This window comes from Lemur catta, chromosome 14 (genome assembly GCF_020740605.2).
Source record: "Lemur catta isolate mLemCat1 chromosome 14, mLemCat1.pri, whole genome shotgun sequence".
In the NCBI taxonomy this organism is placed as follows: domain Eukaryota; kingdom Metazoa; phylum Chordata; class Mammalia; order Primates; family Lemuridae; genus Lemur; species Lemur catta.
This window is the reverse complement of record NC_059141.1, coordinates 11907072-11979160: the sequence shown is the minus strand read 5'-3', so window position 1 is coordinate 11979160 and position 72089 is coordinate 11907072. Positions and strand designations below refer to the sequence as shown.

At 35.1% G+C, this 72089-nt stretch overlaps 1 protein-coding gene across 1 annotated transcript; it reads left to right on the top strand.

Moving 5' to 3' along the window:
• Nucleotides 1-22263: 22263 nt before the first annotated feature.
• Nucleotides 22264-67763, top strand: CCDC172 (coiled-coil domain containing 172). Its single transcript, XM_045568279.1, has 8 exons — nucleotides 22264-22342; nucleotides 22556-22641; nucleotides 43593-43709; nucleotides 44866-45031; nucleotides 53528-53629; nucleotides 53981-54083; nucleotides 66820-66907; nucleotides 67728-67763. Exons 1-8 carry the CDS (start codon nucleotides 22264-22266, stop codon nucleotides 67761-67763), a joined length of 777 nt encoding a protein of 258 aa, XP_045424235.1.
• The last annotated feature ends 4326 nt before the right edge of the window (nucleotides 67764-72089 follow it).

Below are 72089 nucleotides of genomic sequence, written 5' to 3'. Positions count from 1 at the left end.
GGCAGCACTTCTTCAGGGACAAGCCAAAATCCTGTATCCAGCCCAAGAACATCTGTTTTAACAGCCTGAGAACATCTCATCTCTTGTAAAGCATCTAAGGTCTTTCTTCCTCTTTTCGAAGAAGTTTCCAGGATTCTTGGGTGGCAACTCTTTGACCTTCTTTTTCCCTTGGGCATGCTAAACTTAGATGTTCTTTGTAAGGGTTCATTACTCAGATTACTCAGCTATTTCAAACCCAGACCTGTAGGGAGAAGAAGGTTTTTAAAAAATACTATCTCTGTGTGTTTGTGTGGAGGACGGTATATTTGGTGAGGGCAGAGAAAGGTTTTGAAAGTAATCATAGGCTGCTCTTACGATTACTAACTGAAAACACGGGTGATACTTAAAAATAACCAATGATAACTTTCCACACTATATTTATATTTGGGCTAAGATCAAACATGAGAAATGAGCTACAAAGACAAGTAAACATGAGTTGATCACGGAAGGTCATTCATTCTTAATCTAACAGCTAAGAGGCAACATTTAAAAAAATGCATTTCCTGCTTGAGTTTGTCCTTGAACTAACAACTGATTATGGAATTTTAATTTAATATTACAACATATGTTGCCTTTCTGAATTTAAAAATCCATGACAACGCCAAAATCTTTTCAAGTTCTACAGAAGGATAGTCTCACCAAAATAAGGTCATCAGTGGTAGTATTTATAATAAATTTACAATTTCTGAAAAAAATGGAATCAATATATACAATTAATATTGCAAATAAACGTCAAAATGATATACTTCCCACCATATAAATGAACTCTGTTTCACACATAAATGTGCTTTGTGGCAATGGTTCAAAATTCTTTTTCTTCAACAGTAAGCAGATTGAATGAAATAAAAAATGATGTGCCAGGACTTAAAGGTACAAATGGTACAAATTTCAAATTATTGATTGCTGACTATGCTTACAGACATCAAACAATACTTTTTCAGGCAGCTATAATAGTCCATTTCAATGGAGACATGATATATTACAGGAAAATTGAAAATGTGGGGACAATTTGACTAGTCAATGGTCATTTTAAATTATTAAGGTTTTGGAATTTTTTTTTTTTAGGTTATAGAAAAAACAATGCAAACTAAATGGAATCTCATTAACTGCAAACCTTTTTTTACCAAGCGCCTTTATTGTAGTTTGAAAAGTACCAAGATGTTCAGTCAGAATACAAACTCACTTTACATTAGATGAAGTGCACATTTGGGCAGAATCAATGGGCAGTGACATCTCTTAATGGAAATCCGAGCAGGCCAGAGTGATCACTCTTGAGGGATCTAGAATGTATTTATGTAGGCAAGAAATTTTCTCAGGGACTAACTTCTGATGTACAGGTGAGACATGTGCTCTGATAGAGTGTGAATCTGAGCCCTCTCAACCTGCCCACTCCTTTAAAATCATTGTTAGGTAACATCTTCCCAAAAGTAATGGCTGAGTATAACATCGAAATTCAGTCAATGGTCCTGCATCATTGGCCTTGAAGTGCTCTTTCCGTAACCTGCAAATGAAAAGCAGATTTGTGCACTAGAAAAGATCTATTGGTCAGAAATTTTCCAGTGGCAAGCAACAGAAACCAAACTAAAACTAGCTCAGGCCAAAAAGATAATTTATTGTTGCAGCTTATCAAAAGGTTCAAGTAAGGCTGGATCCAGGGGTTCAGGTGATGTCATCAGGAATGTGTCTGTTACTCTCCATCCCGCAGATGTTCTTCCTCTGTGATGGATTAATTCCTAAACTGGCTGGAACCATGTGGAAGACCCCTGATGGTCAGGGCTGCTGGGAGCTGGTGCAGGTCTAGAGGAAATCTTTTTCAGGCATTTCCAGCGAGAGTTAACTGGTTTGAAAAAGCTTTACAACTGACTTTGTATTGATCTGTCCACACTGCGGCCCAGAGCACTCTTCTGGACCTCTTGCCCAGTGATAGGTACTCTCTTCCTGCATCCCCCTTCCCCCAACACACGTGCTCCCAACTCTGTCCCCTCCTTGGCCCAGCTCACAGGCTTTCATCGTTCTGCCTTTATGACTTCACAAGGCAACAGTCTCCAACTGTCTCTGTCTCCCTCTTATCTGTCTGTCTGTCTCTCTCCCACTGCCCCTCCCAATTCATATCAAATTTCAAAGCAAGGCACCCATTGTCCCTGCTTAGACCAATCACTATGCCTGGTGAGTTGGAATATTCTGATGAATCTAGGACATGCTCATCCCCATGAGAAGTGGAGCCTACCTTGATAGACAGCCTCGCTAATCACGCACACAACCGGGGTGAGGGAAGCAGTCCCCAAAGGAAATGTTCTACCATATACCAACAAGAAATGGACTCCACCGAAACTACTGAAACCATTGTGAAGAATCAGGATTTGTTGTTTTATGTGATTTTCCCTGAGTCTAGATTTCTGACTTAGCTGAGAGGCATAAAACCAGTTGAAATAAATCAAATCTAGAAACCCTGAGTAGGAGCTAAATGGGGATAGAAGACTTGTTTCTTCCCCTCACTGTGGCATTAGATCCATCCTCTCCCATAATGTGTTGCTCACACTTGTATACGTGCACCTAGGTTTCAACATGTGGACATGGCGCCCAGCCAGGGAGTAGCGAAGTTGGTGGTTATGCAGGAAAAGAGGGGTGGCATCAGCGTGGGGAAATTTCTCTTCCCTTGGAATTTGGCTAATGTGGTGAATATGCCAATTCTGATGCAAACTTGCTCAGATAGGGATGTATTGAGCAGCTCTTAAGTACCAGGTTTATGGGGACATATTGGTGAATTAAAAAAAAAATTCCCTGCCTTCAGAAAATTCAGCTATTAGAGGAGCACAGAAAAGCAAATAGCTGACTATAACAGTATAATTCCTGCTATGAGAATGGTACAACAAAGTGTTAAAGAAGCAAACAGAAAGGGGTGATTACTTTTTCCTGGGTTGAAGGGAATGGGCACCATCAGGAAAGGAGGGATTGAGGGGTGTCAGTGTAAGTTTCCCAGAGGAGGTGACATCTGACCTGAAGAATGAGAGGGAGTGTGACAATTTAGAAGGAGGAGAACAGCATTTCAAGGGGAGGAAACAGTAACAGGAGGGAGGGGGGAAATCAATCCAATGGTCTCCTTTATAGTCGCTCACCAAGTTTCCAAGACCAACACAAGGAGGAGGATTGAAGCAATTATTGAGAAAACTGTCTCAATCTTTCCTTTTCTCCTGGCTGTGGAAATTTGGCCATTGCTGCACTTTTTTATAAGAGAAAGAGTCTTGATTCCAGCGACCACACAATGTTAAGTGATGGAAAAATTATTTTTTAAGCAGAACAGAGAAAAACTACAGCACCTGAATTCAACTGGGAAAACTAAATTTTTATAAGAAAGGAAAATAAAAACCTTTCTTCTCTTTCTCTGTCTTTGTCTCTCTCTCAATCCACTCTTCGGGTTTCTTTTTTTTTTTTTATGGGGATTGGGGAGTTTCACTTTAGATAGCAAATCTATTGAGCAAGAACCATATGTACATATGCATTTGATGCCTTGTAAAAGCTTAATAAATGCTTGTAGTAGGATGATCATAATAATGCAAATAATTTTGCAAGAATATGCTAACACCAAAATCGAACCACAGTGTAGCTCCAGGAATTGATTCCCATGCCCTCTCCTCCATTATCCTATCTAACCAAATGTCTGGGTGGCTTGTTAGCATTCAACACTTCCTTTGAAGATTAAATAGCATTAAATTTTTGCCTTCCAAGGAAAGAGATTATGAATTTATATGAAAACAAGACTTCAGTAGAAAAGCATACAGAAATCTGAAGGAAGGGGAGAAATTTTGGCCCCAGGAGAGAGAAAGTGAAATGGCTAGTTGGTAGAGTAGTCAGAACACACACAACATTTACATATTAAGTTCGCTGCCTTATATGGGCACAGTTAGTGGCACCACAAAACAATTACAATAGTAACATCAAAGATCACTGATCACAGATCACCATTACACATATAATAATGAAAAAGCTTGAAATATTGTGAGAATTACCAAACTGTGACACAGAGACATGAAATAAGCACATAGACTTGTTCAATGCAGGGTTGCCACAAATTTTCAATTTGTAAAAAACACGGTTAGTATGAAGCGCAATAAAGCAAGGTACAATAAAACAAGGTATGCCTGTACAAAACAATTGCCCCAGCATTGGTACTAACCCCAGAGCAGGCATTATACCAAGAATGTAATCTAATACCATCTACCTCATCTGTTTGTCCCTTCATCAAAATGTTGACATTAACATGATTCAAAGACTGTTATTATGACATCGATCCATGTCGTATACCAGCAGAGGTCCAAGGGATTACCTTCAGTACTTTTGACCCTCCTGTTAGTTGCAAAAAGGAAAAAGAAAGGCATTGGACTTCCTTCCCTGAAAACCTTGGCCATTTGGCACTACAAGAGTTTGACTGTAGAGAGAAAAGGAGGAAGTCTTAATGTGATGTTAACACTGAGCCCAAAAGGCCATGACACAAGCCTTTTCCCTACCGTCTGGCAGAACTGCTTCTTGTATCCGAAAATACACTTCAGATACAACACGTCACTTTATGGGCACTAAGTCTTAGAATTTGCTAATATTTAACATTTGCCTTGTGCTGCATATTCTCTTTTTAAGAAAGAAGCAAATATAAGCTTCTTGCTGAACAGAAGAATGCATAACAGTGGAGTCATCTATTGTTCAAAAATGAATACGAACATTCCCTTTATGTTACACATAAGAAGTAGGTATATAATTCAATGCTGCATGTCTCTAAAATATATTTGCCTATTGGTCTCTTAACTTGAAATTGATCTATTCCAAATGAGCTAAAATATGAATTTATGTGAAAAATGGAAGTCATGACAGAATTTTAGGTAAGTTACATAGTAAACAAAACTTTTTGTATCTTATTTTTGTAGTTAACTATATCACGATATTACTAATTTTATATCATTTAATATATAAGAAATAAAGTATGACTGATTATAGACATAAAATTGAAATATATACTTGGAAGGAAGTTCTTAGGGCACATTGTGGGCAGAATTTTCCATGATTTCCTGGAGAACATTTAGGAGATTAAAAAAAAAAGAATTTCCCATGACTTTGTTTACAAACTTGCCTTATAAATTAACTTTTAGCTGGACATGTACACTAAAGGGATGTGTTGACTATCTGATTTATTGAAACGGCTAACAGTTGCAAGATATAGGTCCTTGTGGTCGTCTGTCATTCCGAATGATAAAGATTAAGTATGTAGAGAGAGACAGTTTAGAAAAAGAGCAACATGAAGTTGGAGTAACAGGAATGGGCCACACCATGATTTATATTCATAATGTAATTTGAGAAAAAAATATTTGACCAGAAAATCCTAATAGATATGTGGATATGTTTGATTTTGGAAAATCACATAAATATGATTATGCACAGTGGGTAAAAACCACGATTCCTATTCATAATTAAATATTGGTTTCTTAGGTCAATTTTCACATGACATTGGTCTTTGGCTATGATTACACTAAGTTCTTACCTTCCTTAAAAACTGTGAAGTTTAGGGAATTTTTTAAGACAGTCAAAGAAGCTGTATGCTTTACAGCTCCTCAGTTAAGAGAAAGTCAATTGGAAGTGGGGGCTTTTGTAGAGCTGTCTAGAACCAGCTCTGTCATTTATACATTTGAGCAAATTAGAACCTTAGTTTCCTGATCTACAAAATAATGACATACACACATGTCCTGTCCCCATGGTGACCAACAGTTTGCTAGAATGCTGGTAACTTTTGGAGCTCCTGGTCAGAGAAGAATAGAGTGGCCTGTAACCCACGCCTCAGTAGCTGCCTAAACAGAAATCTATACCAGGGTTTGAACAACAAATTGTGTTTCAAAGAACATCATTGATCCTAACATGGTTTAGTAAGCTTTAGGAAAAAAGGGCTTTATGGCCAAATAAATTTGGGAGCATTGTATTAAACTAAATGAATCAGGTTTCTTTATTGCAGGATGTCTCAGAAACTTTAATAAACTAATGTGCATTGTAAGTCTCCAGGGGGACTAGAAAATGTAGTTTCCCATTTTATTTTCATATGCAGTCATCGTTTTTGTTTTTTAAAGAAAGCATGTAAAATTCTTGAGGAATATTAGGAGTTCCTTAAGGTACAGCTTGGAAAATATTTCTTTATGTAATTTTTCTCAAGTTCAGATATTTTAGGCTGGTACATTTTTAATAACAGGACAGTAAAGAACCAAAAGTACTCAATAAATGCTCTTTTCGGGAGGATTTCTTGGAAGTTTACATCCTCCACTGGAAGATCTTGGGGTTGTCTTTGCTGGTAATGAATTAATTATGGCTTGTCAGTGATTTTTAAAAGAACATTTCCCAATCCCTAAAGATTGCTATAGAACATAGAACAACATGCAACATGAAAATTAGACATAAGTATGATCTTTCGGGAACCCACTTGAACAATTTAGAGACAATGAGAATTTCTTTTTTATGGATTAAAACAAAATTGTTAACTGCAGAGCATAAGTCGGGTCAGACAGATATACTGCTCCTGAGAATGTGCTGATTGCGTTTTGTATTTTATGGTAGCTGAAGAGTTTGAGCTGCTTGCTAATGAGATCAAGCACCATTACATATATTACTGGCACCCTTGGAAGCTGCAGATCTATTCTGAAACATCTTTAGGCTACATTTGTTCAAAGCATTGTCTTCCTGTTAAATGAATTCACCTGCACATTAATTTTTCTCTATAATAAACTACTGATAGTCTAAAGAAATATTTCTATGTCTCTCTTTGTCTGAATTTGGAAGCTATGCATTTTCTTTGAGTTCCATCTCTTCTGAAAACTAGTTGTTGACAAATACGACTGTCATGATGATTGTAGGACTGAATTATCCTATTGATTTCTTAATTTTTTGCTTGAATTGTAATGCCCCCAAATAAGAGCAGTCTCTAAAATATTTTGTCATCTTACACGGTTTGAAAGACAAATTGGTCTTAAACTGAACAGTTGCTGAAATTCTTTGCTAGAATTGAAGTTTTAACATGAAGGTCTATATCTGAGAGAATGTAGGTGGCAGGGATTTCTCTTTTTGAGGAAAGTGTTTCTAACCCAGGTAGCATAATTTTAGAGTCAAGTCTGAAATAAAAAATAGAAGATAAAGGAGATAGATTTCCAAGTCAAAAAAAAAAAAGAGCTGGAATATGTATTAAAAAGGGTACAAGTAGTGCAAATATCTCTTCAAGATATTGATTTCATTTCCTTTGGATATTTACCCAGAAATGGGATTGATGATTATATGGTAGCTCTATTTTTAATTTTTTGAGGAACGTCCATGCTGTTTTCCATAATGGGGGTATCAATTTTCAATTGTGCATTGCAGCATTATTCACAGTAGTCAAGATATGGAGATAATCTAAGTATTCATTTGACAGATGAATGGATAAATAAAATGTGGTATATATACACAATGGAATATTATTCAGTCTTTTAAAAGAGGAAATCCTACCATTTGTGTCAATATGGATGAACTGGAGGACATTATACTAAGTGAAATAAGCCAGACACATAAAAAACAAACACTGCATGATCTCACTTATATGTAGAATCTAAAAAAGTGAAACTCACAAAAGCAGAGAGTAGAATGATGGTTGCTAGGGGCTGAGAAAGTGGGAAATGGGAGATGTTGGTCAAAGGGTACAAAGTTTCAGTTATACAGGATGAATAAGTCCTGGAGATCTAATGTACAGCATGGTGACTATAGTTAACAATATTGTGTTGTACACTTGATATTTTCTTAGAGGGTAGATCTTAAGTATTCTTACCACAACAAAAAGGTAACTATGCAAAGTGACAGATACGTTAATTAGCTTGATTGTGGTAATCATATCACAATGTATATGTATATCAAAACATCACATTGTTCACCTTACATATATATAATTTTTATTTGTCAAACATACCTCAATAAAGCTGGGGAAAAAGAGTGCAGGATTCCATTTCAGATGTGTCATGAAGCCTTGGGTAAATCAGCCAGCCATCCAGGTGTTAATTTCCGTATTTACAAAATGAAGGAAACAGACATCAGTAATCTGTAAGATAAAACATTTTTCATTAGAAATTTGATATGGAAGGAGAGGACAAAAAGGAAAAATATGGACTCTAGGAACTAACTATAGAATTATTTCCACATGTTAAATGTGAAGAAAAAGTAATACTAGTAGGACTCATATTTTCTTTATTCTTTGGTTAGCATTTCACATGTAGATTAGCAAAGGCTATTGCTTTGGGGGGAGAAAGCATCTGCAAATTTGACTCAATTTTCTGCCTAGAATTTAGCACATTGTTGTTGTATATCCCTAGAATATGGTTCCTTTTTGCCACTTCTCATTTGAAAGGCTTTCACTTACTATGCCTATAAGCTATGATATTAAGGCGCAATGCCAGTAAAGTTTCAGGGAAAAGAGTGAGAAAATTATTTAAAAGGACTACTTTTTTGATAATGGCAGTGTTTTGACAGTTTTTGACAGGCAATTTGCAATAATGCAACCTCCTGGATTACAGCCAACCTCTGAAATGGGCTGTAATTTAGAACGATGGCAGCTTCTATGACCTCTGTATTGGAGAGTCACCGGAATTAAAAAAGAAAAAAAATTCTCCAAACAGTTTAAGTCTATATTTGAAAACCGAGTTTAAATGTTCTGAAGTGTAGCCATTTTATTTAATGAAAGGATTTTCTTGTCCTACGTACAACTCCACATGCTTATCCTAAAGCCGGGAAGATTTTCTGCCTTTTTGTGTGTGGCTAAACTCTTCTCAGATTTCACTCCCAATATGGACATTCTAACGAGCTAGTGGTGGGTATGTCTCCGCCTTCTCCTCACTGGATGAAATTAGACACACTCAAGCACTGTCATCCTGCAGAGGATGGAAAGTTCTGGGCTGTCACAACTTTCTCTTATCACACAAATGTGCTAACTCTGGTTCTGGGTTTCGTCCTTAAGGCTCCTTTGAAAAATTGGTTCTATTACTCCTTTGATTCTGAGAGTTAAATGATTTTTAAAGAGTTGTGTAACTTAAATATGAGCCGGGTGTGCAGTGTAGGATTTTTAACGGAACCGCAATTCTCCAAACATACCAATATATTCCAAAATTGCCAGTTGCAGGCCATAAAATATTTACATTACAGAGTAAATAATGTATGTTTAGTAAGAAATGATAAAATATTTACAGTTTTTCTAAAGATACTGTATGGGTTTTTTTTCCTCTGCCACAGCCATTTTTCTTAAAGTAGGCAAAATAGGCAACTTCAAGAGCTCCAAGAACAACGTGGAAGCATCTATGAAGGAAAAGAATGTTCTGAGGTGGTAAGTGGAAAAGTCTCCATAAGGAAAAGAAACACCAGCCATTACCAGATATCAAGATACATATTTCATGTGCTTAAAGGTCTAGGAAGGCATTAGCCTCCATAACAGTTTTGGTATCCTTACCATTAAAGTGAAGAGTTGCTGGCCTTGGTTCACGTGGCACAGTCGTCTGCCAAAGCTCTCCTGTGGGAGTGTTGTGAACCTCAGAGGATGGTATGACCTCCCAAGCTTCCAAACAAATATATTTTAAAAACCTCCCTCACACCCTCATTGACCCTGAACATGACACAGAGAACACAATCAGTGTTACTAAATCCTCACTGCATGTGTTTAAGAAAGAGGCTAGAAAAGGTCTTAACAGATTTCTCACAGAATCACCTGAAAGAGTCTTACAAAGAGAGATTTCCAGGCTCTCACTCTCAGAAATTTTGACAGGCTAAGTCTACTGCAGGCCCTGGTAATCTTTGCTTTTGAAAAGCTTCCCAAATGATGATCATCCGAGTTAGGGAACTGTTGTAGGCTGAATAATGGCCCCGAAATATACCCATATCCTAGTCCCTGGAACCTATAAATGGCAAAATACCTTCTATGGCAAAAGGGAGGTTGCAGATGCGATTACTTTAAGAACCTTGGGATGAGGAGATTATCCTGGATTATCTGGATGGGCCTTAAGCATAATCAAAGTGTCCTTATAAAAAGAGAGGCAGAAGCAGATTTGACGACAGAAGAAGGCAAAGTGAGGATGGAAGCAAGATCCTATGTGGTTGGCGTTGAAGATGGAGGAAGAGGCCATGAGTGAATGAATGTAGGCGGGCAGGCTCTAGAAGTGGGAAAAGGCAAGGAAAGAGATTCTCTCCTCGAGCCCCCAGAAGGAAACAGCCCTGCTGACATCTTGACTTTAGCCCCAAGAAACTGATTTTGAACTTCTGACCTTTAGAACTGTAAGAGAACAAATATGTGTTGTCTTAAGCCACTAAGTGTGTAATAGTTTGTGGCAGTAACAATAGGAAACTAATACATGAACCATTGCCCCAAACCACTCCAACTTTAATACCCCTTTATCGCTAAAGCCAGAGTTTTAAGGCCCTAGAATTTAACTTGTTCCCAACTATGGAGGAACTCAAAAGCAGCCTTGCCTCTAGAAAAATTTTCTGCTCCATCCTCCCATCTGTGCTGAGCACTGCCCCCACAGTCACCCTCCCTTGGGAATGCCATAACTGCCAGCAGAGGCAAGGCAGCAGCAAGGGAGCATGGCCAGTAACTGCATCCCTCAAGTTTGAACGTCAAGCACAAGAATTCAGCATGCCCCTCCTGCGTGCTCAGCATTCTGCCAGCCACTGTGGGGAATTCAGAGACTCTTGAGAGGTCACTCCCCACTCTCCTGCTGAGTACAGATGTTGCACAGTGATTACAAACACTTAGGTTGCATTTCCAGGAATGTCAACGCTGAGGCTTCCCTGGTTACAAAGGCTATTGTCTCATCTTGGGACAGGACAAATGCATCATCACATTTTAAAGGAAGATGATGTCAAAGCATGGGTTTACCAGTTATACTCTGATCAGAACTGGAAATCGAGTCATTTTCCTGTAGTTTTTGGCTTTCAGTAAGCTGACAGATGTATTCACAGTGCTTGTATTCCAACGTGGGTGACTGTGGGGGGCAGGAGGAAGGTGAGGAGGAATCTCTATATTTTATCAGTACTTGTTCCTATCAGAACTCCCCACAGTGAAAAAAAGAAGATGGCAGCTGCATAGAGCTGGGATAGCATCTCGTTTCTATGACAACAGTGTCTGCTCTGCTCCCAAACTCCATCTGGTATTTTCAAGCCTAACAGCCAGGTAGCATGTAAATGCCTAATGGAAAAAAAGGCATCAATAGAGATTCTTCGGATCAGGCTCAAATGAACATTGCAACACCATGCCCTTTCTAAGAAAAACAGTGAATTACTTTGCTGGCAACAGGGCATTATGAAGACAGACTGCAAAGTACATGGAACATGCTCAACTCTATTTTATGGACTAAACGAGCACAACATGCACTTAAAATTAAAGTAGCTGTCGGGACTGCCATGGGGGGCTTTTTCCTAAAAGCAAGCTCACAACACTCTCATGGGATGATCCTTTCCTTCCTCTCTTTCTCCCTTTCCCAGTCCTGCTTTGTGGAGTTGTGTGTGTTTAAGGGAATATGGATGCAGCAGCTCTTACCTGCCTCACTGACCTTCCCTCTAGATTTTATCCTTGCTGATTACTGTTCCCTGGTAGCTCTGTAGAATTTATGAGAAGCTGAATTTCAGTTCTTCTCCTCTTTCCCCTGGCTCGCAGCAAAGCATGCTTTTAAAACAGCATAATACAACACAGCTGGTCTCCACCATCTCCTACCCTTCATTTTAAGCACAAGCTGGTGAAAGCACCTCCTTTTTCTTCCCTAACAATACTATCATTAAAAAAGTAATATCTTTACAAAGTTATAATTTATCTAAAATACAATATAACATGACTTTATAGATAGGTTGCCATGCCATATTTGGGACACACTTATACTAAAAATTTATTCTTTGTTTATGACATTCAAATTTAACTAGAGGTCAGTATTTTTATTCGCTAAACCTGGAAACCCTATTTATAGACAGGAATATAGGCCTTTAAATTCATCTGATCACTTAGGATTTGATACAGTATATCAAAATGCCAATACACTGAATTGAGTATTGGTTTTCGGCATTTTCTAATTATTAAAATGAACATTTAAATGTTTATTGTTTACACCAAAAACTGTTGTTTATTCTTACGCTTTGCATCCATTCATTTTCCTTTGTTCATTGGACACAGAGTTATTGGGCAATTGCCAATTGCCTGACACTCTTCCAGGGGCGTGCCCAGGACCAACAGCCCTCCCTCAGAGAGCTAACATTTGACTGTGACTCCTGGATTTTATTTCAGGACATTTTCTCCCATTGTATACAAGCCACTGTTTAATATACAAAGATGCATCAGATATGGCTCTTGCCCTCCAAGAGCTGATGAGCTATACTACATTGGCTGTCCCTTACACAGCTTAAAATTTTCCCCAAACCTCATCGAGCCAATCCCATGGGCACTAAATCCATGGGCATTAAATTGCTGAGGACATTCAAATCTTTATTATTTTATTTGCCCATTTTTCACATTATTTTCAGCATCCAATATTAGAAGACCGTTGACCTTGAAAGGGTAGGGAGTTACCTGGTGCAACCTCGCCATCAGTTTCTGAAGTCTCTCCTTGTCCTCACTGGGATCTCCCCATTGGAGAGTTCCTCGTCTGTCCTCATCTCCTGAATCCCAACAGGAGATTTGGATTTACGAGTGATATTTGCATTCTTTCTCCCTCCTTTTTTCTATATTACTCCAACTCTTTTCTCTTTTTAACTATATCATCTATTTGATATGGGTAACTATTAAATCAGAGGAGGGAATTAAAGGTTTGCAGTGTTCCAGAAAGTTCTCAGGGCATGGACCTATTTTAAGTTTTTTCTGTATGACTCAAATTCTTTCCTCTCATATCTCACCTTTAGACTGAGACATATCTTTATGAGAATTCTATGTAGCTTCTTGTATATACTCAGGTATGATATTTAAGATATCTAACCACTGTGGTAGGCAGAATAATGGTCTTCAAAGATATCTGCATCTTAATCCCTCAAATCTCCCTGAAAACTGTGGATATGTCACCTTATATGGCAAAAGGGACTTTGCAGATGTGATTAAATTAAGGGTCTTGGAATGGGGAGCTTATCTTGGGTTATCTGGGTGGGCCCAGTGGAATAGCAGGGGTCTTTATAAGAGTCAGGCAGGAGTGTCAGAGCAGGAGAGGTTTGGGGATGCTACATTGCTAGCTTGAAGAAGACTTTGTACCTCCAGAACTATAAGATCACAAATTTCTATTATTTTAAGCCATTACATTTGTGGTGATTTGCACAGCAGCCATAAGACACAAACACACCTACAGGCCCAGGCAGTGAGCAATCAGAACTAACAATGAGCACGGTCCTTGAGATCTTTTGCTAAGCCAGGTGTTAACCAGTTAGATGCTGGATTGTGGGTAGATCTGCAGGGCTGTGGAAGTGGGATAGCCCAGGTGGTGGGGGTTGGCACTGGAGGGCACTGATTATTTAGCAAGCAATGCAGGAGTATTTCAATATATTTACAGTCAGGCTGGGTGAACCAGTGACTTTCTACTGTGTACACACTTATGTACAACTAAATCTAGAAGATGTAGAGTGACTTCTGGCATGCATCCTGAGTCTTTCTTCCCTAAGTCCCTGATATTAACCATTAGCCAAAGTGGCCAAGTCAGTGATCCTAATAAATTTCTAGATTCTTTTCTATGTGTCCTACCTGGGGCTTTTCCACAGAGTGGGCTGGGATGATTCCTTCTTGCTTAAGGGCTTTTCTTACTAAATTATTAGCTGTTGTTGTTGGTCTCCAATTGACTATCTGAAATTTCCATCTGTAAGTATCGAGTCTTTATTTTTTTTTTCCTCTTTCCTCCCTACCTTTCACTCTGCCTCTCCTATCTCCATTTGAGAACAAGTGAAATAAGGGAGAAAGAGAGTCAAGGACTTCTTCAAGGTCACGCAACTAGTTATTAGCCAAATGGAACCCTGAACCTGGATCAACGCACTTCATCCCACCCCCATGTATGTGTGGTCACTCCTCCACCAAAGCAACAGTGCTCAGTTGCCATCTTCCTATTTTTAAAATGCAATCATTCCCCCGCGAAACCCTCTTATGGCCTTCCAGTGCCTTTTAAATAAAATCCTAACTCCTTCCATTGCCTTCAAGGCCCGCATGATTGAGCCCTGACCTCTTTGACAACCGCATCTGTGCACCGATCCCACTGGTTCCCTCTCCATTCAGCAGATGCCAAGTTCTTCCAGCCAGAGAGACTGCTGAAACATAAATGTGTTCTGCATGCTGTCTACAGCAGGTCTCTACCCCACGCTGTTATATTTACACCTACACTTATTCTACTTGTATTGAATTAATGAATGTGTCTGCTTTGTTTCTCGTTGCCCCTGTAGGCTTTTTCAGTGCAGAGAGTTCATTGATCTTGTTCATTGTTGTGGCGCAGAGCCTGGCACACGGTAGGTCTTCAATAAACACTGAATAACGTTTGTGCTCATTCCTCACGGACTCACCCTGAAGCCATCACACCACTCTCAAAGCATAGAACTCCTAGTCCATCTTGTAAACCACGGAGACAGGCTGCCAATCAGATGCTGGAACTGAAAAAAAGGAAAGAAAAGGTGCCTGGCTAGTTAGTTATGTAAAATATCATAGCTGGCACTTAAAGGAAGTGGAAACTAGCTTTCTGACCTCTGCTGTAATCAGCTTACACGGTGAAGCAGGAGATTTGAATCCGCTTATCTACTCCTAGATGAGAATATTATGTCTCATTTACAGTTACAGCCTTACAGCCTTCTAGACTGAAATATCATATTTTATGAGTAATAGCATCTGTAAGTAAGATGAAAGACATCACAAAAGAAAATGAAAGCATTTAAAATACAACAATTACTGAAATAAAATCATCTTTAGAACATTTTTCTGACAAGTTCTCTTAGGTTTTATTAATTTCTCCTAAGAATATCACCATGAATCTTTTTTATGGGTGTTTGGATCCTGTGTGCACAATCCTTGCATTTATTCACTTGAGGCTAAGGCACAATACAGTGTGGGATCTCAGCCTGTTTCCTGCTTTTTTTCTGTGTTAATGCCTTGAAAAAGGAAATGGTAAAGGGGAGATTATCAGATGGTTTAGGAAACCTGTGCATGTACACATTGTGTAAGTAGAATAATGAAATGTAATAAGCACAGAAGTAGAACAGTGTCAAATTTCAAATGATGACATATATACAATTTCTTCAGTAATTCGAGTATTTTGCAATATTTCCTGATATGTCTTCAGATATGTCACTTCCTTTCACTTTTTATTCATTCCATTCAATTCTAGTACAGAACTGCTTACTATTACCTGTGAAATAATCAGCTTATTCTCTGTTTAAAATGTTTCTTAATGAGCTCCTTTATCTAAATGCTAACTAATTATTTCCTTTAACCACCTTAAGGGGTTTTCTATATTCTATTATCAACACACCTGCAATGTCAAATAAAAGATAAGCTTTATGAGCCATGTAAACTATGATAAAACATTTTGAACTGTCTATGACATCGTGGAGGGAAAATAATGGCAGTGTCTGGTTTTTATAATGTAATACTATGATACTAAAGCCACTAAAGTCATTTTAAACATTGACAGCATAAAGTAATTTTATCCTGATAAGTGAGCAATTTAACAAACTATTTTAAGAAGAAAGAATTTACGGTTCATTCTATCTACACATATATGTATATAGGTACACTAATTTTTTTTAACTTTCCAGAGTCACTGTAAATAAATCATAGAAAGTAATAGAAATATTAAAATTTATCCCAAATTTCTTAATAGTCATTATGACTAATTCACTGAAATTAATAGAAATCTTCATTCATAGAAACCGTAATAAGAGACTAGATGGAGTAGAATATGTTAACTGTTGGTTTAAGTTTAGAGGGACTCAACAACTAAAAGTCAATTATTTAGTGGGTAGGTAACCATGTAAATATTAGGTGGGCAAAGAATATATTAATGACTAAAACAAATAACTGGTAAGAGCAAAAAGCTGTCTTAAATTTTTCTTTTACTTCTTTCTATGTAATCCCAAACCACTTAAATTTATTGTCATGGAAACTATTAATACAACTTGATACAACCAGATTTCAAGTCCATTGTCTTAGTCATCTTTGTAATGCTCAATTCTTACTTGCTGTACACACAACATGTACCCAATAAATATTTATTGAATAAGCAAATGAATTATACACAGTGGGAAATAGTGCTTTCCAAGTTTTGTTTTTTGTTTTCTGTAACTGACAATCTACTCTCTTAGGTAAGGTACCTGTGACAGCCTTTCTGGACCCTGTGTAGGCTCTGGACTCATCAATGTAAAAATCCAAGTTCACCGTCTATACTACAGATTTTTCTTCCAAAGATTTTGATATTTCATGATTTCTAAAGTGAATAGAATTTCTTCATGCAATATTGCTTTTTCTTAATCAGTGATTAAGAATTGACAGTTTATGTTCATTTTTATGGTAGAAGTATAAGACTGAAAATAAAATGGACATCTTTAGGCATTTATACTTATATATATTATTTCATCATACATGTATCTATATATGTGTGTTTTCTCAGTATGTCTATCTATCTAATCGCCTTAATGGCAAAGGGTCCCTGCAGTAGATGAGCTGCCCCAGCCCAGTGCTACACCCTGGTTGTTATACACCTTCTTCATACTCTTTACAAGAAAGTTCAATATAGTAAACAGATGAAAGAGGAATTCCTTTAACTGAAGTGGTTCAAAGCCAGAGGTGAACAAAAAAGATCTTTCATGGGAACAGAAAAAGTTAGGAAGGGGTTCTAGACCTAGTTCTGATATTAACTGCATGTGCAACATTGAGGACATTTATCAATCTCCCTGGCCTCAATGTTAACACCTATAAAATAAAATGTTATCCAAAGTCCCTTAAACCACTAAAAATGTTTTGACTGTGATAGAAATAAATCAATCTTACTTAAAAATTTTTATTTTTAAAAATCATAACTATTTCCAACTTAACTTTTAATGTCTGTTTTGGGTTAACTTACGTCTCCAAAAAAGGTATGTTGAAGTCTTAACCCCCAGTACGTCAGAACATGGCAGTATTTCAAAACAGGATCATTTGCAGATATAATTAGTTAAGATGAGATCATACTGCAATAGGGTAGGCCCTTTATCCAATATGACTGGTATCCTTATAAGGAGAGGAGAAGAGAGAAAGAGACAGAGACACACAGGCAGAATTCCAAGGGACAACAGAGGCAGAGATTGGAGTGATGTGTCTACAAGCCAGGCAATTCTAAGGATTACCAGCGAGGACCAGAAGCTCGGAAGAGGCACGCAACAGATTCTCAGGAGTGCCCAGAAGGAACCAGCTGAGCAAACACATTGATTCTAGACTTCTAGCCTCCAGAACTGTGAGAGAATAAATTTGTGTTCTAAAACATTCATTTGTGGCACTTTGTTACAGCAGCCCTAGGAAACTAATATAAATATTAGTAAAGAAACATAATGCTTTGCATATGAATTGCATTTTCAGCCTTACATATTACATATATGATATGGCTGGTTAAATGAGCATTTAAAACAAAGCATGACCCACTCTTAATTATTTTTTTCTTAAATCACATTTTATTCTAATTCGCTACAGATGCATTGCAATACTAATCCAAGTTTCAGAAGTCTGAAAATATCTTCAGAAAAAATATCAATATGTCGATAGTAAGGAATTTGTATAAAATGTATCTGCCTTGAAATGAAACACAGCTGCTGAAATAGTCCCATCGTCTCCTGCCTCCAGTCCTTAGAGGCAGTAAAGTAGTAAGGGTTTGCCTTAATAGATGATCAGGGTTCAAATACTGATTCTACTACTTCCTAGCTGGGACCTTGGACAAGTTACTTAGCTCTCTCACTTCAGTCCCCCAAATAACCAAAACATTGATCTCACAGGGTTGTTGGGTTAATTAAAAGAATTAATATATGTCAAGGTCTCAGATGGTGATTGGCACATAAAGATGCTATGGTCAGAATGTTGGTGTCCTCCCAAAATTCTTATGTTGAAATCCTAACTCCTAAGGTGATATTACCAGAGTTAGAGCTTTGGGGAGGTGATTAGGTTATGAGGCCAGGGCCCTCATGATTGGGATTATAAAAGAGACAGCAGAATGCCACCTAGCTCCTTCCACTATGTGAGAACTCAGCGAGAAGACCCCTTCTATGAACCAGGAAAGCGGCCCTCCACAGATGGTGAATCTACTGGCACCCTGATTTTGGACTTTCCAGACTCCAGAACTGTGAGTAATATATTTCCACCCTATTTAAGCTATTCAATTTATGGTATTTTATTAAAGTAGCCTGAACGGACTGAGCTATTCAACATGCTACATGTTAGTTTCTCCCCTTTTAGTGCTTCTAACCCACTGGCATAAATTGATCACATAAAGCAACTATGACAATAAAATTTATCTGGCTGATAAAGCAACTCACCTGCTCTAAAACATTATGTGGTCCTCCACTGCATACATGAAAATGTTAAACACCATCCAAATGCTGGTCCCATCTGACTTTCTGCTTTTTTCTCCCCTATTTTGTAGCTATTGAAATTCCACCCTCCTTTAAAACCCAGCTCATATCCTCTACTGGTAAGTTTTCCTATATCACCTACATCAGACTTATTCTCTCTCCCTCCCCAGTCTTCCCATAGCACAGGATGAAGCTCTTAAACACAGCAGGCCTAAGAATTATTTGTGCATGCTTTGTCCCATTTGATAGATTATGACCTCCAGGAGGGCAGGGCTTGTATCTTTTCAACTTTGTATCCCCCATAGTACCAAGAGGAGAGTTTTACACTTAGTAGATACTCAATAAATGGTTGTTAAACTTGGTTGAACCCACATAATTTTTTTTTTGTGGCAGATGCCCTAAGAAAAACATAAAATAAATGAATTACTTTTCTTCTTCCCATTGCAATATATATGCCCTGGGCTAGTGGGTATTTGCAAGCCTGGTTTAGAATTTAGGGAAGTCATCAATCTAAAAAAGGAGAGGAAATGCATTTTAAATCACAAGAGCAATATAGCCTTATATAAGGCCTTCTAGCAAAACAATTATCGATGGCTCAATAACCCAGGTGCTAGTGTTATTATGAACAAAAGTCTGAGGTTGAAAGACAATGAGTGATCTTAACTTTTATATTCCATAGGTACGCAATTCAATGAAACATGTACAGATGGAAAGTTTAGATCTGAGAATCATATGTGGGTATCATAATGCAAATAATTGGTTTTCTTTGTAAAGAACATCTGTTGAAACATCTGAAAGCAGTTGTTTATACTGCTGCCAAAATGCTGAAAAATATAATAATTCTCCAATGAGGTTAGAAATATCCGGAGGAAGAAAAATACTTTTTACGTAGCTCTGTTTTTATTAAATCTTGTTGTTTCTCTAATATGGCACATAGGAGATGCTCAATAATATTTATTGAATGAATGTTGAATGAATAGCAGAAACTCATCAAACAGTTGTTGAATGAATCATTTCTTCTTTGTTCAGACTTATAAGATACATTTTCAGAAAGTAGCATGCCAGAGTTTTACCACATCATATACTATTTTTATTTGGCAGAAATTTAAGTAATGCTACTCTTTCTCTGAACATTATAAGATATAATCGGCATGTATATCTTTAGAAAAAATATCCTAGCACTAGAGAAAATATATCAGTAAACCTAGATATATGATTGCAAAGTTTTAATATTTTGATATGTTACTTTTATTTATTATTATGAAACACTTGAAATTTCAATTGTGGGCTTGCATCATGTTTGCTTCAACAAACAACATTTGAAAACACTGTTAATGTCTATAGTTGATAGTTGTGGTGCCTCTAAGAAGATTCTAATTTGGGATTTAAAAGCACCAAAATATTCTGGGATGTGAAGATGACTGCAGAAGATGAAGAAGCCATTTCTCCCCATACCTCCTTTCTCGAATTTCCAGCAGCTTTCTCTTCTTTCTATACTCTTGGGTAAGTGAGGCGACTGGGATCCCCAAAGGCTGCCCAAATTTTACTCTGCCAAGTTTCAGTACAGAAAGAGCATGTTAAATAATAAATGTGAATTTGAGTGTAACTAATAAAATTGGAATGTTAAATAGAAGCATGCTTTTGAAAACCAGCCTCCTTGTGAGGATGCTCCCTGTGCAAGTCCATGGGAAATAATTCTAAAGGGAATGATATTAATTAGTAATATAATTTATCTTCTGGAAGCCCTTTCCTTTGATGACCGCTGTGGTACAGTTTATAAGCCTTCAAACAAGTGCTCAAAGAAAATGGTTCAAACCACAATTTCAGCTTTGTTTTCCATCCTTGAACAGATAAAAGAGTCAAACTTATTGCAATGTATCTAAATTTTACATATGCATCTGGATGATGGAGGATTGTAGAGTTATAAAAATAAACTTATGAAAAGTTTTCAATGAAATGGTAAAATACCTGTGATGTAATAAGAGGAAAAAAAGAGCAGAATCCTCAATTAAATTTATGTCTTCTGATCCCAGAATTCTTGGTTTCAGTTCTCACTGCCATATACGAGGTATACAATCTTGGCAAGATACTTGTTCTGTGCCTCAGTTTCCTCAATGACACTATGAAAATAATAATAAAAAAATCATCTCAAAAGGATATAAAGTGCTTAGTGTCTGGCACTGGCAAATAATAACAAATTATTATTTATTCACAATAATTTCAAGTTTATAAAGGAATAATGAAAGGTGAGAAGGACTACCTGGAAGGCAATAGCTAAAATGTTAATATTTGCTTCTAAATGATATGCTTATGGGGAGTTCTTTTCTGTTTTATATACTTTTCAGTATGCATTCTTTTATAATAAAGTTTAAAAAGTAAGTTTTATGAATACTTGGCTCAATGGAAATTAAAGGTAGAAATCTGGAATAGGTTAAAATTTATAACTGATTATACTAAAGCATTAATGAAATATTAATTAAGCCTATTGTGCTGTGACAGAATTTACATTTACCTTATTTTACTTAATTCTAAATCCAGTCTAACTAGAAATTACTTTTTAAAGTTTAACCAATGTCAATTTTACATTCAGAAATAAAGTCAGATTTTATTATAATGTCAACATTTCGACCTACTAAAACTAAAAATATTTTAATTTTTGATTTAAAAAATCCCACACTAAAGTCCCAAAGGTGCCTTTCATGTTTAAGCTTTAATTAGCAACCACTTTGGTCTCTGACACATATTGCGCAGATATTGAAGTGTTAATATTACTGCAGCTTGATTACAAAAGGCAATGATTAATTTTAAAGCAGACAAAAAAGATATGCCCTGATTACAAAGGAATGATTAAGGCGGAATGTCAGACATTGCACATTTATAGCAGCCTTTGCCATCGTCAAAGGATAAGACTTTGCAAAAGTTTATATTTAGAATTTCGGGTACTTTGTACTTTACAATGCCGGAGTACTTGTGCCTTGCAGACTGAGCACCCCAACTCTGATAGGGCCTATGACCTTCGGGGGGTCACGTGGCCCCAGGGAACCACCCCGACCACTGGAAGGGCCCCGACCAGCAGCCACAGTTTAACTCTCACAAGGCAAGGCCGACCCGAGGCCCCGGCCACAGCCTTAGGAAAGGTTTCTCGGCGAGGTATTGTTAGCAAGTACCGTTTTGCTGAGACACAGAGCACTTTGAGGACCTTCTCCCTAAAATGAGAGGGGACTGGGCTTAAAAGGCTGCTGGGACATGGCTGCTGCCCAGGCCCTCAGCCAAGACCCTGGGCCTCCATTTTTATTTGCCCTCAGAGCAAAAACCAAACCCGCAGAGAGGCGAGGCCTAGGCCAGGGGAGCTGCGGGCCGGGGGAGACAGGCAGAGCTTGAATCCGCCTCAGGGCGCGAGGGAGAAAGGCCGGGTTTTGTAAATGGGAACGCGGAACACGGGGGCCGAGGGCGGGAAGCGCGTCCTTGGACCCGGGGCCTTGACTGCGTCCGCGTCGAGCCCCGGCCTCGCTGTGGAGAGGCGACGGGGACTCGAAGACTGGTCCATCTGGGAGTGGTCCTTGAAGAATCCTTCTTCTTTATTGTGCTTTCCAGTATCCTCAGGCTTGGTTATAAAATATTTAACGGCGAGAGAAGGATCCGCAGGAGCCCGGGCCTGAGATGAGCTTAGAGTCCTTATTTCAGCACATCGTCTTCACCGAGCACCAGGCTGAGGAGAGTCGCCGTTTGATGCGAGAAGGTCGGGGCGTTTCTGGCCTTTGCATGGGGGGCCGTTGTCTTCTGGGGCTGGGCGCTTGCAGCAGAAGGAAACCCCAGAGGCAGTGGTCAGAGCAGTCAGGGGAGGTTGCTTGCCCGATCGAGGGAAAGACAGATGAAAGGTGTCTTATCAAATGCTACCGAAATCAGGACGTTAGAAAGATTGATGTGTTTAAATATTTAATTTGTATTACAGTAAGATCTGAAATAACTAGATGTCGTGAAAAAATTAAGGAAGCAACAGAGAAGCTGAATGAAGAGAAAATCAAGTTGGAATCTCAGGTATTGACATATAGAGCATGCTAATTATCGTTTGAAAAAAAAGTCTGTCTTAACTATCGGGGGATATTTGACTACTTCACCAGTTGTCTTTAAAGTAGGAAGCACACTCCTCCTGTGCTGGCTAGCATAGTTCCATGTTACCTGGTAATATTTAAAGTTCTGAATCCAGTGACACCTTCAGTTCTAATGTGAATTTGCTCTAGAGAAACTAGTTAGAGTAATGAAGAATTCATCATCTGTTTTGTGAGATGGTTAAGGTTTTAAAAGAGTGCAGTTGTCATTGGAGGAAGAATTATTCTACTTATTCAATAAGTAGTTGATACAGTATATAAATTTTGAATAACACATAATGTAAGTATGCTATGTTGATGTAACAATTGAATGTAATTTTCAGATGAATTTGTGCCTTTTGTTTTTCAATTCTTTACCACATTTTGGACATGTCTTTCATCCAAAAGTATATCTTTTCCGCTAGCGTTTCTCTCTTTTCTGCAGCATTTGTAAAGTTCTGTTATTTCAAATAGAAGCAGGATTGTCTGATGGCTTCTTGAAGAAGGATTTTGAAGGGTGGGTAGAATTTTGGAGAGGCAAAGAGAAGTGGTAGGAGAAAAGCATCCGAGAGAGAGGGAAGAGGCAGATATGTCCAAGGAATATTTGGAGAGGAATCTAGTCAAAATAAAGGGCTGATATCTGGGAGCAGTAGGAAACCATTATGGGTTTTCGATCTGGGAGCAGTGTGATAAAATTGGTTTTAGGTAGCCATGTGCTATGACGTGTGCTTTTAGTCCCAGCTACTCTGGAGGCTGAAGTGGAAGCATGACTTGAGCTCAGGAATCTGAGGCCAGCCTGAGCAACATAGGGAGACTCTGTCTCTACCGGGGGGAAAAAAAAAGGAGTGGTTTGGGAAGATCATTCTGAGCTCTAATGGGGAGGATGGGAACAGATAGGAAGCTAAGAACATCATTTAAATGTGTCACAGTGAAAGCCTTGCTATTATGGGTAGCATAAATGGGTAGTTTTAAAAAATATTTATTCAACACCAAACAATGGACTAAACAAGCAATGTGCAATGAGAACTCTGTTTGAGGAAGTCTGTTTGCTTCAGATATGTCTCTTTGAATTTACCACTATGAGAAATTTCAGTTTTTTTGTTTGTGAATAAATTAATCATAGAACCCTTCTCCACCTGGTGAATTTCAGCTCTTCTTTCCAAGTCTTAATCAGACATCATCCATAAAGCCCTCCCATGGACATCTTGGTAAAATTTTTTAATTAAACAACAATACATACTTGTGTTTGTGTTTGTATCCCCTACTATTTTGTGAGCAACATGTCTGGAATTTTTTTCTGACCATCTTTTATTCCCACTGCCTGTATCCAATACCTAGCATATAGTATACATTAGTGTATTGAATGAATTGAATACTAATAGTGTGACAGATAAAAGAGGGAGTCTTTTAAAATAGAATTTGGAACTATTATTCAGCTAGGCCCTAGCTCCTATTTTGCCTGTGAATAGCAGATAAACTAGTTGCTACCAACAATGCTAAAAGCTGGTAGGATGGGCAAAGCATTGAGAATGTCATGATGTAGCTTTCTTTTTCTTGAAAAAAATTTAAGATACTTTCAGGCTTGGTAACTAGAAGCTAATAGAAGTAATATGTAAAATATGAGCCCTTAGTAGGTACTGGACACAGTTCTAAATATTTCACTTACATTAACTCCTTTGGTCCTTAGAGGAATCTTGTGATGAGACACCATCATTATCCCCTCATTATAGGTGAGGAAACTGAGAGGTTAAATGACTTGTCCGTGACATATAATTGAAAAACAATCAAACTACCATAGTGAAAGTAGCAATCGAATAATGACAGCATATTTTATTAAAGAAGAGTTCTTGAGCTTATCTTAAACTTTTTTCTTTATGAAATTCATGTACAATAATATATCTGAAGCTTTGCATCTAATTTAGGGCAATAGTTTTAAAAGGTCACTTATGTAAGTTTTTGCACAAAATACATTTTTCTTGGATTGGTGACAATATTGACCTGACAGATAATAAATTTTTGAAAAAATGTTTACCCTTTGTAATATTTTTTTTGTTAGCAGTCTGTTTTGCCTGAAAATGGAAATGTAATTTGTTGACATATACACATATTTAAAAAAAGAACGTTGATTCAGTTGTTTGTACTCTAGAGAAGACAGAGCAATTCCCTAACATTGTTTAGAAACATTTGCTGAAATTACTAATTAATACAGGCTCATAAATGTGCATTGCTTTTTAATCAGCTCATATACATGGGTAATAATACATTTGTATCTTACTAATAAAATTAACATTTGAGGTTCACAGTTCACACAATACTAATTTGTAGTTGCAGTAATTTGATTTACAATTATAGTCAAGACGTGTGTGTGTGCGTATATAAAGATTTTAAAAATGGAACAACAATTATAATGTAAATGACTAATGGGAAGAACTGAAGAAGTAATCATAAATTGATTTCTTGTTTCTTTTATTCTCAGAGTTAATTATATGTCTGCCAATAACAATGAAAATATATTTACTTGAATATTTGACTTGGCATTTATTGACCCATTTATCAAGTGTAAGCAGCATCAGAAGAAAGAAGAACATAATTTGAATAGAGCAGTGCTTGAGTTATTGTACAGTGATACATTCAGAAAATATTTGGGGCATTTATTTTGGTCAAAAAATGTATTTAGGAAGTACAGTATTCATTTTTCTTTTTTCTGTTCTGTAAAACCCAGGTAGCATGTAATTAGAACTTGAATGATAGCATTTGCCTTTCAGGGCTCGATGAGTCCTTTAAAATATATGGTTGCAAAAGTCTCAGATTATACAGTGTGAGTACTTTCTGACTTGGACAGCTACAGTATGCCTGGTTAGGTTTGGTAATACGAAAACAGAAAGATGAGAACATGCCCTGGATTTGCATTAATGCTTAACAATATACTGAAAGCTTCTGATAGTCTCAGAAAGGTTTTATAGTATTGATGACAGAGCAAGCTAAAAGTAAGGACTCACAGAACAATTGTAGTTTCTTTTAAACATCTAAAAGAGGTTCTTTTATTTTTAAAAATGGCATATAATTAAAATCTGGACATTTAATTTTTATAAACATATTGCATAAAACCCAATATAATGCCATATTCCCTTAGGAGGGAGTAAATGAAGGAAAATTGGAAGCTATTTTGTGAATATTTTTATTTTTTCTTTTTTCAATTTTAACTTATTGCATAAACATTATAACAATAATAAGAGAATATTTCATGAATTTTTAAAGGAAAGCTATATTGAAATAAAAAAGTAACTTAAGGTGGGCTCCATTTATTTCTTTACTTCAAAATCTACATGTTCCTTTTTTTAATTGGTAAAAGTTCAGAACCCTCCCAGAACAGCAGGCAAAGTCATATCCTTTAGCACTGCATTATGTAATTAGAGAAAGGATAAAACCACAAATTATTATCATTTATAATATTGAAATGGAGTTTAGTAATGGAGGTGTATTCTTTTGTTTATGTTTAACCAAAGAAAAATTTAGATCCTGCCTAAATTTAATCTTATTGTTGATTAAAAGTGACTTAAACACAAAGATAAAAGAAGGGCATTATTTCTCCCCTCTAGTTAACACTTGTTTAAATAGCATGTGAATTATTTAATCTTAATTTTAGAAAATAAAGTGGCAATTCTGTATCCCAAAATTTAATACATACCTCTATTTCCATTAATTTTGACTAATCCAATTTTGGAGGTAGTTACACTTTGTTGCTTATAATCTGTACGTCTTTACATGAAATTCCTTCAAGCCATTTGGTTTAAAATGTTGTAAGTCCCTGTGGAAGTAGAAGAGGGGTTGGAATCCCGAGATAAGGTAAGAATTAGCCTTAGACAAGAGGAAAGATACTTCTTCCTTTGTACACTAAAAATAATAGGTAACATTTAGTAAACAATTACTATATATTATACCTGTGCTTGCATTTTACAAACATTATCTCTGTTAATTCTGACAAGAACCCTATGAAGTTGGTATTATTATTATCCCCATTAGCGTTTGAGCAAAACTGAGACTCAAAGAAATTAAATAACTTGCATGAGGCCACATAAATGATGGTAAATAATAGATCTAAGATTTAAATCTATATCGGTAGATTAGAGAGCCCTTACTCTTAACCGCTCTAAACGACTCTACTATAGTGTAAAAGGAAGGAAGAAGGAAAGGGTGAAAGCGGTAGATACAGGTACATTTGAAGATTTAGTAATAAGAAATTAAATGTATGATATGCTAAAAGTAGTTTCTTAGCTATATCATGTCAATGAATTTAATAAGTATGTATCATGTATGTTTAAAAAAGAGTAAGAATTTGTCATTTCTTTGTTCCTCTGCTTCATCAGTTGAATAACCTTATGCAAGTGAGATAATACTGTTAGTTTGGAAAGATTTCCCTATAATTGTGGCTACTCATTATTGAAGATTCATATGAGTCAGGCAGCAGGTTAGGATGAATAATATATGGTCCTTGCCCTTGAGGGACTTAAGTCAGAGATATTACCCATTCCTTAGAAAGGAGGCTCTGTCAGCTTAGGGTGCTTGATCTTGGTTGCAAGAAATAGGAATTCAGTTCACAATGGCTTACTAGCAGTCCCCAACCTTTTTGGCACCAGGGACCATTTTCATGGAAGACAATTTTTCAACATACCAGAGAGAGGGGCAATGATTTCCGGATGATTCAAGCACATTACACATATTATGCACCTTATTTCCATTATTATTACATTGTAATATATAATGAAATAATTATACAACTCACCATAGGTTGGGGGACCCTGGCTTAAACAATATAGGGAAATTATTGACTTAAGTAATTGAAAACCCGGCATTTGATTCTGGCAGTTTTATCAGTTTGAATTGCATCAGGTTGCTTATAACAAAAATCTGCATGGCGGCTGTTCCAAATAAGGGTTAATTTTTTCTCATGTAATAGGAAGTCTGACAGTGGGCAATCCAGGGCCATTTATTAAAGCTGCTCTAGGAAATTCCTAAAAAACCCCAGCACATTCTATCTTTCGTTCCACCATCGTTAGCATGCATCTTTCATCCTCATAGTCACAGGTACTCTTCCATCCCCAGGCATCATACTGAATTCCTACTGGAAAAAGAGGAAAGCATGAAATACCAAAAGGCTTCTCTTCATGTGTCTTTAAGTTGTTTTAGGGGAAGAGAAAGTCCTCTTCAAGGATTTAGGCTTGCATCTCAAGGATTAGAATTTTGTCACGTGATCAATACTGGCAAAGGAGTCTGGGATTATGAGTATTTTTAACTGGGTACGTTATTGCTCTGATCAAAATTGGAACTCTATTAGTAAAGTAGAATGTGTAATGGCTGATTGCCCTTGTATTCCCCAAATAATTACTAACAACTCCTAGGGTCATATGCTTTCTTGTTCAAAATCAGAAAGAGAAAGAAGGATGTTTCCAGACACTTACTCTGAAAAGCAAAGAAATTTCTTTCCCAGAACCTCGTTAGATAATTTCTCCCATCTCATTTCCAAGAATTGTGTCATGTGACTAGCTCTGAACTGATAACTGTTGTCAAGGGGTAACGACTTCTCCCATATTCAGTGGGCTGTCTGGATACGGTTTAAGATTCTAAAAAATATTAACTAGTTACCAACGAAAAAGGAAATGCATGCTAGGCAAGCAACCACAGGGTTTACAAGAAGAGTTTTAGTGGTTAAAACCAGAATGGCCATGTAGGGAGTCCCTATAGTGGGTTGAAATATTTCAGGTTAATTATTGATTATGCTTAACTTTTATTCGAAGTATGATTTATTACATATGACAATATAATGCAAGGTTTTCCCCTCTAAATTACCCTCAGTTAAGTAAGAGTTGTTTTATGTTGGAGTCCTTAAAAAGCCTTTCATATTATGAAATGCATTTTTAATTCTTTTATTTCTAACAAGGACTCAACGATGGTTTGGGATGCTTAGAGAAATCTTCTGATTGAATTGATTAAAAAAAGGAAGCAAAGACATTTAATAGACTTAGTTATTATTCTTGGGAGTGTGACCTCATAATTCCAAGTGCTAGATGTCATTGTCAAAAAGCCACTTAATGATAACTTACAAATAATAAATTTCTAAAACATAATATGGTTTAAAAAGCAACCTGTAGAACTTACATGATACCATTTAACAATATGAAAAATAAAAATATGCCTTGTGAGGGGTATAGAAATATATAGAAAAGTTTAATGACATGCATGAGGATGATAAATAGCACATCAAGATAGTGATTATCTCTGATAGAGGTGGAAGATAACTGTAATCAGGGAAGGGTATACAGGGCACTTAAGCTACATGTAATGCTTTATTTCTTAAGCTGGGGGTGGGGACAGAGCTGTTAGGTCACTTTAAAAAATAAAAATACATTTAAAAAGCTACAAAGCAGTGATTTTTAGTCTTTAAAAGGTTATGCAACCATCATAATCTAATTCCAGAATATTTTCATAACCTCCAAAAGAAACCCTATACCTGTTATCAGTCACCTCCCCATCTCCCCCAAACTCCACCAGCCTGAGGTCACAACTAATCCACATTTTGTCTCTGTATATTTTATATAAATAGAATAAAAAACATATGGCCTTTTCTGACTGGCTTCTTTCACCTGGCATGTTTTCAAGGTTCATCCATATTGTAGCATGTATCAATACTTTATTCCTTTTTATTGCTAAACAACATTCCAGTGTGTGTGTGTGTGTGTGTGTGTGTGTGTGTGTGTGTGTGTGCATGCAAGTGTGTGTATCACATGTTGTGTATCCCTTTATCAATCAACCATGTGGGTGGTTTCCACTTTTTAGCTGTTATGAATAATGCTACTATGAACATTTGTGTATAAGTGTTTGGATTAGCATATGTTTTCAAGTCTCTTGGTCACCACTAGGAGTGGAATTGCTGGATCACATAACTCCAGGTTTAACTTTTTGAGGAAATGCCAGTCTGTTTCCACAGTGGCTATGCCATTTTACATGTATGAGGGTTCCTATGCCTCTATGTCTTTGCTAACACTTGTTATTTTCTATTTTTTGAGGTTTTTTTTTTTTAAGTCATCTTAGCGGGTGTGAAGCCATCTTATTGTGGTTTTTATGCGCAGTCTGTAAAGACATTGATATTGAACATTTTTTCAGATGCATATTGGCCATTTGGCACATATATTCTTTTATTTTTTTTTTAGAGACAGAGTCGTGCTCTGTTGCCCGGGCTAGAGTGCCATGCCATCAGCCTAGCTCACAGCAACCTCCAACTCCTGGACTCAAGCAATCCTTCTGCCTCAGCCTCCCAAGTAGCTGGGACTACAGGCATGCGCCATCATGTCTGGCTAATTTTTTCTATGTATTTTTAGTTGTCCAGCTAATTTCTTTCTATTTTTTTTTTTTTTTTTTTTTAGTAGAGACGGAGTCTCGCTCTTGCTCAGGCTGGTCTTGAACTCCTGACCTCGAGAGATCCTCCCGCCTCAGCCTCCCAGAGTGCTAGGATTACAGGCATGAGCCACTGTGCCTAGCTGGCACATATATTCTTAACATGAGCTCCTTGATTAATGGTAATATTTCTGGTTACAATTGTTTCATGGGGATACCTTGTCTCTGAGAAGTAGTGATCTCTCTTCATATTAATAGAACTAAAATGATTACATTTCTAAATGAAGTGAAAAATATTTTTAAATATATATAGCATTTATTGGATTCTTTTTTCTCAACTTAGTTTTCATGATCTTAAGGAAGTCTGGAGAACATTTCATAGTAATAGCAGTTTAGAGCAAACTCTACAGCAATATACCAGATAGCCTTTCTGTTTGCAAGTATTTATACATCACAAAAGTTGCACATTTCCTGGCTTGGATCCACAAAGTGGAAAATCTTCTGTACTGGTTCTAATTTTAAAATTTACCAATGCCTCTATTCCTTTTTTTTTTCCTTTAAGAGCTATTCTAAATAAATAGTTTAGCCTGAAATATTAGGAAATGTTTTGAACAGAAAAAAAATGCTTCCTTTCCAGGAACTGAGAGAACAATCCTCTAATTAAAAAAACAATAAATCTGTGGTTCAGTATGCAGAAAGCATGAGATTAAAATTTAGTTTTCTAGCCTTACAAAACTATACAACACAAAAGAATTCCTTTTTAAAAGTTTACTCTTTGACTTATGATTTCTCAGAAAATCAGTTAGCTGTGTTCCTCACTTCCCCTAAATATCTCCAATTGCACATTGGATAATTATTCATTCGAGAAACATTCATTGAGCAACTTCTAAATTACATCATGAATAACTGGCAAATAAATTAAATAACACCTTTCTTCCTTAATTAGAGGATTGACATCAAGCAACTTCGATTACATAAACCTAACTGTAAACTCAAAATTTTTGATGCTCTCATTTTAAAATAGTTTGTGATTGGTTTTAATTTTCTCTGTGTAGTTCTATAGAGAAAGTCTTATCACATTTGTCATGAATAATTACCCAAAACTTGGAAATAGGCAAAAGGAATCACTGAGAGTCCACTGAGTATTGTGTTGGACATTCTCCAGTAGCTAACCTACCTGGGAACAATCAGATTTTCTAGGGTTGTGTACCTTTGTAATGGGTTCTTTTGTTCTGGAATATACCAACCATTCTTTGACCTTAGGACCTTTGTACTTGCTGTTTCCTCTGCCTGAAATGCTTCTTCCCTAGGCTATTATTCTGTCATGCATGCTTACTTCATTTATATCCCTCCCCGGAGGGTGACTAATTATCCTCCTGAGATCCAGGACTTTCAGTGCTAATACCAGGACAGTCTCATGCAAATCTTGACGGTTACCCTAGCTCTCTGCTCAGTTGTCACCCTAGACCATTGATTCTTTAAGTGTGATCTGTGGATTCATAGGAGTCCCTATCGGGGGTTCATGATGCCCCTGATAGAACCGGGTCCCCGGGCAGTGTGCACTGCAAGAGATGGGAGAGAAAAAGACATGGACACAAAAAATAAGGTGAAAGAGTGTGGGGAAGTCAGGGGACCACCAGCATTCCCGTGAGCCAGGTGGTACTGAAATCTAGCACCCATTTTTATTCTCTTGTTCATGCTATAGATTACAATGATTTCACAGGTGAAAAGCTCGTGGGTTACAATGTGTAGAAGTTTCAAGTCTCCCCTAATAATCACAAGATGTCTTAGCTAATTACTCTTTTATCTATAGAAGCAGGAACACATAGCGCATTACTAAGCACAACTATGCCTTAAGGTCTGTATAGATAGTATCTCTGAACTCAGCAGCTGTGGCCCATTTGATTGAGGAACAAAGAGATTAGTACTTCCTAAATTGGAAGCTTAGCTTCCCATTAGCTGAGGCATTCTACTGAGAAAGGCAAGGGAAAGAACTCAACCTGGTGTTTAAGAGTTGAAGCCTGGCCTCTCTTCTCTCAGGCTGACAATTTGCAATCTTCCTTTGCAGCTGTGGGTGGCTTTCAAGTCAAGCCACTCTACATCTTTTTAGGCATGAGGCCCTTCAGGCTTTAAGGCGGGAGTCTGCTCTGCTGTACTCCCAGATCGCTGAAATGTCCCCCCAACTAGGCAGTTAACTTCTGCCCTTATCTCCGGCTCCTGCTCAGGCAGCATTCCTTCACCTCCTCTCCTCTCACGGCCTCAGAAATGGGGTCCTAAGCCCCAGTGGTCTTATTCCCATCAAGTCTTCAAGACACTTTCAAGGAGTCTGTAAGGTCATACTATTTTCATAATAATACAAAGGTACCATTTGATGTTTTCACTGTACTAACATGCACATTGACGGTACAAAAGCTGTGTGAAGTAAAACTGTTAACACAAATCAAGGCAGTGGTACCAAACTGTACTCATAGTCATCATATTCCTCCCTGCCATGCACTCACAATAAGAAAACAAACACTGCTGGTTTTTATGCTCTTGATTAAAGTGTAAAAAATATTACTTTTATTGAAACTGACCATTGAGTATACGCATTTTCAATATTATGTGTGATGAAATGGAAGTTCACCTAAAGTACTTTTATATTCCAAAGTATAGTGATTGCCTCCAGGGACAGCATGTGTGCGATTGTTTGAGTTGCAATGTGAACTAGCTATTCTTTTTCTAGAACACCATTTTTACTTGGATAATTGACAGTCAGAATTATAGTTATTTAGACTTGGGTATTTGGCAAAATTTTCTCAAAACTAAACGCATTGAGGCTATCACGTCAAAGCAAATATCTGACATCATTTTTTTTTATTTTGCCAATAATAAAATTCAAGCTTTCAAACAAAAATTAGAATTTTGGAAGACTCATATCTGTCACTGTAAGTTTGACAGCTTACCAATGCTCAAAGATTTTTCTGATGAGTTTGTAAGTGATATTAATGAATATGAATGTTATTTTTGATATCATATTATGAAATGTATCAACATTTGGAGGATCTTCAATGAAGCAATATTTTCCAAATAATTAATGCATATTGTTACAAACTGTGCATGGATAAAAGATGCAAAGTGCAAGATAAACCAGTGAACTTTATTATAACAGAAAATGAAAAGTTCATTGACATGGTTTCAGAATCCACATTGCAACTATCCTTTAAGGATACCACTTATGGAATTTTGGTATAGTATCAAAAAATAATATGCACAATCATTTGAAAACAGTATTAAAATACTCCTCCCATTTCCAACTCTCATACATATCTGTGCACTCCACATACTCCAACCAAAATACATATTGGAAAAGATTGAATAGAAGCAGGTATGAGTCCAGCTATCTTCTATTAAGCCAGACATTAAAGAGATTTGTAAAAAATATATATGCAACTCTTCTTTCTAATTTTTTTGTCTTAGAAATATTATTTTTTCATAAAAAGATGGTATTTATTTTAGCAGGTAATGAGATTATTATTGATATTCTTAAATGATTAAATGTTTTAAAAATTTCCCAGCTTTAATATTTGATACAGAAAATACTGCTAGACATAATTCACAAAAACAATAAAATGAAAAGAAATACAAAATACTCCTAAATACTCAATGTCATAAGACAAAAAAGTTTGAGAAGAGCTTCTGTAGAGGCCCCTCTCTGCCCTTTCTATATAAAATAACTTTACCTCATCCCATATGTCTCTGTCTCTGTGCTTTATTCTATGTTATTTTTCTTTGTAGCACTTAGCACCTATTGGTGTATTTCATATTGATCTCTTTATTATTTGTCTCCCCCAATGGAATGTAAGCACCATGAGGGATAGAAATTTATCTATTTTGTTCACTGCTGTTATTTCTGGCATCTAGAACAGTGCCTGAATCACAGTACATGTTAAACAAATATTTATTGAGTGAATAAATTAATTTAAAACTTTTCTCATAGAATTCTCTGTTCTCTATTTTCCTTGTCTATGAATTCTGCTTGTTTCATGGATGCCTTTCTTACATGGTGGTAGATTTTCTTATGAACTTTAAGATGTTTTATTGTGAACTTATTTTTAGCAGAGCTTATCTTTCCTGGCAGTCCTACACATTCCCTTGATAGACAAAGTGTCCCCAAGAAGCAGTTTCACCCCTGCTGCTAGTGCCTTGCAGGTTTCCCCTGTTCAGGCACATTTTTTATGTGAAATTTCTGAGCTCAGGATTTCTGCACTGTGTGGAATAAATATTTGAATCTCACATCCATGAATAGTTTGGGGTTCAAGTTTATGGAATATGACTCCTCTTCAACTCATCCTTCAGCGGGATGCAACTCATTTAAATGCTGCATCTCCAGGCCAATGGGTGGAGTTTTGTTATTTTTCTTTTGTAGCTGGCATAGATACTTCTCAATTCCTGGCTGTGCAGTGAGCCCAGTTCTGGCTCCCTTTGGCCTTGACCTTTGATCTTATGTGGGCATTTAAAACCCTAGCCCCTAGGGCCCATATCTGTTACTCCTGCGGACTTGAATTTTAACACACCGTCTTTACCCTGAGTTGTTTCTGGCATGATTTCCCTCTCTTCCGTTTGACTTATCTATGTAAGTAATGTGTATTTTAAATGTAGTTATATTTTATCTGGCATTTATCTGTATTTGGATTAGAAAGTGGGGCCTTTCCACTTTTCCTTATTCTGCCATACTAACCAGAATTCTCCACCCTAAAATTCTTGAATGCTTCAAATTCTTCATTCTTGAGTGTTTATTTTTTATTTTTATTTTTTTTGATGAATTTGTGTAATTGTTTAAGAGTAATTGTGCAGGTGGAATATGTGAGTGATAAATTTTCTAAGCCATTAATATGTTGTCTTCATACTTGCATGACAACTTGTCTGTGTATAGGATTCTTGACTAAAACTGTTTTTAGAAAATTTTATAAATCTGGCAGTATCATCTTCTGAAATTTATCAATGCAGAAGAGGAATATTGAAACCAGCCTGGTTTAAGTAACCTGTTTTGCTACATTTTTCTTCTCTGGTTCCTTTTAGAATTTTTTTTACCTTTATAATTCCAAATTTGTACACAGATGTATCTATCAATTTTGTCCAGAACAAGGGTGAGCCTTTCATTTTAACTTCAGCTATTATGTTCTAGTTTCTTTTTCAATATTCCTGTTTGTTATAGTTTAAATCTTTGTTCTCTGTTCTCTGACACTACTCTCCAGCAGTTTGGGAGAACTTTTTATACTTTGCATCACTGATTCCATCTTTTGCAGTGTTAGTTTAGTTAGTTATTTAATGCTCTCTGCAAATTTAAATTCAGTGTTGCTCCCCTTTTTTCACATTTCTTTAATTTTCTGCCTTTCTTTTTATCTCAGCTTGTTATATTTTTAATTTATTCTCCTATGTCCTTGCTTGCTATTGTGTTTTGGTAGACATATCTTTGTTTTCATCCTCTTGAAGACATCAAGTAATTAACAATTTTTTTTTTTGCATCCTGTAGTAAAATATTATGGAGGTGTACTGTGCTCTTCTCTGTAATCTTTCAAATAATTCTTTTTCTCTTCTGTTAACTGTATTTTTTAGAGGGTTCATATTTTTATTCTGTGAGATCTGTTCACACCTGTACTTTGCCAATAGTTACAACATATAAATTGTTCTTTGTCCTATTCCTGTTTTCTTGAGATCTTGAAGAATCAACTATCTTCTTAGAGCTAAAACCATTTGCCAACTGATATGAGTATACCCAACCCAATTGCTATTAGTCATAGTATAGCTTTACTTGACTGAGGAATGATCATTTCTTGCTCATGTGCCAAGTTTTCTTATTAGGAGGAGGAAAATGTATGTTTTAAAGAATCAGTGACATTTTATAGTTCTTCCATTAAAAGCAGTAAGTGAAAAACCACTACCTCAGCACTCCATTGTTTTATATCCTGAATAGGAAGATGTGGTGATAGGTAAGGTAAAGTACTGCCCCCTGACTTGTCAAGTAACACTGAAGTCTCCTTTTTTCAAAATATCTCCCCAAGAACCATCTTTTAGATTAAGAAGTATCATTATAAAATGTTTTTGACCTATCAGTCTTTGTGTTTTATTGCTGTTTCCCTAATCAGATTAATATCTCACTGAGATCAGCAGCTTTTGGGGAATGAGAATTTTATTTGAGAAAAAGGAGAAGAATAATTTTGTAGTGCAGGAGTTATTTTGAATAGAGTAGAGTTAGGTTTGCTATGGCCTTTGGAACAGCAGGTAAGTTCAGAAAAGGTGAATGGAAGGGATCAAAGGCAAACTGGCTGCTCACAGCTGTGCCTGTGATCCTGCTGTTGCTGGAAAGAATTCTCATACAGGCATTGGTGCTTATATGGTCTTATGAATTGTTATTGCCTGGATTAATATTTCAAGATAAGTTGAAAGGCTGCATACCTCAGCTTCTTTGATTCAGATTAGTTTCATGGCTTCAAATATAGTCCATTTTCTCCTAGTTAAAACTCTAATCAATTCTTCCCAAGAGAAGAGAGAAAAGAGGAAGGAAAGGGAGATATGTGACTACTGCAGTGGGAAACAGATTGGATTTTTACTCTAAAACGGTCTTGTTATTATGTGCTTCTGCTCCTCTCTGTCTTTATTAGGACTGCTTGAATATATCCCTACTGAAAGAGTGGGTGATAGTCCCAGGAAATTCTGAGGGCCTTCTACATTATATTTGGTGAACATGCTGTAGATTTTTTTTAAAAATTAAAACAGCTTTACTGTTCCAACTATTTACAAAAGTAATACATGTTTATTTCACATTATTCCAAAAATAGTTAGGCAAAAAGCAGAATGAAAATCACCCATGATCCTACCACACAGTTAATATTTTCATAGGTTTTCTTTCAAAATTGTTTAAATGCATGTATATTTTTTCTTAAATAATTTGCTTTTTTCTATTCACTATATCCTGGACATTTCAGTTAATATATATCTAAATAAGCAATTTTAATAGCTATATAGTATTCCATTAAATACTATACCATATTTTATTTAACTAATTTCTTATTGATAATTTTTACTATTACTATAAGTTAGCTATCACTAACATCATTGTGATGACAATATTATACATATAGCTTTGTGCACTTTTTTAAGATAAGGTTTTAGAAATCAAATTGTTATGTTGATGTATATGTAATTTTTAGGACTTTTCATAATTTCTAAATTTTCCCCCAGAAAAGTTGTTCCAGGTTATATCCTCACAGTTTCACTGCTCATACTCTAGAAGTTATCAATATTTTCCAAATATAAGAAAAATGGCATCTTTTATAGTTTTACTTTGAATTTTTATTAACATAACTTTTTTATTTATATATGTTTATTTTGTGATTTACTTATTCATATAATTTGTCCTTTTTTTTGTCTTTTCTTACTGTCTTCTAGCTTTTTATATATTACAGATATTACTCTTTGTCATTTGCTACAAGCTTTATTATTTGTGTCTTGGGTTTTTATGATATGTTTCTCTAATCAAAGTTTAGAATTTTTGTGTTGCTAGAATTTTTAATCCTTTCATTTGTTTTTTTCTGAATCTATTCCAGGCTTGGGAAAGCCTGCTCCACTTTAAGATTTTAAACAATGTCTTTTTCTATTACTTTTACAGTGATTTTTTGTCTTTAATATTTTAAAGAAAACATGAATATCATTGCCTATTTAAATGTCACACATTACCCATTGATTGGAAGCACTAGCTTTATAGCAATCTGTGTGTGTTCGTGTATGTGTGTGTATTTGTGTATATATGTGTACATATATATTTGTGTCTGTTTTTAGATATTCTGTACTATTCTACTATTAATCTTTTTTGGCACCAGCATCATATTGGCTTAAGTATATTAGCTTTAAAAATATAATATCTTTGACTCTCTGGAAGAGTAATTTATTTTTCAGAATTTTCCTGATTATTTTCACAGTTTGTTTTTTTTTTAGATAAATTTAAAAATCATGTTGGAAAATTTAAGAAGCTATTAATAAATCATTGGGATTTTAATTATGATTATATTAATTTCATGAGGTAATTTGGGAAGAATTGATGTACTTACAACTCTGAATCATATTCAAGAATACAGGATATTTTTCAATTTATTTGGATTTTCTTTTATGGTCCCCAGTAGAGAGTTTTTAATATAAGTCTCAGATATTTCTTACTAAATTTATTTGTGTATTTTATTTGATTTTGCTGTCATGGAATATTTCCCCTACTTATTTCTATTTATTGTTGGTAACTAGAATAGATTTTGGTATTTATTTTGTTACTAGCCTCTTTACTAAACTCCTATTTGTTTCTAACAGTTTCTCACTAGATTTTCTTGGATTTATTAGGTATGTAATGATGGCATTGGCTCCAAACAAACAAGAAAGAGAATTGTGTGTCAGCATTTTTAATGATTATATCTCTTATTCCTTTTTGTTGTTGTTTTGGTCGTATTACATTAACAAGAACTTCTAGATCAAACTTAAATAGTTGTGGTTCTCATCCTGATAACCCAATGAAAAGGGAACACTTGACTGAGCTGAGGAAACAAACCATGAGGAATCTGGGCAAAGAGATTTCCAGGCAGAGGAAACAGAGAGGGTGCAAAGGCCTTAGAGAGTGTGCCTAGTGTGTCCCAGGAACAGGCAAGAGGCTGGGTCTGTGGGGCTGGAAGGAGATGAGTGAGGCAGAGACTGGTTGGAGATGGGAATGAGGGGGTGCAGGTCCTGGAAAACCTTAGGAGCCATTGTAATGACAAGTGTTTTCTAATGTTGAAACTTCCTTGCTTACTGTATTAGGATTAGTATGTCAAAGTGAGTTATTCTTTAAGCATTTCATCTGTGGTTTAGAAAAGTATTTATAAAAATAGATCTATTTTTTAAAAACCTTAACATCTGTTATCAATCAATACAATATTCACTGGCGTACTCCAGTGTTTAAAATGTCTTTTTATCGTAATTGTAACAACCACATTATTTTCCCCAATTGTTAAGATTTTAGGAAGGTGAAGTCTCCTGCATAACTCTTTGTTTTTTTTTTTTTATGTAAAGTTGCCTATCATGCTATTGGGCAGAGCATTTAATCAGCAAAATGTCAGTTCCTCAAGGCTGAGATTATTTTTAACAGCAGCAACCATAACAAAGAGTAGCTCTGTACTTTGCGTACTTGGACCCAAACATTAATTTAAAATCCTCAGTCATTTTCAATTTTTAAGTTCTTCTGGTAGAAAAATACCTAAAGGCACCCAGGCAGCAAGAGTAGTGAAAAGTCACAAATCATGCTTTTGCTGAAAACTGACCTAGTTGACCAGATAAGTCAGCTCACCAGGAAAAGTATAAGCTCCATTAAAAAATCAAATATCCCAGGAGGAATAAAACAGGGAAAGGAAAAAACAATCTTTATTGCTGAGAGAAGCAGAATTAACCAGGGAGTTGGCACTGCTATAAATTAAAATTTTCCAAAGCAGCAACATTTTCTGACAAAGCTTGGCTATTTGATTCTAGAATGTAACTTTTAAATATGCAAATTTTTTTTTGTTTGTTTCTAGTCAGAGGACAGGGAGAAATGAGAAAGAAAAATTTGTATTACTGCCATTAGGGACTTCCCACCCTTTTCTTTATATTGTTAATAGCCTCTTGGGATCTTTGAATAACTCAAGAGACAGAGGCCAGGCATGGTGGCTCATGCCTGTAACCCTAGCACTCTGGGAGGCCGAGGCGGGTGGATTGTTTGAGCTCAGGAGTTCGAGACCAGCCTGAGCAAGAGCGAGACCCCATCTCTACTAAAAATAGAAAGAAATTATCTGACCAACTAAAATAAATATATAGAAAAAATTAGCCGGGCATGGTGGCGCATGCCTGTAGTCTCAGCTACTCGGGAGGCTGAGGCAGTAGGATCCTTAAGCCCAGGAGTTTGAGGTTGCTGTAAGCTAGGCTGATGCCACGGCACTCACTCTAGCCCGGGCAACAGAGCGAGACTCTGTCTCAAAAAAAAAAAAAAAAAAAAAGAGACAGAACTAATAGTTTTTAAAGTTTTTATTTATCATAAAATAAACAGTTCGAGCTACCATGGATATAAGATAGTGCCTCAATTCAAACCTGGCTCAGAGAAAGATGTTTAGAAATACTTTTTATGTCACAATTTAATATCTCATGTAGTATCTTCCCAATTCTGATTCCAACTCATCACCTTTGTAACAGAAGAAAGGTAAGAGAGATTTCTGATAATTATTCATCTTTTGATTCCATCAATATGTTCAGGGTTACATTTGAGAATATTCACTTAAATTTTACACAGTAGTAGGTCTGGTTTTCAAACCACAAGAACAGAAAAATAACTTAAGAAATTAGTTGGGACAACAGAAAGCACAAAAGGAACATCCCAAAGCATTCTACATACAGGTAGCTATGAAAAGCTATTCTACTTCTGAAGAGTTAATAATTTACCACTTGGCAGAGAGGAACTGGACAGATCCAAAAGTTTTTTGTCCCTTTAGTTCCATAAAACTATGACAATTCTATATTAATAATACTAGGCCTCATTTACCTTCTGCATCCTTAATCTACTGATGTCTTCAACAATGTGAATCAGCATATTGTAGGCATCTATTCTTGTTCTTCCTGACTTTAGGTTTCCCAAACTCCTGTCCCTTTCTCTATCATGCTATTTCCCCTACATGCCAAGACTTTCTTATATTAAATGGTTTTTTTAATCATAGATCCTAAGTAAATTTAAAAATTAATATGTAACTGTAATCTTTCTTCAGTTATTGACGCTCTGGGACTTTTTAGATCTTGATTAAAAGAGGAAAGTATGGACCAGGTGTCATGGCTCATGCCTGTTAATCCTAGCATTTTGAGAGGCTGAGGCAGGAGAATCAATTGCTTGAGGCCAGGAATTAGAGACCAGCCTGGGCAACATAGTGAGACCCCCATCTCTATGAACAATAAGAAAAAAAAATTAGCCTGGTGTAGTGGCACGCACCTGTAGTCCCTGCTACTGGGGAGGGCAAGGCAGGAGGATCACTTGATCCCAGGAGTTTGAGGTTGCAGTGAGCTATGATGACATCACTGCACTCTAGCCTGGGAAACAGAGCTAGACTTTGTCTCAAAAAAAAAAAAAAAAAAGAAAAGAAAGGAAAATGTGAAAGTATAAGATGAAAAGAAAAGGTAAGGTAGAAAGTGGGAATGAAGAAGAGAGAGTCAAAATAATAAAAATAAGCAGAGAAGACCTCAAAATGGATAATTTGCATGGAATTTTAGGAAGAGGAAGATTATAGATATATTCTTTTTATAAATCTTTAAAACAGCTGTCTACTTTTTAGTTTCTGGTATATAGTTTTCAATTTTTAGGTTATGGTAAAATATTCCAGTCAAGTGCCAATATGTCACATAGCTCTTTTTAATATTTGTTATTCTCCCATTTAAGTAAAAGGGCATGGCTCAGTGGTAATTTTAGCCCTTAGTTGTTGTTAGCTGAGACAGAGAACCTTAATTTCTGAGTTCTTAACATAAAACTTTTCTGAATTTGAATAATAAATTTGCTTAAGGCTCATTTAAACCTTTCTTAGTTTGATAAGTAATATTTTCTTCACTTTTGGGTTTTGACTTGGGTCTTTTTACAACAGATCAGTGATAGAAACAGAATTCAGGAATTTTGATTCTGAAGGGCATAGTACTTGAAATATCTTAGTAGATTAAACCAGAATTTATCCAGCCCAACATCTGGTCTCTAGAGCATTTTTGTGAGTATTCCTGATTACTGTCCATAGTAGCAACTTTCAGAATTAGGTATATATTGCAAGCAACCTTCTCAATAAGCTGTGATGGATCCAGTATTTGATAATTTTTCCAAATGCTTTTTAAATTTATATGCTTTCCACTTATACTATTATCAGAGACTGAAGTCCCTTTTTAGCTCCAGAATTACCTTTTCATTACTTTGGAATAGTTCTAATATTTCCAGGTTAACATCATGATTTAGAAGAAAGGAAGTCAGAACTGGGTTTTAGTCCTGGGGTTGCTCCTATTATAGTAATAGTTATATAACCTTTGTTAAGGTATTTTACTTCTATGGACTTCATTTTATTCTTATTTACATAAGCAATACTGAATAGCCCTGAAATATGTTCTTATTCTAAATAACTGTGGCACAATTCATGATCATACTCTTGTTTGTCCTTGTTATCAATTTCTATATCATTTTATAGATTTGGCCATATGTTTTCTAATTTCTGACTTCTCAGACAGTAAAATACTAACTGCCCTATTCTCCCTTTCCCCAACTTTTAAAATATTATTTCAATTCCTTTGGTCATGTAAATTGTACCTAATTTTTCTCTATTGTTGTCTTTCTTAAAATAGGGTTGCTGAGAACAGCATCAAGTACTAACTAAAGGTGTGGGTAGATAGTCTATGATCTTATAAAAATGTAAGATCACATTTTCTGTTTTATTTTGGCTACTTTTTTTTAATGCCAATATTTCTAGGACTTTTTAGCTATAATATTTCAAACTGTCTTTTAAGCCAACCCTTTGCCTCTAGACTAGACTATATCTAAGCTCTTTACTATTCAATATCTTCTGGGACAGAGATTTCACAACCTGTCTCTCACCTTGAGGAAGTTTCTTATAACTAACATAAATCTTGCTTTCTGCAATTTAACTTGGATTTATATCCTTTTTCTTTTCTCTGCAGAGATGGGAACAGCCACAAACTGGAAGTGATGTTTTCTTATGAGGACCAATACTAAACACAGTAGAAAGATTACAGTATTTCCAGTCCAGCATCATTTTTAGTTTGTATATATTAAAGCTCCCTGACTTTTGTTTCAATATTCATGTCTCAGGAGATGATAATTTTTAAGGTCCAAATGAAATAACAGTTGCATGTCTAATATTAATGTTTATTATATATTTTGCTATTTAGAACCAAATAAAGTGCTAAAATTTAAAAAAATAAATTCTCAAACCCCATTTGAAGACTTTAGCAGACTTATATTTTATTTGATATAAGTATAGTCATGGGACTGGGGTTTTGCCTATGCCTTGTAGATTTTATCTCATTATTTTATTAGTCACATTGTGTACATGATTTATTCATCCATATCCTCCTTATAAGTTGTGAGAATAGAAAGGTATTCTTTAAAACAAGCTGTTTTGAAGCAGATTTCAGTGTGTGTACTCTAAAAGCCTTAGTACCTAAGCTAAGAACTGTGCTAAGTATGGAGAGGTACAAAAACACATTCTCTGCCCTTGAGGAAGCTGTAGTCTTACTGGGGGAGGAGCTTATAAAATTATAATTATAAAGTACTTATAAAATAATACAAGGTAATACATATAAAATAAGATGTTTAATGTGAATTTTGCATTTTAAAGATTAATACAGGAAATGTTTTATACTATACTAATCTCTCCTATTAACTAAGGTACCCTAAAATGCCTAATTAATTGTTTCATTCTGATTTCTGGTGGTTTTTTTACTTTGAAGGTTCAGCAGTTTTCTGAAAAATCCTTCTTCTTACACCTTTTGAAAACTCATGAAAATGCTTTAGAAAGACAGTTCAGTGAAATTACAAATGAAAGGAATATGCTTCTCCAAACCTTTGTAAGTCTCCAGCCACTTAGAAAAATCTATTTTATTAACTGTGTCAAAAGTATTTAGATATACTTAGGTGTACTTTTAGAAAATTATCCATTTGCATATTGGCAGATAGTACTTTTCAGATACAGAAAAGTAGTAAGTGCTATTTAAAACCAATTGGTAGAGTAATATAGTTTGAAAGAATTCTACTGGCAGGGATGCAATATAGAAATTATTTGCAATTGTAATAAGCACAAAAGAAATAGTGAAACTGATTTGAATTGCTCAGGCTTTGAGACTTTGGTTTTAATGTTTTTGAAAGGCAGAGAGGTTGACACTTTAGGCATATTTGTGGATGTGGGTAAAAACATGGATTTTGTTTATCTTTTTATCTTAGAGCCAGCAGTCTGAGCAGTAGTTTTGAATGACAGGGCCAGTTTAGAAATATTAATTGACATTTTAAAGAAAATACATTTAAAGATACTGAACTACATATCAAAAGTCAGAACCAACAGATTGGGTGATTTTGAAGGACATGGCCAGTTTCAAAATGTGGGTCAAAATTCATTGACATGTCTTAGAAAAAATAGAAACATGCAATAATGTTTAGGTTCAAGCATTGTCCATAGTTGAAATTCTTATTTCCATGTCATGTTGATATTTCATAAAATTTAAACTATCATTCAGAACTGATTTTGAAATGCATACGTAATTTTACCTTCATTGTCTATATTTTAAAAGGTCTTAGATATCCTTGTTTGTTTGTTTGTTTGTTTCCTGTAAAGTAGTAATTCTTTTGAGTGTAGATTTTAATTTTTAAGTTTGGTCATTTAATTATTTTACCATCTAATTTTATATTGCAATGATAAAATGGCAAATATGATTATGAAGTTTAATATACAAATAAACACAGATATAATGATGAATGGTAGGATTCTAGCTCAATAATTCTCCCAAAACTTTAAGGATATATCTTTCATCTGAAGATAGGTGCTTGTTAATATATAATAGCTTCAGGGTTTTTTCATATTACTAGAAGAAAAAAGCATTTTTTTCAGTAATACCAGGAAGTATAATTTTATACTTTCATTGATAATAATTCCAAATAATTATATTTTAAATCATTAAAGAAAAATATTATTGCAACTAACACCTATATTTCATCTTTTCTGTTTTTCAGGAGGCTACAAAGAAAAAAGTAATGGAGGAGGAGGAAAAATTTATGAAAGAAATTACAGACTTCAATAATGAGTATGAAATAACAAAGAAAAGAGAACTTTTGATGAAAGAAAATGTCAAGATTGAAATATCTAACTTAGAAAACCAGGCAAACATTTTGAAAATGGGTATGAATACATAGTACCACCTCATTTGTCTTACATTAATGAAAATAACTTATTTTGAATGAATCAATTTTTCAGAAATTTAACTTTTTCATAAGCAAACTGGATTATTGTATAGCTATCCTTTTACTTTTATCTTAATTATCCTAATGGATATGTATCTTTTATTGTGAGCAGTCTTAAATGCTTTAGAAGCACATGTGACATGAGCATTTGGTCATTCATTCAGTAAAGAAATGTCTGTTATGTGATGGGTGCTGGTCTAGGTCCTGGGGATATAAAAGTAAAAAGCAGAGGGATTAAATCTATAAGTAGATATTTACAGTACAATGGTATGGAAACTACAATACGTGTTAGGACTGGTGCTATAATCCTCATTTTATCATCAATCCAATACACGCTAGGACATAAGGTTACACAGTGAGGTGGGGAGAGTTTTATTTCAGAAACACTGGTAGGCAGGTTATTGTAATCTATGATAAGATCCTGAATTAAAGCAGTTGCCAAAGAGAGGAGGAGGTGAATTAAAGAGATGTTTAGGAAGAAGGAGAGGACTTTGCTACTATTTAATGTGAACAGAAATAGGGAAAGTCAAGGATAAATCACAGTTTTCAAACTTCAGAGATTCTATTATAGCATTAGCTTAAAGTTCAGTATCTTTTCACCTAAATCAGGTTCAGTTGCAGATGACACTCCTTAATTGTAGTTCCTTATGTAACTCCTTCAATAAAGTTCCTCTTGATCTGAAGACCTCAGACCAAAGAAACTAGTTATTTGCCCCTCACATGCCCAGTGTACTGTGGTGAGATAAGCATAAGATAATTGCTAGAGACACTTCTGTTCAGAAAGCAGAAACATGGGAGTCATTCTTCCATAGCAGTTTTGAAATTGAGCCAGGCAAATATTGGGAATTCCTTGATAAGATTCAGTCATCCTCCTTGCTGGGAATGATTCTCTATTGTTCTTGGTTCCACCCTCTGTGCTCTTGTTTTCCTTCTCTGAGTCATTCCTTTTTTAAAAGATAGCTTGTGTTCACAGCTGCTAGTTTTCTCAGCCTCATTTCATCCTGTAAAAGTTTGAGTATTTGGGGGCTCATTTTTTATTTTTTCCTGTTTCTGTCCATTTCAGTCCAAGCTCACTGAGTTTATGCAAATATAATTATCTTAAAAAAATGTGTGGCTCTCATGTGAATCTTATTGAGGTTCATTCTGTTAGGAAAAAAGCTACAACTACAAAGCTCTTTGAGATAAATCCTTTTATTCTTTGGGCTGCTTCTAAAACTACTGAGAGACAGTATCTTTAAGATTCTTAATGGCCCTATGGTTTGACTGAATGGTTCTTTTAGGCATCACCTTGGATTTTTTTAAGGTCTGTGAAAAGGGTTTTAAATTTACATTCCAGATTTTATCTTGAGACTTTGACTTCCTAAGAATATTGAATTTTATCTTTGCCCTCACACCATTTCTTACTGCTGAGAATCAAGGGGGAGGGCATCTTGTAGAAAACCTACCAAAGATGTTTATTTTGATTCCTAGAACAACCATTAAGGAAAAAAATGCAAAGACGAAGAGCTAAAAGGACAATATAGAAATTGAAAAGGGATCCTAAAAAATATTTACATTATCTGAAAAAACGCGGGGCGGGGGGTGGGGGTGGCCGGGGAGGAACAGAGGAGCAAAAAACACAGAGAACAGACAGAAAACAAATAATAAAATGGTAGACCTAAATCCATCTACAGTCACGTGTCACTTAACAGCAGGGATACGGCCTAGAAATACATTGTTAGGTGATTTCATCATTGTGCAAACATCATAGAGTGCATTTACACAAACCTAGATGGTACAGCCCACTACACAACTAGGCTATAAGGAAGAACGTATTGTTCCCAGGCTATAAACTGGTACAGCATGTTACTGTAGTGAGTACTGTAGGCAATTAGAACACAATGGTAAGTATCCATCTCTCTAAATGTATCCAAACACAGAAAAGGTACAGTAAAAAAAAAAAAATACAGTATAAAAGATAAAAAATGGTACACCTGTATAAGGCACTTACCATGAATGGAGCTTGCAGGACTGGAAGTTGCTCTGGGTGAGTCAGTGAGTGAATGGTGAATGAATACAAAGGCCTAGGATATTACTGTGCACTCATGTAGACTTTATAAACACTGTACACTTAGGCTACACTAAATTTATAAAAAATATTTTTCTTTCCTCAATAATAAATTAACCTTATCTTGCCGTAACTTTTTTACTTCATAAACTTTTTAATTTTTTAAAACTTTTTGACTCTTGTGTAATAATAAAACACAAACATTGTACAGCTATGCAAAGACACTTTTTCTTTGTGTCCTTATTCTGTAAGCTGCAAGGTTTTCTCTATTTTTAAATTTATTTATTTTACTTTTTAAACTTTTTTGTTAAAAACCAAGGCATAAACATACGCATTAGCCTTGGCCTACCCATAGTCAGCTTCAGCAATATCACTGTCATCCACCTTCACGTCTTGTCCTACTGGAAGGTCTTCAGGGGCAATAACACACATGGAGCTGTCATCTGTGATAACAATGCCTTCTTATATGGAATACAAATGGCTTAGAATAGCCAAAACAATTTTTAAAAGAATAAAATTTAAAGGTTTATACTCCTTGATTTCCAAATTTGCTAAAAAGCTATAGTAATCAGGATAATGTGTCACTGACTTAAAAATGGGCTCATAGATCACTGGAACAGTAAAGAGTCCAGACGTAGAAATGCATGTGGTCAACTGTTTTTCAACAAAGATGGCGAGGCAATTCAGTGGGGAAAGAAATGTCTTTTCAATAAATGGTGCTGGGACAAGTGGATATTCATTGCAAAACAATGCTTCTTAAGCCTTACTTCACACCATGTTAAAAATAACTCAAAATAGACATACACCTAAACATGAAATCTATAATTATAAATCTTCCAGAAGAAAACATAATAGAAAATCTTTGCCATCTTAGACTAGGCAATGATTTCTTAGATGGTACACAAGAAAAATGAACCGTGAAAGAAAAAGCACATTGGATCTAAAATAAATTGCAAAGACACTTAAGAAAATGAGAAGACAAACCGCAGCTTGGAGAAAATATTTGCAATAAATATATCTGCTAATGTACTGTTATCCAGAATATAATAAACTCTTACAACTTAAAAAAGGAAAAAAGCTGATTATAAAAGGGAGAAAATATTTGAACTTCACAAGAGAGTACTAATGACCAATGAACATGTGAAAAGATACTCAATATCATTAGTCATTAGAAAAATAAAAATGAAAACAACAGTGAAATATTATTGTGTATGTATTTAATTGAAGTTCAAAATACTGACCATACCAAGTGTTGCCAAGAATGCGGGGCACCTGAAACTCATATGGTAGTGATGGGAATGTAAAATGAATGGTATAATCACTTTAGAAAATTGTTTTGCAACCCTATCAAAAAGTGGGCAAAGGACATGAACAGAAACTTTTCAAAAGAAGACAGAACAATGGCCAACAAACATATGAAAAAATGCTCAACATCTCTAAACATCGGGGAAATGCAAATCAAAACCACAATGAGATATCGCTTATCTCCAGTGAGAATGGCCTTTATCAACAAGTCCCAGAACAATAAATGTTGGCATGGATGCGGAGAGATAGGAACACTCATACACTGCTGGTAGGACTGCAAACTAGTGCAACCTCTGTAGAAAGCAATATGGAGATACCTCAAACAGATACAAGTAGACCAGCAATCCCATTATTGGGCATCTACCTAAAAGAACGAAAGACATTCTATAAAAAAGACATCTGCACTAGAATGTTTATAGCAGCACAATTCACAAGTGCAAAGATGTGGAAACAACCCAAGTGCCCATCAATACATGAGCAGATTAATAAAATGTGGTATATGTATACCATGGAGTACTACTCAGCTATAAGAAACAATGGTGATATAGCACCTCTTGTATTTTCCTGGATAGAGTTGGAACTTATTCTACTAAGTGAAGTATCCCAAGAATGGGAAAATAAGTACCACATGTACTCACTGTCAAATTGGTTTCACTGATCAACACCTAAGAGCACATATAGGAATAACATTAATCTGGTGTCGGGCAGATGTTGGGGGGAGGGGATGGGTGTATACATACATAATGAGTGCAATGTGCACCATCTGGGGCATGGACACGCTTGAAGCTCAGACTCAGGCAAGGGGAGCAAGGGCAATATACGTAACCTAAATTTTGTACCCCCATAATATGATGAAATAAAAAAAAAGAAAATTGTTTTGCAATTTCTTGAAAAACTAAACATAAATTTACCATATAACCCAGCCACTCCACAACTGGTTACTTCAGAGAAATGAAGCGCAACCCATGCTTTAAATTTTTGGCAGCTTTATTCATAATACCAAAACCTAAATGTAAATGTCCATTAAGAGGAGAATGGATAAACAAAATTGATACATCCATGAAGTAGAATACTCAGCAATAGAAATGATAGATTTGCTGCATGGATGCATCTCTGATATGGTACGTGAAAGAAGCTAGACACAATGCAAACTAATTGTGGCGACAAGAAGCAAAGCAATGGTTGCTTGGGTCAAAGTGGATGAACTGTGAAGGGTTCACAAGGAATCTTTGGGGGTTGATGGAAATATATGGATTAATGCTTGTGGTGGTGGTTTCACAGATGTAAATGACTGGCAAAACTCATAGAATTGTATGCTCTAAATGGATGTACTTTGTGTAAATTTTTCCTCTATAAAATTGATAAAGGAAAAAAAGTATCTGATATCACAAATACTGTAGGAACCCTCTACTTTTTGTTCCTTTTTCCAGAAATATGGGTTTATTTTAATAGCTTTGCTTCCAGGGAATCTAATACTGTTGGTTCTTCATACTTTCAGAAAGTCTGTCTCAAGGTATTTCATGATATTTCCATATGAAACTTTAATCTCCATAATGGCAGAGACTTTGTTTTGTTTAATGCTCCATCCCCAAAAGTGTGAATGAGATAATAATAAGTTGATGACTGCTTCATAAGGAGAAGCACAAGATGATACGAGAACATGTAATAAGTGGACCTAACCTAATAAGTGGAGTAGACAGTTAAGGAAGACTTCCCTGAGCAAGTGAGATCTGAAGGATGATACTGATTAGCCAATTGAGAGATTTGAGTATAGATGTCAATTAGGTAGTTGCATATTTAAGTCAGGAGCTCAGAGAGAGGCCTGGGATGGAGCTACTAAATTTTGGGAATCACCTAGGGATTATGTATTGAAAGAAAATGGACAGAACCCTGAGGAACACCAGGATTTTCAAAGCAAGAAGAAAAAGAAAGCCAGCAAAGAGTCTAAGAGCTTCAAAAAAGATGGGCAAAACACATTATTGTGTGGAATTGGGGTCACCTAGGGGAGAGAGCATTTGAGGGAGTGATCAACCCATGTTGACTGCTGCTGAGCTGTCAACCAGGACTTAGAAGCAGCAATTGGAGGTCACTGGCAGCCTTTAGGAAAAGCAGCAGATTGAGATAAGAGAAGGGCACAATCAAAAAGTAGAAAAATTGAACTTCATCAAAATGAAAAACTCTTGTGTTTCAAAGGATACTATCAAGAAAGTGAAAAGACAACCACAAAATGGGAGAAAATATTTACAAATCATATGTCTGATAAGGGACTCATATCCAGAATATATAAAGAACTCTTACAACTCAACAATAAAAAGTCAACCCAATTAAAAAATGGACAGAGGATTTAAGTAGACAATTTTCCTGAAAAAGACAAATGGCCACAAGATGCTCACTATCTTTAGTCATCAGGGAAATGCAAATCAAGACCATAATGAGATACCACTAAGGCGGCTGTAATAAAGTTGAACAATAATAGTGTTGGCAAGGTTATGAAGCCTAGGCTAATGTGTGTGTTTGTGTCTTAATTTTGAACAAAAAAGATTAAAATGTAAAAAAATAAATGAATAATTTAAAAAATATATAAATGCTTATAGAATAAGGATATAAAGAAACAAAGTATTTTTGTACAGCCATACAATATGTTTTGTGTTTTAAGCTAGGTATTATTACAAAAAAGTTAAAAAGTTAAAAAAATTAAAAGTTTATAGGCCGGGCGCGGTGGCTCACGCCTGTAATCCTAGCACTCTGGGAGGCCGAGGCGGGTGGATTGCTCGAGCTCAGGAGTTCGAGACCAGCCTGAGCAAGAGCGAGACCCCGTCTCTACTAAAAATAGAAAGAAATTATCTGGCCAACTAAAATATATATAGAAAAAATTAGCCGGGCATGGTGGCGCATGCCTGTAGTCCCAGCTACTCGGGAGGCTGAGGCAGGAGGATCGCTTGAGCCCAGGAGTTTGAGGTCGCTGTGAGCTAGGCTGATGCCACGGCACTCACTATAGCCCGGGCAACAAAAGTGACACTCTGTCTCAAAAAAAAAATAAATAAATAAAAGTTTATAAAGTAAAAAACTTACAGTAAGCTATGGTTTATTTATATTGAAGAAAGAAAAATATTTCTTATAAATTTAGTGTAGCCTAAGTGTACAGTGTTTTATATAAAGTCTATAGTAATGGACAGTAATGTTCCAGGCCTTCACATTCACTCACCACTCACTCACTGACTCACGTAGAGCAACATCCTGTCTCACAAGCTCCATTCATGGTAAGTACCCTATATAGCTGTACCATTTTTTATCTTTTATACTGTATTTTTCTGTACCTTTTGTATGTCTAGATATGTTTAGAAATACAAATACTTACCATTGTGTTCCAATTGCCTACAGTATTGAGCACAGTAACATGCTGTACAAGTTTGTAGCCTAGGAGCAATAGGCTCTACCATAGCTATAGGTGGTGTGGTAGGCTATACCACCTAGGTTGGTGTAAGCATACTCTTTGATGTTCACACAATGACAAAATCACCTAAGGACACGTTTCTCAGAATGTATCCCTATTGTTAAATGACGCATGACTTGCATCAATATTTATAGCAGCATTATTCATAGTAGCCAAAAAGTGGAAACAACTCAAATGTCTGTCAACTGATGTATATATGAAAGCAAAATATAACATATCTATACAATGGCATTTTATTTAGGCATAAAAAGAATGCAATACCAATACATGCTACAACATGTGTAGTCCTTGCAATTATTACGCTAAGTGAAAGAAGCCAGACAAAAGACCACATATTGTTCAATTCAGTTTTTGTGAAATGTCCAGAATAGGCAAATCCATATATTCAGAAAGTAGATTGGTGCTTGTCTAGGGCTGGGGGAACTGGAGGAAATTGGGAGTGACTACAAATGGGTATGGAGTTTTGTTTTGGAGATGTTCCAAAATTATATAGCGGAAATGGATGCACAAATCTGTGACTATACTAAACCCCACTGAATTTTATCCTTTAAAAGGGTAAATTATATGGTATGTAAATTATATTTCAATTAAAATTGTTTTGTATTAAGAACCAAAGGAACTCTAGAGGTTAGAAAATACAATATCTGATATGAACAATTCCCTAGAATTGTTAGATTAACAGCAGATCAGAGACTGCAGGAAAAAGGTCAGTGAACTTGAAGAGATAGCTTTAAAAACTGAAACACAGAGGGAAATAAAGGACTTCAGAAAATCAAAAAGCTCCTCAGAGACATGTGGAACAACATCAAGCAGTTTAATAAATGTGTAACTGGGGTTCCGGAAGGCAGGGCAGAAGAGAAAAAATGCTTGAAAATTTAGAAGATGAGTCTTAAGGGATTAATAGGAATTTGTTGTGGGAATAAAGGGAGGAAGGATATTTTAGGTCCAAGAGCAGTATTAGCAATATTGTGAAAGCTTGTAGCCATATAATGAGTACTATGCAATGTTATTTTAAATATGCTTTTGTTACAAAGGATAGAGTTTTCTTATTATCTCACAAGGAAGTTTATGTTACTTAGTGATATTACATATTTTGAATTTTCTTTTGGTAGCCTAACCATCAACTAACTTATCTTTTCATATTTTATTAATCAGTTGGTAATTAATAAGTGCTGGTCAGTTTTTTAAAAACAATTCTTAGGTGGCAAAAGGAAGCCAGTTGGGGCTTCTTATTGACCATATGCTGCTTAAATTTTTACTAAATAAGGAAAAGTTAATAATTGCTGACATATGTAAGGCATAGTCTAAATACTTAAAATGTGGTTTTTTGTTTGTCTATTTTTCTCTAGATTTTTTAGCAGTGTTTTTTTCTATTTATGTTATGAATGCCATTGGAATTTTGATGGGGATTACGTTGAATCTGTGTATTGTTTGGGGTATTATGGACATTTTAACGATATTGATTCTTCCAATCCATAAACATGGATATCTTTCCATTTATTTGTGTTGTCTTCAATATCTTTCATCAGTGTTTTGTAGTTTTCAGTGTACATATCTTTTACATCCTTGATTAAATTTATTCCTATTAATAATTATTTTATTTTTGATGCTATTATATTTGTTTCTAGAAATGAAGTCACTGGAACGTGACAGTGGCCCATTAAATGAACTCCAAAAACAAAAGAGTGAATTGATGCAAGAATTATTTGCTCTCCAGAGAAAACTTAAAGGTATTACCTTCATGAGTTAGTTTATATTGCTGATAAATGTAGTTATATACACATAACAGGGTCATATCATTCTTTCAAAGTGTATTAACCTGTTGGAATATAATGCTATTGTTGGTATAAAAAAGAATAGATAAAACATATATCAGTGTTAAAGCATGTGTTTTTAATGTCACAAATTTTGTTAAGATCTTTTGTGTTCCTTTAATTGCTATATTAAAGTAGAAAATAAAAATCATTATTATGTACATTTTACACGCAGGCACCAAAAATTTGAGTATTGTTCTTATGAGTGAATAAAAAAACATTTATGTTTGATTTTTAAAAGATTGTAAGAATTTTTTAATTGTTTAGCTTTTGAAGATGAAGAGAAGGAATCCATTTGTACTACCAAATACCTACAGGCAGAAAAAATAAGAATCAATAAAAAGCCTCAAAATGATGCAGAATGCTTAAGGTAAGAGTTGCCTATTATATTATACTTTGGTATAAAATCTGGTAATTTTTCAGGTTAAATAGATTTTAGCGTAAAGCTTAGTGCATAGATTTTTTATTTTATTTCAGAGTGCTATAGGGGTACAAACACTTTGGTTACATAAATTGCCTTTGCACCACTCAACAAGCATGGCCATCCCTCAGACAAGCTACAAGCATGCCCATACCCCATACAGCACACACCGCATCCATTAGGTGTGGATATACCCACCCCCTCCTCCCCCCTCCCACCTGCCCAGCACCTGATGAATGTTAACTACTATATGTGCACTTAAGTGTTGGTCAGTTAAGTCGGTTAATACCAATTTGATGGTGAGTACATATGGTGCTTGTTCTTCCATTCTTGGGATACTTCACTTAGTAGAATGGGCTGCAGCTCTATCCAGTATAATACAAGAGGTGCGAGATCACCATTGTTTTTTGTGGCTGAATAGAACTGCATGGTATACATATACCATATTTTATTAATCCATACATGTATTGATGGGCACTTGGGTTGTTTTCACATCTTTGCAATTGTGAATTGTGCTGCTATAAACATTCTAGTGCAGATGTCTTTTTTATAGAATGTCTTTTGTTCCTTTGGGTAGATGCCCAGTAAGGGGATTGCTGGGTCAAATGGTAGTTCTACTTGTAGCTCTTTGAGGTATCTCCATATTACTTTCCACAGAGATTCTACTAGTTTGCAGTCCCACTAACAGTGTATGAGTGTTCCTATCTCTCCGCATCCATGCCAACATTTATTGTTTTGGGACTTGTTGATAAAGGCCATTCTCACTGGAGATAAGTGATATCTCATTGTGGTTTTGATTTGCATTTCCCTGATGATTAGAGATGTTGAGCACTTTTTCATGTTTGTTGGCCATTAGTCTATCTTCTTTTGAAAAGTTCCTGTTCATGTCCTTTGCCCAGTTTTTGGTAGGGTTGTTTGATTTTTTTCTTGCTGATTTTCCTAAGTTCTGTGTAGATTCTAGTTATCAGCCCTTTATCAAATGTGCAGCATTCGAATATTTTCTCCCATTCTGTAGGTTGTCTGTTTGCTCTCGTGATAGTTTCCTTGGCTGTGCAGAAGCTTTTTAATTTGCTTAGGCCCCTTTTCTTATACCTCATGGACTCAGTGTTATTCACATCCCAATAGATAAGACAACTCTCCTTTCTGTTATTCCTAAATTTTATTTTGGGGGTGGCAAACAATTGAAATTATTTTTAATCTTTTAGATTCCACGGGAAAATAAATCACAATCTTTTTTACTTGAAATTTGTTACGCTGATTCTGTTCCTGAAAAATGAAAATGTAATTTCTGTATGGAATATTTAGATGCTTTTTATACATTTGGATAATGAAATAACGGCTGATGTTTGAAATGATAATAGTCACAAACACAAGGAGCAGTGACCTCAAGTTTTTAAATTTGACTATTGTTTATTAATAATTCAGTGTTATATTTGCTGGCTTAATTTTAAAGAAGTTTCTATACTTTCTAGGCTTCATATAAGAAAAGGAACCTAATTACTAAATCTATGACAAAGCAAATGAATGAAGCCTTCTTTCACATAAATCATATAGGAAATATGTCCACTAGAGCTGAACAAATGCTTCATATTAGCAGTGGATTGCTTTAGGCCATAATTTTAGTAGATTATGAGAAAATATTTGCAATTTAATTTTATGTTAAGTTTTACAAGCATAAAATATCAATCTCTTGGGTGATATGTGTGATGCAGAATGAGTTTCTGTAATGACAATCTGCTCATTGATTTTTCTTACACTTTTAAAAATGGTGATGCCCACTGGTATCATTATAGTTAATAGCGTAAGCACTTCCAATACCAACTCCAGTTTTGTGGGTTTATCACTCAGTCATAAAAATTTGCCCTGGGTTAAAATTAAACACACAAAGTCTGTTAGTGCTTTTTGCTTCACAAATGTTGACAGAATAAGTTTGGATAGAAAGAAACATCAGTTCATGTACCTAGTCCATTCATTGCATATTAACAGTTATGAAATGATATGCCAGTATTTATCAATTCCCACTTTTAATTCATTGATATGTGTACTTAGTTCCCCTATTAGTGTGTTTCATAAGAGCTTTCCCATGTGTGAAGAACAAAATCAAAGTACTGAGTGTAAAGATTTTAGGAAAGAGGACTATATCAATCTTACGATTAGTGCAATAACACAAAGCTAATGGTGGCAAGAAATGATATGACATTTATTCAACCTCATCACAAAGACCAAAATTAAGTTGATTTTATCCTTAAATTTTGGAGAATAGTCTTTTTCATCTCTGTGTTCAAATGTATACTAAATTCTATAATAGTTGCATTTTTCTTGAACTTTCAGGTTTGATCTTTACTAGAGTGGATGTTATTTTTATAGCAGAATTTCTCAAACTTGGCATTGTTGACATTTTAGGCCAGATTATTCTTTGTGGTGGGGGGTTGTCCTCTGCATTGTAAGATGTTTAGTAGCATCCCTGGTTTCTACTCACTAGATGCCAGGAGTACCCCCACCCACTTCCTAGCTGTGACAACAAAAATGTCTCCAGACATTGCCAAATATCACCTGGGGCTGAGGTAGGGTGTGACAAAATAGCCTCCAGTTGAAGACCAGTTTCATTTTAAAGTTGTTATCATTTACTTCTACTTTTATTAAACTTTAACCATTAAGAAAGCAATTATAAAAGAAAACTTTAATATTGGTTCATTTCTATGTGATTATTTTTTCTACTTTTAGTAATTGGACAATTTCAACATGTTTTATTTTATCTGTATTATTGAAATTATTTTATAATGATTATGGTTTATGTTTTTAAAAATTAGTTTGCAGAGTTCAAATTATTTGTTGGACTCTTTCTTGATGTTATCCATTAATGTAGAGAACCAGTGGTTCACAGTGGTCTAATGGTCTCTGCTTTAAGTAATTCTTACTTATTTATAAATATGTTTGTTTACTTAAAAGATTCTGTTTCGAAGAGTGTGGGATTATTAACTACCACACAGTAAAGCAGCTAATTTTTAAAATATTTCTATGATTAACACTTAAGCCAGAGGTTGGATTAATTCATCAGAAGCCACCTGAAGGTTTGTGTAACTATGACTGAGCTAGTTTTTTCATACAGTCTAGGAAGGACAGAAATAATTAAGATCAGAATCTTGAGAGGCAATAAGCATAGTGATTAAAATTATAAACGCTTCTGAATCCTAGCTCTGCATCTTATTATTTTAGTGGGCATGGACAAGCATTTAACTTGTCTTTGCCTCAGTCTCTACATCTATAAAATGAGGTTAATAATAGTACCTACCTCACAAGATTATGGTAAAATACAAATTATTTAATATATATGTTGTGGTTTGGATGTGGTTTGTTTGTCCCCATCAAATCGCATGTTGAAATTTGCTCCCCAGTGTGGCAGTGTTGGGAGGTGGAGCCTAGTGATGGTGTTTGGATCACGAAGGTGAATCCCTCTTGAATGGCTTAGTGCTGTTCTTGTGGTGGTGGGTGAGTTCTCCCTCTTGCGAGACTGGATTGGTAATTGGGCAAATGAATTAATTCTTGCATAAGTGGGTTGTTATAAAGCCAGGATGCCCCTCAGGTCTGGTCCTTCTTTGCATGAGCCTGCACAAAAGCCCTCACTAGAAGCCGGGCAGATGCCGGCACCATACTTCTTGTACAGCCTGCAGAACCATGAGCTAAATAAACCTCTTTCCTTTGTAAATTACCCAGTATTTCTTTATAGCAAAACAAAATGGATGAAGAAAATATAAAGTCCTTAGAGCAGTGCTTCACACACAGCAAATGCTCTATAATTATTAGCTGTAACTACTTATGATTTCATTTTTATTTCATACTGTCCGTGAGGATTTTGTACCTTTTGAGCTTCTTTCTCATTTCTCCTTCTGCCTGTTCTTTAAGTGCCGAGACTGCCCAAAGGTTAACCACTGATTTGATTCTCTTCTTACTTTGTGCTTTCCATGGGCTATGTCGCCTGGTTCAGTGGTTTGTCCCTAATCCCTCTTCTTAAGCTCCCATCCTGAATTCCCAACAGTCTAATATAAAAATAGATCTGAAGTGATGATGCTCTGATTAAATAAACAAATAAAAACAAAAACCCTTATCACATGTTCAAAGGCCTTCAGAATCTGTGCGTAGCCACTGTCTCCCTGCATACCCTATACTACTAGTCCATCAAAATATGATTTGTGATATTCCAAATATGCAACAGGCCTTTATGCCTGTGTCTTTCTCCATCAGCTAAAATCTAACATAGTCTTCAAGGCCCGGCTCACATGTCATTTTTTCTGGGTTCTTATTCAAGTCTGAAATGTAGTAGGCATTTTTGCTATATTCGCAAATCTCACCATTCTTACCGTATCCCAATCCATCACCAAGTTTTGTTGCTTTTACCTCCAAAATATTTATTGCATCTTTCTACTTCTCTATGTCCATTGCATCTACCCAAGTTCTAGCCACCACCCTCTCTCATGTGAATCTCAATAACAATTTCTTTTTTGCTCCCCCCTCGCCCACTCTTATACCCTCCAATCCATGGTGAATTGAATCATATCATTCCCCTTGCTAAAGTCATGCAGTGGCTTCATAATGAACATAATAGAACCTTAAGTCCTTAATGTGGCCTAAATGATTCTTCACAGTATGACCTCTGACCACCTCTGTGATATTATCTTGAACCATGATCTCCTCCTCACTCTGCTCCTGCAAACACTCCAAGCTTTCTTCCACCTAAAGACCTTTATACCTGCCTTTACTTCTCCTGAAATTATGTTTGCCTTCTGCCTGCCTATCTCCTACCTGGTGGGACATACCTCATCCTTAGGTCTCATTGAAATAATTCCTCAGAGAAGTCCCCCCACCCTCCTTCCCTGTGATCTAAATTGTATAACCTCTATTGATCACACCAGTTACAGAAAAAAATAATGAATAAATAAATAAATAATGTAACCTCTGTTATTTTCCTTAAAAGCACCCTGTATTTTTTCCTTTATAGCACATATTCCATTTTTAATTACATATTTAGGTATTTATTTTGTTAATGTCTCTCTCCACCGTATGCTCAAGAGGAAAGATTTTGTCTATTTTGTTCACCATTGTATACTTATGGTCTAATAATTGGGTACAGAGCTTGTCATACAATAGGTGTTAAATAAATAAATAGAAGAATAAATGAATGTAATAAATTGTGAAAACTTTCCTCTACTGTTCAGTTTTCTATGTTCATAGAGAACTTATTTATAATACTGATATATCATTAATCACATTCTATGAGAGCTATGTGTATCAATCTATCCCACCAGACTGGGAACCCCCTCTACTTCTTGTTCATCGTTCAGTCTCTGCATCTAGTACAACCAAGGGTTCATTGTGTTCAATAAGTATTTGTTCCAGTGATTTATCTACATATAATTGAATTTTCACTATAAAAATGATAAAAGTTATGTATTTATTTTTAGTGTTACCTGCAAAGACATGGTATATTCTAACCACTGGGATAGTCCCACTTTGGAATGGAATTATTTTCACTACTGATTTTTTCTTCAATGTGGAAAAAGCTTTGCTAGTTTAACCATTCTGGCCTCCCTGAGCCCCTCACCCCCTTATCCTGAAGTGAGGAGGAATGACTCAGTCCAGTTAGGGAATGTGGAAGGGTAATCTGGGCCATATGGACCCCAGCCTCTTCGCTTTCCCCATCTCTCGGGAACCTGGCCTGCCTCAGTTTGTTCCACTCTGCTCATCTATCCCTTAAGTTTTACAGTGGCAGGACTCCATGAGAGAAAGCTTGCGGGCTCCAGTACTACCTTTAATGGTGTGAGTTAAGTTAGTCTAATTCAGGCGTTCAGTGCTAGAAAACCTTTGCCTGCAGATATAAGCCATATTTTCCAGTATCTGCTGTATCAGTAGTAAATGAGACATTTTTGCCTCCCTTCTGCCTTCCTTATTTTTTAATTGATCATACTTCAGGCAGGAAAGAAGAGTGTTATATATTGGACCCCCTTACGCTCCCCAAACCTATTTTTTTACTATAATTACTCAACCCCAGTGTTACCAAAATATAGTTCTTGATCATGATTTCTTATTTCCTCCAGATAGTATCATAACAGAGAACTTTAAACATTTCAAGTATTTTCTTTACTCACAAAACTTTCTAGCATGGTTATACATCTTATATAACCATTATTTGTGCTTGTATAGTGCAACAGGAAGCTTGTTTCAGAAATAAATCTGCAAAGTCAACATAATGAGATTTTCATTCTGAGCACTTAAAGATAGTTTGGTTTTGTGAAGAGCATATTTGCAATGTAAACTGCACAAAAGCTAATATACACCTGCTGCTGAGATACTTTAAATGCATTAATGTGAAGTAGTAAAGCAGTGCTGTGGCCTCTTCAGTGAAAAAGTCATTCAGTTAAGTTGGTCATAGAGGGCATATTGATGGTCCTTAGATTTATAAGAAGGCATAAATGCACTGTGGTATTAAAACATTTTCAACCTCTCTAAAAGATACACACACACACACATATATTTTGAATTTTACCACATATGTATATATATTTAGAGTATGACAGTAGGCTATGTTGATGGAATAAAAAATTCAAGCACTACAAAGATGTAAAATGTCAAATTCTCCCTTCTCATCAGCTTGCTCTGATGCCCCAGGTGGAACCATTGTTCAGTTTGGTGTGTAACCTGTCAGGGTTTATCTATTTCTCTGTGTCTGTATTTGTGCATGTATACACACACGTAGTGTGTGTCTGTGTGTTTAGCAGAAATGGGATCATGGGATCACACTTACTGGTCTGCGGTTTGCTTTATTGCTTAGCAAAATATAGATATTTTCCACATTAATTTTTACTGGTCAACTTCATTGTTCTTAATACCATTGTATGGAGATGCCACATTTATTTAATGGTTCTCCCACTAATGGATATATGATACAATTTCTAAATATTCACAATTAGATACGGTTTTATAAATGTATCCTTAAATGATTTCAGAAGTGTTTCTGTAACATTATTTATTAATAGAATGAACATCATTTAGTAGAGTAATAGGAATTGTGAGACATTTAGAAAGTAGTCTATATTTACTTCACTCTTTTTGTTTTCAATAAGAATTAAAGTGGACAGGTGTAACAAAATCTCAGTTCTAAAGTTTCTACAAAATACTAGTCAAATAATTATATATCTAGACCAAATCCATATTATCTCTCTCTTTTAACATTTATAAAATATGAAAATCCCCATTTAATTCTAGGATCATTCTTAACTATGTATTTTGTTGAATATTTCTGTTGACTCCGCATCTTTTCTAGTAAAACTTTATTATTTATTCACTAACAGAAGTGTCTCTACAGAATTGATTATGTAGCCTTCAAGCTAATAGAGATCCTCTGTTTTGTGAATTCTTGGCACATACCATAGTTATTAAAGCTTGTAAGTAAATACAGGGGAAATTTTGATGGTAGACTCAATTGATTATTTTAAAAGTTACATTCTGATATAAATGTACCTATTTGTCCCCTAGATTTTGAAATAATTTTGTTTATTATACAAGCCATATGCAGCATTACAGTGATCATTTTCTAAATTCATTGGTGTCATTGATATAATAATACAAGTTAAATGACCATAGTCAAAATTGGCAAGGGTATGGTACAGAGATGATGCATACGTTGCTGGTAGCAGTATACATTGCATATACATATCTGGAATATAATTTAATATATATAAATTATTATAAGCATCTTTAAAATGTTTATGTCATTTGACCCAATAAATCCACTCATGAGCTCTATCTCAAGGAAAACAATTATAAGTACAGAAGAAGCTTTATGCATAAAGGTATTCATAGTAATATCATTTATGGTGAAAACAAATGGGAACAACTAAAATGCTCTACCATAAATGAATGATTAAGTCAACTGTGGTTAGCCACTTAGACTACTCCATATTTACCTTAAATGGAAATATTGGCATGAATAGTTAACTGGGGGAAATGTATATAGCATCAAGAAAAAGAAAAAGCTAGGAAGCAAAATTGTATAATCACTATTAAATGGAAACTAAAGACTGCAATGAAATATACTTAAATTTTAATAGCATTTGAGTTTGGGTACTAGGACTTTGGGTGAAATTTGTCTTTCAACTTAAATAGTAGCTGGGTACAGTTCTATAGCTAAAAAGAGTATGCTGTTAGTTAAGGCTTTTCTATGCCTCTGAGAGGTAACTGCAAAAATAAATTAGAATGGTGCAGGAAATCATAAAAATACATGGAACATAAGTTTTGCTTAAACTAACTAGCAATGTTGGCTCATCCTGGTCATTATTTGATAATTCAGAGAAAGGTGACAATAACCAATGCAAACTGCCCTTAGTTATTGTGAAGTGGGTGAGGGAAGTCCTTCTTGACTCCTGTGGGCAATCAGTCTGTGCACTGAAGTGTGAGATCTGCTTACCATTATATTGCTTTGGCTAGCTGCAAATGTATTAATATTCATACCATTATCATCTAGCCTTTTAAAGCTAGCAACAGCAATCTTTTCTTTAAGTGCAGATCTAAATTCTACAGCTTGATTATATGCTGAATAGAAAAATACTTCCTATAATTTGTTCTGAATGCCCTCCTTAATTTCAGTAGTCATTCATTCTTATTATTAGGTAAATAAAAGGGAGAGTGGTCACCACCCAATTCTGATGGAAATGAAAGATCTTACAGAATCTATAGTCCATCTGAACTGAAGAGGAACATGAGCAAGTGGTGGGAAGACAGATCTCTATTATTTTATTTGGAAAATATAAATATATTAAAATGAAGGCTTATGTGCTTTTTAATAGCAGCATCCACAGTACATTGCAACTCTGCACTTAACCTTCCACTTACTCTTTAAAAATATTTATTACAAGATTTTTTATGCATATATAAACATCTAATGCTCAAAATTAAGAACTTATTCTCTTTCTTAATTAGACATTCCTTTAGAATTCCTACTTACTATTAAATTCCTAAAAGTTCAGAACATAATGAACTTCACATTTACAGGCATGCACTGTATAATGACATTTCAGTCAATGGTGGACCTCATAGATGACCGTGGTCCCATAAGATTATAATACCATGCTCTTACTGTACCTTCTCTATGTTTAGATACACAAATACTTACCATTGTGTTATCATTGCCTATAGTATTCAGTATAGTAACATGCTGTACAAGTTGGTAGCCTGGCAGCAATATGCTGTACCATATAGCCTAGGTGTGTAGTAGGCTACATCTAGGTTTGTGTAAGTACACTTTATGATGTTTGCACAATGATGAAATCGCTTAATCATGCATTTCTCAGAATGTATCCCTCTTGTTAAGTGGCATGTGACTGTATAGGGTATTTTTGCCCCATCCATCCTTATCAATATTATATTTTTCTTCCCTAGTTGATCTTAAAATAATATATGTAAACCCTATGTACTTTCTGAAGTATAATATAATGAGCACCTGGAACTAAACTAGAATATGACCAATAGCTTACATTAGCTACAGCTCCTCCTTTATCCCATGCTCCCTTCCTTACCCCAGTTGTCATTAATGTCCTTCATTGTATTTCATCTTCTTGTGCATGTGTTTTACATAACTTACTTGATTCATTTTTTGGCTTATATGTAATTTTCTTTATTGCATTATATAATTATTTTAATTTATGCCATATATTTATATATTAATGTAATCTATCATATATATGTATACTCAATCTATTGGTTATTTTTTATTGTTTTTGAATTTTGTAAATGGTATCGTAGTGTCTGGGACTTATTTTTTATTCAGCATTGTTTCTAAGATTTGTCTATGTTGGTGAGCAGAGATATGTGAATATATCACAATTTTGTTTTCTTTTTAATGGGCATTTACATTGTTTCCAGGCTTTTGCTATCACAGGCAGTGCTAATGTGCACATGTTGGTGCACATGTGCAAGAGTTTCTCTAGGATATATACCTGTTGGAATTGCTGAGTGTAGGGTATGTGAATGTTGAACTTCATAAGATAACAACAGACTATTTTCCAAAATGATTAAACCAATTTATACTCCCATTAGCACATTACAAAATTTCTCATTGATCACCATCCTCCTCAATACTTTGTTTTCAGACTTATTAATTTTTTCCAATTTTGTGGACATAAGATGGTATTTCATGGTCTTAAATCTGTATTGACCTATGTGGTTGAGCATCTTTTCATCTGTTTATGGCCCATGCATTTCCTGTTCTGTAAAATGCCTCCAAATTATTTTTTCTCCCAGTTGTTTGAGTAATTTGTCTTTTTTAAAAAACTTATTTCCAGATGTTTTCAATTTTTTGTATTTCACTAATTGTAGATTTTGTCTGTTAATGCATGAAAAATATCTTCTATTTTATAGGGTTTTTGTTATTATATTTGCTTTAGACTGTTATCATTGAACAGAGTTCCTACTTTTGCTGTGGTTGAAATTGTCAATTGTTTCTTATTATAGTTAACATTTTTGTTTCTTGGTTAACAATATTATATATTTCAAAACAGCTGGAAGAGAGGATTTTGAATATTATCATCACAAAGAAATGATACATAGGTGCTTACGGAATTTCAGGAAAAAAAATTTAAAAACAAAGAAGGCCAGGGATGGTGGCTCATGCCTATAATCCTATCACTTTGGGAGGCTGAGGCCGGAGAATTGTTCAAGCCCAGGAGTTTGAGGTTGCAGTGAGCTATGATGATGCCACTATTCCCTACTCAGGGAGACAGAACAAGACCCTGTCTCAAAAAAAAAAAAAAAACTCCCCCCCCAAAATACTCAAATAAATGATAAATGTATGAGGTGATGGTTATACTACTCTGATTTGATTATTATACACTGTATTCATTGAACAGTATTATACACTGTATTCATATTGAACATCATACTGTACCCCATAAAGATGTATAATTACGTGTCAACTGGAACCAAAATAAATTAACACACAATAAATTTAACATTGATACAATACTGTTATTGAATATAATCTATATTAATATTTCCTCTATTATCTTATATTCCTTATCATAAGTTTTTCATTTTCTTTCTTTTTCTCTATCTCTTTCCTGTCTTCTTTTCCCCCTTCCTTCTTCTCTTTTTTTCTTAACCTAGGAATGAAAGATTACAGATTATGTTTTCTTTTATGCTGCTTTAATCAAGAACAAGAACAATGCCTCAGCTTTTTGTCTTTCATGACTGTTGACACTTTTTTTTTTTTGAGGTGTCAAGTCTGGTTTTTGTTTTTGTTTTTGTTTCTGAAACAGAGTCACACTGTGTCGCCCAGGGTAGAGTGCAGTGGCATCATCATAGCTCACTGCAGACACACACCACCACAGAACTACAGACACACACGACCACACCCAGCTAATTTTTCTATTTTTTGTGGAGATGGGGTATTGCTCTTGCTCAGGCTGGTGTCGAACTCCTGGCCTCAAGCAATCCTCCTGCCTCGAGTGCTAGGATTACAGGTGTGAGTCACCATGCCTGGCCAAGGCTAGTTGTTTTATAGAATATGCCTCAGTTTGGATTTGTCTGTTCCTTTGAGATTAGATTCAAATTAAACATTTTTTGTCAAGAATATCATATAAGTGATATCATGTCTTTTTTCAGAGTATTGTATCAGGTGTTTGTTTCATTATTCATAATTTTAACTTTGACCCTTTAGTTAAGATTGTGTCTGCCAAATTTCTCCAGTAGGAAGGTACTGTTTTCCATTGGTAATTAATAAGTGATATATGGGATGACTCTTCAAGTGACTCTTTGAGATCTTGTGCATATCTTTTTCCCCGATAACCCTTCACTCAATCATTTTATTGTCCACTAATGATTCTTCCCTGAATCACTTATTACTATGGTGGCTACAAAATGATAATTATCTAATCATGTCATTCTTCTTCATTTATTGGTTGGTAAAATTCTGTAAAAAAAAAATTAAAAAATTTTTTGTAGAGAAAAGTTCTCACTATGTTGCTGAGACTGATCTCAAACTCCTGCCCTCAAGCGATCCTCCCACCTTGGCCTCCCAAAGTGCTGGAATTACAGGTGTGAGCCACCATGCCTGGCCAAAAATAATGAAATACTCTAAAGCACAAATACAAAAAGCTCAGAGAACCCCAAGCAGTATTAAAAAAAATAAAAAAACAAACATGTATACACATCATATTTGAACCTCTGAAAAACAAAGATAAAAGATAAAATCATGAATGAAGGCATAGAAAGAAAAGGTACAAAGACACATTACATACAAATGATTGAAGATAAGAATTATAGTAGTTTTCAGATGAGAGTCAGAGAAGCTAAATGTTTTATTCAGCTTGTTAATGGCCAGGACTAAAACAGAGGTCTTTAGACATGTTAATAGTACTATTTTTTTCCCCAGTAACCCATGTTGCTCTTTTAATTTCCATAAATTATTAAGTGTCTATTATTCAGTCTACCTTATTTTCCTTATGAAAGATTTCGTTCTCAAAATTTTATATAGTACTTATTTAATTTTAGATAATTGAATTTTCCAAATTCTTTGGTTTTTAACTTAAAATTCTAATTATAGAAGCCATAAACCTGACACTCTCTATGCAATAAAAATTTATTATAATACAATGCATTATTGAACTAATAGGGTGAATTTTTACTTTTAAAATAGACTTAAAAAAGAGTTGGAACTTTATAAGGAAGATGACTTGAAAAGTGTTTATGAAGCTCTCCAAACAGAAATAGAATTTTTGGAATTGGTAAGCCATCATTGATTAACTTCTGTTCGGTATTATTTTATCTACTGGTAAGAATGGTTTTACTGGTATACATATCAATGAACTAGTGCTTTGTCCCTCTGCAAAAAACAAAAACTCATAATAAACAAAACTAAGGTCAGGATACAAATCCATGAAGTGTTTTCAGTTCCTGAAGAGTTGGGTGCTACATAAAGCAAATTATATTCAAAGAGAATATGTACAATTTCAAACTAAGTTAAAAAAAATCAGATCTGACCTTGCAACATTTCCTTCACTGAAACTGTTATTAGAGAATTAATGCACTGAAGGAGTTTAACTATCATAATGCTTAAAAGCTTTTTGTTTTTGATAGGCATAAATTATACTTTTATTATATTTGATCCTAAAACTTTCTTATTACATATTTTTATGATCTGAAAAACCTTGGATTCAGTTATTAGAAACTTATTTTCTAATTGTGTGGGAGCACTTTAAATTGCTTTAACCTCTTGCTTTGGTTGTTTATAAAATGAACACAGTATTTTCCACGCTCTAATTTAATAGAAGACATACATAGCTTTAATGTATGTTAAAATATACTTTTTAAGTTTTAATTTGATACATTACATTTTATTTCATGTTTATTTTCAGTAAACATTTTTTTGCTCAAAAATGTTCTAATAGGTGATATTTGAATTTGTATTTTTAATAAAAACTTTCAAAAATATAATTCAGAAATGCCCAGAGTTACTGTTCTGCTAAATTTAGGTAAATTTTATGTAATTCTTTCATTAAGAATTTAATTTTCCTTATAAATAATTATTATATGCTTTCTTTTCAGACATTAGCACAGAAAGATCTTCAAAAAAACAAATAACAGAGAATTGCTCGACCACCTAAGATCTGATCAAAGCATCTTAGAATCCAACTTTTGTGATAGATGCATGAATGGTACCCATTACAACAGATTCTTGTGGAAAACATGAGGTTCAGAATATTCAAAGTTGTTGATATCTAGAATTACTTTATTAGCACTTTAAAATAACATTTTTGTCTTGTCACTCACTAGAACTTGAAGGATTTTTGTGAGGTTTGATTTTGTTTGTAAGGAGAATGGAGAAGTAGTAGATACTGTTCCCAGGCTTCTTGTATACTCCTGATACTTAAGCGGATCTATCCTTTCTGATCTATACTTTTCATTCTTTGTTGTAGTTTATCACAGGTCCAATTAAACACATATAGGAAGAAATGCTCAGATTATTGACCCAATTTTGTTGGTGCCATTTCTACCAGCAGAAGCACCTACTAACAAAGGTGTTTACTTTCATTTTAATCCTCCTCTAATCATAAGATGTCTCTTGACAGAGGTCCTCTGAGGCCTTTCATCTGCAAAAGCCAGTTTTCTCTACTTTATGCTAAGTGTCTATAGAGTTAAAGTCTGGGGCACCTGCAGCCGTTTTCCAGCAGTTTGTGCCTGCCAATTTTCTTCCTAATGCCAGTGTTGGTTAGAATGAAATAAGTTATCCACTGGGGAGGTACGTAATTTCCTTAAAGCCGTCAGGATTCATTTTCTTTGGTGGCCTGAAACACTGTAACTGAAAACAGCACGTTTATGGTTGGATCAAACTTGGTATTGCCACCAGATTTCCAACATTACTTATCTTTTTGCTATTACCACTCCTGACTAGATAGAAAGTCTGTTGTCTAAAATTTAGTGTATCGAAACAGTTTAACAAGGCCCTAGATTGGGGTAGGTCAGGGAGGGGAACAAAACTTACTTGGGGATATATTTCAAAATACTGAGTGCTTATGTTGAAACCATGTTTATTTTTTTTGTGGTTGGGGCTGAATTATTGTCAAATATGAAATGTTTACAAATGCCTTATATCTACTGATGTTAAGGTAGAGTACTTAGGTATATCTAAGTCTCAGAGCAGAGCCTGCGCAAGCCTTATTTCAGAGCAAATCTTATTTTGACATAGCTTTTTTGTATAAATTGTTTAGCACTCTTATTTTTTAAAAATTAGCAAAGTTAAAACACTCCTTTGGGATATGTAGCAATTGCCCTCTGTTTAAATAATTTGCATTTTCAGAAGTAATTTCTATTTTTATTTTTTAAATATTTAAATTAATAAATTATTTTTGCTTAAGAAGAAAAAAATTAATGGTGCCAGGGAATTGCAATTTATTTTATATGCAAATATAGAGTGGGAAATGGTTGTTGGGATTAGTCATGACTTCAATTCTGTCTTATTTTATTTCATTTATCTACCCGCATTCTAAGTCTTGTGGATCTCTATTATATCTATATATTGTTAATATGCAAATTGAGTTTTCACATAAAATGTTCTTCACTTACTGGTAATTTTTGTTCATTATTGGTTTTGTAGCTAAAATATTAATGTGAACTAGAGATCTGCCACCTATTTGTATAACTAACACACAATGGCATATATGCAAAATAAACTATTACTGATACAACTGTTCTTTCACATGCGTGTCATACAGATTATGTGGATTAAATATTCAGCAATAGAATCAACATTCATATGAACTGAATTTGAAAAAAAACTGAGGGTTCAATATTTTCATTATTTCAGAATCCTCAAAATGCATAGTTTAAGATTTAAACTCATTTTCATATAATCAAATGAATGATTATTTTAGCATTGCATGTAGAGGAATGCAAAGCACTACCTATGTGATACTTATCAAAATAACTGGAACTATTAGAATCAGTGTAATCAAAGGGTCAACTTCTCTGAAGCAAAGGAAATATAGCAATCAATAGAAATCAGTGTATGAAGCTAAACTGTGTCATCAATATAAAATATCAGTAGTGGATTGTCTGTTTTTATTTTTGTTAAGAATTAGTCACAAAACTCAAGTAGGAAAATTCAATAAAATTATCTAGGTAAAAATATGTCTCAGATTGAATGTAACTACTCTGGAAGTAAGACTCCAGCTATACAGAAAGAAAGTTTTTAAATGTATACCTATTCATTAAGTAAATTCATTAAATTTGCCATATGCTTAGTTATAACCAAAACACAAACTAACCCAAAGTAACACCAATACTGCTCTGAGATTTGTGGCATGCCACCACAGTTCTTTAATGTAACAGAAGTTCTTTCAGAAGCAACTTTCTAATTCACAGTTCTCCATTGGGAATAACATTAGAATGTATAGATAGTTTGCCGCATATTTTTCCTGCTGATTAATGGAGCTACTCGGCTAGGGGAAAAACAGCAACAAAATGATAGGATGTGGAGCATGACCACTGGACTAGAAATTCCTTTCTTCCTCCCCTAGCCTAATTATTGAAATGGGAGGAAAAAGCAAAGAAAAGGAAAAGCTTTAAGGTATGTACAATCTGAAAGATTTCTATGCTATCATTATTTTTTAATAGTTGTGTTTTCTTCTGTAAAAAAAATAAATAAAAAAAATTAAGGAGTACTTTGCCTGCCTGCCTTTTTTTTTTTTTTTTCTTGGAACTTGAAAAATCATGATGAGATTCTGAAAAGTCTAAGATAAGGGTGAAGTCATTGTACTGTAATGAATTGGAATCTAGAAATATCTTAAAACAGAGTCAATTGGGATTGGTAATTTATTGTAGAGTGGAAATTATGCTGTGAAAAATCCATTGAGTCTTGTACCAGAAGGGCAAGCAGTAATTGAGCCGGCTCGCTGTAGATGGACAGACAGCACGCACTGGACAGCCCCTGTTCTAAGCTTTTGCTGAGGACAAAGTCTCTTTTTATTTTATACCAATCAATCATACATAACTGTGTCACACTATTATGAATAAATCATTCATTTGCAGCCCAGAAAACAGTAGTATTTCAGTGATATGATTAGAAATAAATATGAGAAAATTTTAATTCTTGGTGTACCAGGATAAGGTGTTATGTCATTCAAATATTTATGTATAGTATAAAATTTGAAATTTGAAGTTGCTCATTGTGCTAAAAAGTGTTTTAACATTTGAAGCTGATCTATTTTAGGCGAACTTTTATGTTTCTTTTTTGACCCCCTCTTCTCTCTTCTCTCCTTTGTCATCCTGAAAAACTTAAGTGAAGAAAATGTTTGCCTCTCAGAATCTAGTTCAGAACATTTTCCACCAAGGGAATTTTTTCAGGATGTGAACTAAAAATGAAAAATATTTTTTGTCATTAGCCTGAAGCAGAGATTAAGTCTTGGATTTTTGTGGCTCTTTTATCTTAAAACAACAGATTTTCTTTTTAGTGTGAGAATGGAAAGAATGAAGTTATCTTTGAAAATGTTTGAGGTAGAAATGTATAATCTGCTGTATTGGTGCTTTCTAAACATTATATTTCCAAGTTAAGTTTTTGTTTGTTTGTTTGCTAATGGCCAAACCATCATGCCAGTGAAGAAGCTTTATATTATTCTTTATTTTACTGACATTTGACAAAATAATAATATCGAGACAGCATTGACCACTACGTGAAGGAAATAATGTAATAACTTTCCCCTGCTCTATAAAGAGAATAGGGTTTTGTTTGTTTCTTGGCCATTGTATAGAGGGTCACATTTATTAAACATGAGGAAAAATGTTGTGGGGTAACCCTTGTTGTAGAACATATACTTTGAGTGGAAAAAGAAAGCACAACTGAGAAATACATGACTGATGGTCACATGCTCTCCCAGCTGCCACTGTGGAAAGTATCAAGAGCGAAGCTGTCAGAAATGAATGCTTATTTAAACGACTGCTTTTGATACATAGCAAATTTGTCTTTAAAAGAGCTTTATGAAATCAGTAGCACCAGAATTTCGATATCTGGGAAAAAAAAGAGTAGGTAAAAATGTGAAATTAATAACAATGACAAATATATAAGTAGCTGTTTCAAACAAGGCCCATTGAGTGGGAGAAAATGATTGTATTGTTTTCTTACAACCAGAAGAACTACGTTACTTTAATAATTCTAAGTTAATTATTTTCATACTTGTAATAAATTTTCATTTTAATTAGTTGGTAAATAAGATCTTGTTAAAATAAGATTCTCTTAATCTACATTTAATAGATGCAAATACAATTACTAATGAATATTTCTGGATATGGCTTTGTGATTACTGAGAGAAAGCATTTGCAATTTCAAGCCAACATTAAATGGTGTGGTTGTTGAAACAGTTTTTGCGGACTTTAGACAAAGAAGCTCCTGAATGGGAATGGGTGACATGAGGG

Bases quoted from the DNA above. Each gene is read 5' to 3' on its own strand.
- CCDC172 (XM_045568279.1), top strand. From the start codon at position 22,264: ATGAGCTTAGAGTCCTTATTTCAGCACATCGTCTTCACCGAGCACCAG. The intron at 43,710-44,865 runs GTAAGTCTCCAG...TCTGTTTTTCAG, and splicing joins ATATGCTTCTCCAAACCTTT to GAGGCTACAAAGAAAAAAGT. The intron at 45,032-53,527 runs GTATGAATACAT...ATTTGTTTCTAG, and splicing joins GGCAAACATTTTGAAAATGG to AAATGAAGTCACTGGAACGT.